This window comes from Nuphar pumila, chromosome 8 (genome assembly GCF_984573655.1).
Source record: "Nuphar pumila chromosome 8, dmNupPumi1.hap1.1, whole genome shotgun sequence".
Classification (NCBI taxonomy): domain Eukaryota; kingdom Viridiplantae; phylum Streptophyta; class Magnoliopsida; order Nymphaeales; family Nymphaeaceae; genus Nuphar; species Nuphar pumila.
Genome location: NC_143256.1, coordinates 104,504,214 through 104,576,302, shown reverse-complemented (window position 1 = coordinate 104,576,302; position 72,089 = coordinate 104,504,214). Strand labels below are relative to the sequence as shown.

Below are 72,089 nucleotides of genomic sequence, written 5' to 3'. Positions count from 1 at the left end.
AGAACTCTTTGTTTCCCTTGATTTCTTCTCTAGAGAGAGAGAGAGAGAGAGTTTTACAGTGTTTTACGGAGAAAGAAGAAGAAGACATGTTTGTCCTTTTTTTGAACACAAAAAGAAGAAGACTTTGAAGAGTCAACATCATCCTCGACTTTCTGGATGGAGGACATGTTTGTCCTTTTTTTGAAATGTTTGTTTTTTCTTTTTTGAATGAAGGGCATTTTTGTCATTTTCTCAAACCATCACTTTATGGGAAGAATAGCAAGAAAGGGTACTTAAGTCTTTGCAACAACACCAGAGTTCGATGCAAAGTTATGTCAACATTCACGGGAATACGAGCCCCATGTGCTTGTATACGTGGTGCTCATTCAAAGCCTCGAACACAGATGTGGGATTCAGTGAATCATCGGGGGCGAACATACACCACCCTCTCCTAAAAATTTGCCTTGAAAGTTCAGTCGACGCTATGCAGTTACCGTCAACAGGTTGAGCTTTCGAGAAGCTTACAAACACGAATAATCCACCAAATTCGGCAAATAAATAGTTGATTTGGTAGTACTCAGAATTTAGATCAGGAAAGTGTCCGACTTTATCATAGGTGCACGGATCGATAGGAAAAAAATTTCAACGTCAAAAAAACATGTCCGACTTTATCATAGGTGCACGGATCGATAGGAAAAAATTTTCAACGTCAAAAAACACGGATTTTTTACTTGAATTTGTGTACAAACTTTGGCCAATGGTTGAACGCCCAAATCACCTCCAAATTGGAGGTTCTTAGACTCGATCTTGATTCTCTCAAAATGCGGACCACAAATCTGATCTTAGATTTAATTGGTGAGCCCAAGATCGGTCAGAATTGCACAATCCAATGTTCAGGTGATGATTTGAGATCGAATTCACCAACGGATTCCTTCACTGAGCACTCAGATCTTGTGATTGATCTGTAACAGGTAGAAATTACGATCTTCAAAGGAAGGCGAGGTTTGTGGCACTCGATACAATGTTCAACACCACGAACAGTGACGAAGGACAGGGGATCCAGCTCCTGCACCACAGGAAGGATGCTCTCAGATTGTTTCGATCGCTCTACAACGATGATCTGCACGAACTACAACGCTTTGCACAGGAAATGATGCTGCAAAGGATGGATCCAAGCCCAGAGGAGTTGAGATGGATAGATCAATCTCTGATCTAGCTCAAGACATTTGAATCGTTGATCTGCGTTGGAGCTTTCTATCAATGATGTTTGTCTTCACTAATTAGGCCTTAGAACAAGTATAAAACACTCAGCAGTAGCGTGAGGTTCAGGTTTCCTAAGGAGGAAGGTAGAAGAAGAATAGATGAGAGGGAGGAAAATGCTTGAAATCCTCGAACAAGTTCTTCAAGAGAAGCCAAATCCTCTCTAAGAGAGCCCCAAACTCCAAAGGAGACAAGTTTATTTTCAAACGCCAAAAGATGTGAGGCCTTTGGTCCTATTTATAGGCCCAACAATTTACAGGGGCGATCTCCTTGGTCAACCGGCTGACATGGCACTTAAGTGGCCAATCAATTCTGCCACCTAATTTCAGCAAATCAGGAGACTCCAGCTGGCTTGAGGATCCAAGTGAACCTTGCTGACTAATCCCACAGGCTACCTGAGTAGGCTGGAGTACTGGGTGTGCCCCGCTTAATAGTGACTGCACGCTTATCTCGATCTAGTCTGAACGTGGCTCGCACATGTGAGCATGTTCGGTCCATACCATCCTCTGTCAACTGCCTGTGCAATGGTGCACATGTTTTCATGCTGCAAGGCATGGGCGTTGTTGCGCACCGCAGTGCTGTGTGCATGCGTTAAGACGCACACACGTTGTGACCTGTGTGCTAGCGACTGCACAAGCTAGGTCGCTGCGGTGATGTGCGTGTATGCTTCGACAAGTATGATGAGCATGCTTATGTTGTGGCCTGCATGCTCAATAGTCTGCACACAGTAGCCTTTGCAATGATGTGCGCCGGGTCCAAATGTTGCTTAAGGTTAGTGAGCATCGACCGGTGCATTATATTGTGCTTTTTTGTTGATGGATGCACCAATCTGTGCTCGGTGTGGTGAAGCACCCACTACAAGGATGAGGTTCAATAGCGGCGGTTTTTCTCTCCGCTGTTGCCCAAAATGTTGCTGCTATAGGTTAATAATGGCAACTTAAAGTGACCACTAAGAAATGACCTTTGTTGGCCAATAGCGGTGATTTTTTTTTTTTTTTTGTCTTCGTTATAGGGTGAATCAATAGCAGTGACCCAAAAAATAAGCCATATAGCCAATAGGGGCGACAAAAAAGTTGCCGCTATTAGTTATATGGCCGACTTTTGAGTCGCTGCTATTGGTTCACCATTTAACGGACATTAGGTCTTGCATAGGCACTAGGTTGCTGCAGGTGGGTTTGCAACAATATGGGTGTGTACCCTCAAACATCCCACCTCCTCTGTGGCTGGTTTGCCTCTGCCAAGATTGTGAATTACCCCAGGACATTTAAGAGAGTCTCTTATGATGATTGCCTCGTGAATGAAGGTAGACCCCTCAAGAACAGTAAGGACATTATGTTCACATACTCGAACTCTTTCATGTACCCACAAAAGGAAAAAGAATACCCACAAACAATAAATTTTGTGCTTTTCCATAGTCCTACTGTATGTAAAAACACACATGTGTGCACTCTGACCATGAATTATGATTTTTTGTTGTTATCATAAGAATGTTAATATGCTGAATATATGAAGTGAAAAGCTGCCATTTTGCTCACCGAAATATAGAATTAAAAAAAAATAATAAAAGTTTTTACTGGCAAAGTTTTATACTGCACCAGTAAACAATTTTTTACTGACATTATTACTAGCCAGTAAAAGGTCTTTTAAATTTCATGAAAGATCTTTGCTGGTGCAGAACTGCGACAGTAAAAGATCTTTACTGGCACAGAATTGCACCAGTATTAAATGTTTGCTGGCGCGAATTTGCACCAGCAAGAATTGTATTTCTTGGCGGTATAAAGTTGCGCCAGAAAAATGCAGTAAGATGCCTTTCCTGGCGCTGTTGCTGGATGTATATATGTTTATTATTGAGGGTCACTTTTGTATTTTAAGTCATAAAGCCATAGTCAGTTATTGTTGTCCACTAGTGAAGCCAAGAGAGGATGTCTTATTGTATCTTGCATTCATTTTTTGGATCACCTGTTCAGAGTGTGCCTTCATGAGGATCTTCAGGAAGCTACCACCGGTTTTATCAAATCCCTTGTCATCCTGATCGATGCTACCACCGGTTTTCCCAAGTTCAGAGTGTGCCTTCATGAGGTTCTTCAGGAAGCTGTAGTGGGAATAGACTGATGGGGCATCAGATTTGGATGTGATGATGGGATCGTGGGAGTTCACGATTATTATTGTCAGATGCAAGAATCCAGTTGCTTATATACTAAGGCTATGAACTCATAGATGGTTAAGGAAATAAAGAATAATGCTTTCTCTTTACTTTTTTTCTATGAATAAATGAATGCCTAATGCATGAATGGATGCTTTTAATTGACTTTGATGCGTGTATGCATGAGAAAATATGTCTTGAGTGTTTTGGATGAGGTCAAAAAAACACCAAGAAAACAGGATGGCGACAATTAAGCCAAATTGTAACGACAATTCTAAGAATAATGAAGACAATTCAAAGAGAAATAATAAAACCCAAAACTGAAACAAATGGTAATGACAAGATGTTTATCATCAGGAATGAAACAACGCAAAAAAAACCTTTTGAGGCCTCTTTTTCGCCATTTTTAGGATTTTAAAGAATTTTTAGAGGGAGATCACGCCAAATCTGGGTGTGCAATGGTTTTCTTAACTGGAAAAGCTTCGAATTCAACCTCCATAATGATTAAAAATGAAGAAAATCCAGGCTAGATCAAGTTACGCTGCAAAAACCCTTTTCCCTCTTTTAAAATCCCTTTAGTTTTTAGCAAAATCACCGATTTCAATTGGTTCTTTTGGCTTAAAACCCCAAAACAGTGGAAAATAAATGTTTCCACCCATTTAATTTGGACAAAATTATCAGAAATTGAGGTTTTAGGATCATTTTTTTCAAAGCTTCCCCCAAAACCACACTTTTTTTTTTTGAAAAAATCACTTAAAATTCCATGTTTTTGGCCAAAGTGTAGGTTAGAAAACCAAATCTGACAAAGATCCACATCATAAAATGACAAAAAAAGCCCGATGGTCTGACATCGTTCATGGTCGATTGTCGTTAGAAGTTCTATAGACGAAGTTACACTTATATTTAGAATGTCTTGACGACAAGATACATATTTCAGTGCTTATCGCCTTTTCTTGGCTTTATGTGATGCAGAGAGGTAGGTGCCTTGGCCTTGGCATTGGCTGACGAAGTTCCGAATGCTTCCACTGCTAGTCCTCCAGAGCCAGAGTTCACAGAGGCTGAGGGCTCTGCTAGTGTTGAGCGGGTCCCCGCTCTCATGACAGAGTGTGACTCGAGAGGGTTGAGATCGTTACTTGCAGATCACAGTTTCTCAGGGACTTCGCATGAATGAGGAGGTCACTACTTTTGTTCCTCATGGATGAGCTTTCAGGCGACATTACACTTCTGTGGATTTTCTAGACCAGCCTGTCTGAGAATTTGACAGACCAACCTTGGAGATCTTCTTCTACATTGGCCACTCACGCCAATCATTTTTGACCAATGGGTGGAGTACTAAAGGCCTGATGGGATTCTTCACCAGTTTGGACTGCAGCCCCAGATACCAACTCTTCCTAATCTAGAGGGAGTAGTTTAGGTGCAACCCATGGATGACTGACAATCAGAAGAAGTCACGGGCTCCCCTGGCAGAGCTGACTGTAAAAACCTACAAATTTTTGATATCATAAATAAAATAAAGAGAATTTTTTTATTATCGAGTTAGAAATGTGTTTATCTCTTTACATGCTAGTTATGGATATTTTAGACACTCAATTATTCTTTTCTAATCAATAAAGATAAATTAGTTTTTAGATAAAATATTGTATTAATATTTAAATTATTATGAAAATTAATTGTGTTAGTGAGTCACAAACTCATTTACGTGTTTACTAGGTATTTTGAACTTAACAAGCTATATTTTGCTGTTAAAAAAAAAAAATCTCAAAAATAGTATTTTGGTCATAAAAATAATTAAAGTTAAAAATTTGAAGGCATTACAAAATTGTATCAGAACGATTTGGTAATAGTAGTCACGAGATGCGAGTAAGACGACCTTCGCAGGTAAGATATCCATTTGTAAATCTTGTTGATGCACATATATGAAATGTGTCGATGTTAAGTATGAAAAACTTGGACGATGTGTGATGTTTGCAATGTTGTTGATGTAAACCTAAAAATATGCCTAAGACTCATATTTATTGTATGATATTTTCTTGGTTAGATGACTTGTATAGGAAGAGATAAGTACTCACATTTATTTGTATTCGAGTAAAAATTTTAAGGATAATTTTTTTTAAGAGAGATATGATGTAAAACTTGTAAATTTTTTATATCATAAATAAATAAAATTTTTTCTTTATTATCGAGTTAGAAATGTGTTTTTATCTTTTACATGCCAATTATAAGTATTTTACATGCTCAATTATTATTTTTTGACTAATAAAAATAAAATAGTTATTTCAATAATGATTTTAGACAAAATATTATATTAATATTTAAATTATTATAAAAATTAATTGTGTTAGTGAGTCACAAGCTCATTTAGGTGTTTTCATGGTGTTTTGAACTTAACAAGCTATATTGTGATGATTTTTGAAAAAAATTATCAAAAAAGGCATTTTGCTCATAAAAATAACTAAGGTTAAAATTTTGAGAGTTACATTAACGGGACACCATGACGTGGGGCAAAGGATGACGCAGGTGGGCCGATCAGTGAGGGGGGCACCCTGAGAGGAGACAACGGGCAAGAGGATCTAGAGACGAGATAATCCTCACATTTTCACATCTTTGTCCTGCCTGATAACAGATGTTTATCACGAGGTAACGACTCTTTTCTTTTCTTGCCTTGATTGAAACATAGGTCTTTAGCACTTAGGAAGATGATATAGAGATAATTCCCATTCAGCTCATATACCACTTATTTATACACAAATTTAGAAGAGACTCAAAAACTTTTGTGAAATGCTTGTTCTTTTGTCATCAATGCAGAGAAGGAAGCATGAAGAATATAAGTAGAAGCTCTTGAATGTGGTTACAGAGCTGAAGTTGACGCAATGATTACATGCAGCCGTGTCTTAGGTAGCTGCTCTCCAGCGGGACAAGCTATGATCAGCTAGACTCTGGATCAGGACCTCGGGAGCCAGTTCTTCCCTAACACCAGCCTCAGAGAAGCCACCTCAACCAGCGAGGAGTGGAGTCGACCAGCCCGAACACTCCTTGTCCATGAGAGCTACGACAGGACCTGGGATCTCCAAGTTTGCAGTGATCATCGAGGGGGCTGGGGGGGCTTCTCTACCAGTTAGGCACAAAATGCAGAGGACATAGGAGAGGGACGGGGAGAATATGAGTGCCAGTAGGGATCCCAGTAGGTCAGGATTCACATACCATGATGTACAGTTTTTGATGATATGACATGATGACCTTATGATGCAGGTATATGATATTTTGCATTTATGATATAACATTCTATTTTTGCTGTTGATATTGGAGTGTCTTGAGTCAGATTTCATTTTCTGCCAATTTGTGTCGGGTTTCCATCAATATTAGTTTTAAGGTTGAATTCTCACTTTCCAAATCGAGACAAGACTGCCTGCTGTCATAGTCATGGACTACCCACTTTCAATTTCTTGTGGATTTTGGGATGAATTGGGCATCTTCCTTATCTGCATCTACCTAGTTTGTTTCATGTCCATTTATTCTTTCTTTGTGCCATGAACCTTCTGGTAATTCTACAATCTCTTGGTCATTTGGATCAGTCCTTGTTTGAAGATTCATGAAATCTTGGTTATGTCTTATAGACCTAGTGAACCTCCTATTGATTTCAGAGACATTGAGTACCTCTTTGGTTTCCATAGACAATTCACTCCTATTTTGATCTGATTTCTTGGAACTTGGGGTTCTAAAGAGAGTTCATACTGGGATTTTTGTTGTGATCACCTATGCCAATTGGTCAGGGTTGTATATGCACACAAGAGTCTAAACAATCACTTTTGCACACAAAGCCAATTTTTTGAAAAAGACCATGATTCTTAGATATTTTTGATATATGTGAAGCCAGTTTAATGAGTACTGCTTCTTCTTTCAAGCTTACCATAAATATACCCGAGCTATGACTCCTAGTACACACGAGTGAACACCCCAGGTTCCTTACTACAAACTATAAAGTTGAGACTCCTGGTATGGGTCGAGGGATTTAAGGATCCGAGAACTAAGACTAAATATGACTTTAAAAAAATCACAAAATAAAAATAGAAGGCTCAGTAAAAGTCCTAAGAAGAGAGAGTAACTCCTGGTATGACTAGGGGAACAATCACGAGGCAAGCAATGTCTCACACAAAATAAATTTCTAACTTATTGGAGGTCGAGATTTTCTTAAGGCTCTACGTGAAACTAAAATCTCCAACAAGTGTCTCTAGTCAAGCAATGTCTCACACAAATGGATTTCTAACTTGTTGGTGGTTGAGATTTTTTTAAGGTTCTACGTGAAATAAAAATCTCCAACAAGTGTCACTAGTCTAAATTTTATCTTCATAAGAAAATCTAGCATGCAAGTACAAAATTCTATCTAGGGTTTCCACCTATAAAAGGAAAACAAATACACAAACTGTTTTTTTTTTTAACTAAGGTTTTTAAAACAAAAAGAATATTTTACGCAAAAAGTTTCTCATGACACAATCATCCTAATAAGAGATTAGAGTTGTGGGACTGAATTTGTATCTAAGGCAATGGATCTATTGTAGGAGTTCTTGCTTAGATTGAGGATCGGTTCTGAAGTTCAGAGCAGATCCCACACGACACACGACAACGAACATCATAAGATATCAAGATGAACTATAACAAAGCATAGGGGAAGAGCAATCTAACTACCCCAAGATTGTTGGATTTCGATACACGAGCAGAATTTGGTATGAGAAAACAATAAGATTCCATCGATTTTTTGTGGTACAAAGACCATAATTAGAACTGTCACACGTTTTTTGTATAGAAAATGATGGAATCACAACAAACACTAGAAGGAACAGAAAAGAAAGAGAATCTTAACTTTCTAGCAGGACCAGAATCACCAGAATCTGGAACACGATGGCTGAGATATAAGCTCGAGAAGTTAGAAGGCAAGTAGGCACCCGAGTACCTACCTCTATAAAGAAAAACAGGATTTTGAGGCACCAACACTGAAAATTTCAGGAAACCCCTAAAAAGACAAATAAACTGGATACAAATAGGTTTCTAACAACACTTAAATTGTGAAGAACAAAGACCCGAGCAATCAAATATCGTGTTAAAAAGTCAAACAATGACGAAATCACATACAACAGACCCATGATATAGTCTGAACTTTGAACGCCAAAACAGATGCCTTAGAGAAGGATCTAACATCGACACTAAGAAGAATGGTGGTAGGGTTGTGTCTTAGCCAGAGTTGTCAGTCGGAAAAGCAAGAGCGAAAAATGATTCGAGAAGCAGAAGCAGGAAGCGAGGCACTTCCAAAATTTTAGGAAGCGAGAAGCACAAGACGTCTTAGAAGCAAACAAGGAATCATCTCAGAAGAGACCTAGAAAGCGAGAGAAAAATGAAAAAAGAGAAAAAAGTAAGAAAAATAAAAAAACACAAAAAAATTTAAAAATAAAGGGAAGCGAGGGGAAGCATGCTTCATCTAAATGGAAAATGTGCTTCTCAAATTTTTTTGATGCTTCCTTGCACATTTTGGAAGCACTACATTTTGTGCTTTTGAAACGCGCTTTAGGGAAGTGCACTTCCCCATATGCTATGATGCTTCCGGTAACCCCGGTCTTAGCTTTCCCACAAGATACAAAATGTTGGTTTTCAATGGATGGGTGTTGAAATATCAACCATAGAATAGGGAGTGTCTAGAAAAAAAACACTGGTTGGAATAGTTTTTTAACTTCTCAAGTGATTTAAGACCCCTTAGAGGCAGAGTTTGACTTCACACTGAAAATGAGTTTAAAAGTTCAGGTGGTCCTTTTTCGAACGAAAAGAAGAACATAGATGATAAATATAGAGAGACAAGATTGTGAAGTCTGCTAGTCTGTATCACTACACCAACGAAAAATAGATTTTGGATTCTTAACTGATCTAGTATAAATAATGCACAAAAAATGAGAAAAAGAGGGCACTAACCTTGCATGATAAGATCTGAGACCCTCAAAAGCCGCTATTGAAGTGAACAGGTCCCACCTTGATTGTTATTTCTATGGATCTGTGCTTTTTTTTTGAAAGGAATAAAAGTAGGATCTTTAAATGAGTTTTCGAACATGGATATGGATTTGCAAATAAGAGATATGGTCCTCTTTTTCAAGAAACACGCCTTTCACCAAATTGGACTTTCAATGCAACAAGAGTTTCTCACTCTACTTTTAGGTATTTGAAACGAAGGGAGGAAGAACCTTATTTATAGGTTTTTAGATAGATTTTGGAACTAAGTTGATAGGATTTTGGGTTCACTATAAGAAAACAGGTTATTGCTAAATATATTTATCATCGACAATATATGATTTATGGTGACCAATAACATAAACAACGATAAATATTGTTGTCACATGCATTTATATTACTATTTTTTATGATATTTACATATCATCATTTTTATAAAAATAAATTTGACGATTTTATATAGTTGGTATAAAATGGTCGGCTCTAGAATATCATCGGTAATAATAATTAAAGGTGACGATAATTAACATCGGCTATGGTAGATAAAACCGATGATAAATATTGTTGCTTTTATTATTTAATGCTAACCAAGCCAAATCTTTTTCCATTTTGCTAGTGTTTTTAGATTGTGAACATCTACATTTATTTTAAGGACTTGAATAAGACTCTAATATTATTCATTAAAATTTTGTAATAGACTTTTATTAAATGTGAATGTTTAATTTTAAATTTATATGTGAATGATATGATGGATCTGTAATATGCCAAAACTTTTATCCAGTTTCAACTTTCTGCTGTAATTTCTGAAAACCATTTAAAAAAATATTATAATTTTTGGGATAAAAATTTGGGGTGTTACAACTTGGTATCATAGCAGATGAAAAAATTTGGCTCAAAACTTATCTAACTGACCGACATTGCTTGGTGAGTGTGTTTCCTTTTATTTCTATGTACTGCTATGAAATTATTCCTGAAATGTTTAATTTTTATGATTTGTGCAAATTCTGAACTTAGATGATAAATAAAGACATTAGTAAAAATTTTTGTTTATGCTAACATAGAAATTTATATAGAATTAAAATTTCTTTTAGATGGCCGCACGACAACCCACCGATTGGACTGCATAGATGGATTTTCTCTTGAAAGCCCTTGCTACTTTGACTTCTACGTGTCAGAACCTCACGAATAATGGGGTTAATGGTAATGAGAACATCCATCACCCCGATGGTAATGGGGCACCAAGTGCAGCGAACCAATTAAGGATCAAAGATTCAGATGCGCAAAAGACAACATTCAAGACATGGTATGGTCACTACAAGTTTTTGGTGATACCCTTTGAGCTAACCAATGCTTCAGCAATATTCATGGACATGATGAACAAGATTTTTTTAACTTATCTGAATTTGTTCGTGATAGTCTTCATTGATGATATTTTAATATATTTAGAGAGTGAGGAAGATCATAGAGAGCACCTGAGGATTGTTCTTGAGACACTTAGACATCAGTTGTATGCAAGATTTTCTAAGTGTGAATTCTAGTTGTGATATTTTTGGGACATGTGATCTCAAAAGACAGGTGTCAGTGGACCTTGCTAAGGTAAATTCACCTCAATGAATATGCTTTGAGGAAAAATCTTCCTTAAGATCTTTATTCAAACTTGTTTAAATCTTGTATTTTGAACTGAAACTATATTGGGTGAAAGCAGTCTTAGACTGGAAATAACCAAGGAGCATGTCAGATATTCGCAACTTTTATGGTCTTGCGGGATATTATAAAAGATTCATTCAGGACTTTTCTAAGATAGCAACATCGATAACCAAGCTTCTTTTAAAGGGAATAAATTTCGCATGGACTCAACAGTGCGAAAAAAGCTTTCAGGAATTAAAGAGAAGGCTTACTTCAGCCCTAGTACTCACTGTACCTTCACGCCATGGAGGATTTGTGATTTATAGCAATGCATCTGATACATGACTTAGTTGTATATTGATGCAACATTGCAAGGTTATGCTTCTTGCCAATTGAAGGTGCATGAACGAAATTACCCTATGCATGATTTGGAACTAGCAACTTTAGTATTTGCACTTAAGGTGTAGCAACACTACTTATACGAGAAACAATTTGAGGTTTTATCTGATCATAAAAGTCTCAAGTATATTTTTTCACAGAAAGATCCAATATATGAGATAGAGGTAGTTGTTAGAGTTCTTGAAGGATTATGACTTTTTCATATCCTACCACTCAGGGAAAGCCAATGTAGTGGTTGATGCATTGAGTAGAAAAACAAAAAGCCTAACAAGCATGATCAATAGTGAGTAGAGACTACTCGAGGAGTTGATTGATTGGAGACCTTTTGATATAGATCCAGGTAGCATTCGGATCGCAAGCCTAGCTCCGCGAACCGAACTTATGGATCAGATTGTTGCTCAACAAAAAGATGACCCAAGCTTCATCAAGATGGTTGCAACATGCAAACAAGATGGGTCTGCCTTACATCTAGAAGAAGATGACAGCATCTGACACAATCAAAGACAATGGGTACCAGAGGATCAACAACTACGGAGGGAGCTACTTGACAGGGCACATAGAACTAAGTACACTATACATGCAGGTAGCACGAAGATGTATAAGGATATGCAGAGGAATTACTAGTGGAATAACATGAAAATGGATATCGCATAGTATGTGTTCAGATGCTTAGTATGCCAACAGGTCAAGATAAAACATCAAAGACTTGGCAGAACACTATAGATGATCGAGATACTTCAATGAAAGTGTAAAGACATTACCATGAATTTTGTGGTAGGTTTGCCTAGGACACGACATCAGTATGATACTATATGGGTCATAATGGATCGCCTTATGAAGTTGGTGCACTTCTTGCCGACCAGGGTGAATCAGACTCTCAAGAGTCTAGCCGACTTATATGTGGATGATATCGTCAGGTTACATGGAGTACTTGTTTTAATCATTTCAGATAGAGATCCGAGATTTATGTCCAAGTTTTGGGGATACCTTAAAAAATCTTTGGGGTTTAACAAAACTTTTTACCCACAGACTGACGATCGAAGAAGATGATCTAAATGCTAGAGGACATGTTGCGTGCATGTGCGTTAAAATGAAAGGGTGATTGTGATGTGGAGTCGACAACGAAGCCAATCCACAATCCAAGATCCAAATGGATCTCCACACGCAGAAGCTTAAAGTTTTAACAAGAGAGTCCGAATAGGACTTAGACAATCTATGATTAAAGGCAGGGCCACTCTGTTTTAGTAGTTGGTGCAAACACGAAAAAGATGTGCAACAAGCATACCTTTTCAGCGGATCTAAGAACACAGAAATCGGATTGGTGTTGTCTGACTTATGAGTAGTTCTCTGGACCAGATAGACTGGTCGCTAGATGTCCAACCGATATACAGTCAGTCGGCTTCGAAAGGGTTTTTGGACCCTCTGACAATAGAGTTTGGGAAAACTTCAAACAAGTGAGTTATACAAAAAATTGTTATCTTTCCAAAAAACTAAGATTTATAATTTTTGGATTAATATACTGAAAGTTATGTTCACAATATGTTGATGTATTTTCTGTTCCAAACTATACAAGATAATGAGCATGATTTTAAGCATGTAGAAAACAAGTAACTTTTGAGATAGAAAACGTTCAATTCATCAAATACTCAAAACATGAAAGTTCTTAATCAATATGTTATCTTTTTAGAACATCAATCAAATTGACAAACACAACAGAAATGACAGAGATATGCTTCAAACACCAAACACTATTAAGAATATAAAATGCAGTCTAGAACTTAGATATCACTCAAGTAACAGGGATTGACAGGCATTTTAGACTAGCAAAGTAATGGATTCAGAACAATTGATAAACACGAAAGTTGGAGATCCAAATGCTAGCTTTCCAATAAGCTAAGATTCAGAACTTTTTGTTCAGTTGTTTGGGAGTACAAAGCAAAATACCAAACTCTGCCAGAAAATGGGTATAACAAGCAATCATGCAAATCTCATTCAAGCAACAGAATTTACTAGGCTTTTTAGACACTTTACAAATTAAATTTACGAAAAAGTCTAAACATGAAAGTTGACGGGTTGGATGTCAGCTTTCCAACAAGCCAAAGTTCATATTTTTTTGTTCAGTTATTTAGGAGAAACAGACAAATTACCAAACCCTGCTAGAGGATTTTAGTCACTTGCTTCTGACTAAAATCACAAACCTGAATCTAAAAAAATGTATTTTTAGATTTGATGAAAATGCAACTCAAACAAATGATATAACAACTTAAGAAATTATATTCCAACTCAATCACAATCATCAAATGTTCAACCAGTTCTACATAGCCAGATTAACAAGATAACACAATCATAAAATTTTCTGTCATAAAATTTCAGGAGAATGATAACAAAGAAAACAAAATAGTGTATCTGTTTATGAAGCCAGCAAGACTCGAACTTCAACAACAATACAACTCAGAGGAACTTCTAGAACAAGATTTAAACAACCACAACTATACTCAAACTAGCAAAACCAGAAATGAAGCAGCCACTTAGCCGAAAAAGCGTTCTCCTTCAAAACTTTCTCCACCAAAGAACTTTTCTTCACCCTTCTTTACTTTCCAGAAATTTTCTTCAAAACAAGAGAGCCAAGCCCCTTGGTCGACCCCCTAGGGTTCTTAAACCCTAAAGAAGATGCCTCATAATGGAGGTAGAGCTTCTCCAAGGCTGTCGCCCCCCAACGACAATCAAAAGGCTATTTTTGAATAAGAGCATTAATAAACATCCAACAACCATTTTGACTTTCAAACTCAAGGTTGAGTTCAAATGAAGACTAAAATTGTCCTCTAAAAGGAGCACCACATAGGATCTAACGGGTTTGGATCTCGCTATAAACCAGATTCTGCACAAAAAATACTTGGAACAAAAATTCATAAAAAAAACTACCCTGAAACCCCGTACACCCTCTAGTGCCACAAAAAGATCCTACAGGGCACTAGAACTATCCAGATTCGTAGAATCCGAGACCTAAAAAAATAAAAATAAAAATAAAAATAAAAATAAAAATAAAACAAGAATAAATATTTAATATGATTTCAAGCTTGTCAAAATGGAATCAAAACATCAAAATAGAAATATTGATAGACAAGGGTTACTTCGAGGATCCAATTGGACCTAAAAAGTTTTTAATAGGATTGGATCGTCTCGGGTAACATTCCTCTGATCTCATATGGAGAGTTGGATTAGGATCCAACTCGTCTTCAATGCTTGGATCTTCTGAAAAGTCCTTATAGCAGAGTTCGCCTATAATAATAGTTATCATTCGAGCATCGATATAGCTCTATATGAGGCTCTATATGGGTGACCTTGTAGGTCTTCTGTATGTTAGAGTGAGGTTGGTGATCAAGCTATCGAGTCACTGATAGTTCTGCAACACTATACCGACCAAGTACAGTTAATATAAAAGAGACTTTTGACTGCTCAGAGCTATTAGAAAAGCTATGCAGATCCAAAGCATCGTGAAGTAACTTTTAATATCGGGGATCACATATTTGTTAAGGTTTCGCCAACCAAGAGTGTGTTTCGGTTTGACAAAAAGGGTAAGCTAAGTCTGAGGTATGTAGGACCTTTCCTCCTCCTTGAGAAGATTAGAGGTGCAACTTACAGATTGGCACTTCCGCTCCAGTTCTTGAACATCCATGATGTATTCCATGTGTTGATGTTGAAGAAATATGTGCTAGACCCGACACATATTATCCAGTATAATGAGGTAGAAATATAGAAGGATCTCATGATCGAGGAGCGTCCGATAGAGATTTTGGACCGACGAGAGCAAGTGTTGCGAAACAAGACGATTCCTTTAGTGAAGGTACGATGACAACACCATGAACTTAAAGAATGTACATAAGAGCTGAAAGCGAAGATGAAAGTAAAATATCTAAGAATATTTGGTATGTAACCTTAGTCAAATTTTAAGGATAAATTTTTTTTAGGGGGGTTGGATGTAATTCGTGCGATTTTTTTTCATGATTTTTTGTGAATATTCTCATAAATAATAATTGTATAATGATAATAGGAGTTATGAAATAAATAGATTATATTTTAGAAAAAAATCAAAATGACTATGTATCCCGCCGACTCTAGTGGAAATCGCTTTCAAAATTAATTTTAGTGGAAATGATATTTTTGAGAAAAGAATTCAGATAAGTATGATAAATTAGCATTTAAAAGAATTTAATGTGAATTTTAAATAATTTGGATTACATGTAGAGTCACTTCATTTAAAATTCAAATGTGGTTTTGAAAATTTTGAAATCCAAAATATTAAATAAAGTCAATTAATAAAATAAGAAAATATGGAATAGAAAATTTGGTTTAACTAAAACCAATAAAAGAGTAGAGGTCCATAGGTGGGTCATCCCCTATGGAGCCCATCCTATGTGGCACCTCAAGGTTAAATTGAAGAAAAATTAATTTAAAACTTTAAATTTAAAACTTTTTAAAAGTTACCAAAAATCATTTTCTAAAAGCTAAGTCAAAAGTTATCAAAGAGCATAGGGAAGGTCAAGAGGAGTTGTCCCATCCTAGAAGGTTATAGGATGGGCTGGATAGCTAAGAAAAAAAAAATGAAATAAAGAAAGAAAGGAGGAAGGAAAGAACAAAAGAAGAGACTAAGTTTTGACTAGATTTGGAATTACGAAAGAAAACCCCATAAGGGGGTGACGTCCAGCCTCTTGAATGACCATAACTCATATAATGTATATAATAGTACATTACATGAATACATAACTTAGGCTAACTAAGTAAAAAAAAATATAGAAGGTAAGACAAATAGAAAAAATATATATAAAACACATGTTTAGGAAATTTAGAAAAAAAAGAAAGAAAGGAAAGTAGGGGATCTAGATCAAGGACTGAGATTTTCTCCAGAACTTTGATCTAGATTAGGACTTATAAAAAGTGAGGAGGGGCTCACACCCCCCTTATTTGACATTTTTAGATGTTTTCTCTCTCTAGCTTCTCTTTATTTCCCTCTTCTCCTTCTTTCTTATTTTTTCTTCTTCCTCTTCTCCCTTTTGCTTCGTATTTTCCTCTTTCATACCATAAAGAGGTCTGAACCACATATTGAAGGAGGGCTGAGCATCAAGCTGCAGCCACCACATGAAGCGGAGGCGGCGGTTCGAGTAGAGAAATCTAGTTTTTGACAAGCGACAGTATTTTTCTTGAAAAAGGTAGGGGGTTCTATTCTCTACACGTAGATTGAAACTCATATTCACACGTTTATTCTGATTTCTAAATAGATATATCTTGTACTGAACCTCCCATGTGAGGATTCAACATCGTATTTGTCATATTTAGAGTAGAGACAATTTTCAGATTGAAAACCCTCTTAAAAATTGGTTTAGTCAAAATCGATTTTATGGAATTTTAATTCAAATTAGAGTTGGTACACATATGCATATATACACTCTAAATCCAAGGTATACACACGCATATACATGTGAGAAAGACTCTGGCCTCAAGTCTTAACAAAAAAAATATATAGGTCATGGCATTGTATTCGAATACAAGCAAATTAGGCATAGCCGATTAGCCCGAATTCGAAATGTGTTAATTAAGAGGGAAATGATTAGATTTCCTAGTGGGAGATCGGTTCAGTACCTATATATATATATTTTAAATTAAGTACCTACGATTTTACGCCAACCGGGTATGATGGGTTTTCTTAGAAACATAAATCGGTTTTTGAATGCAATAGAGAGAAATGTAATTATTTTTTCATGAAAATTCAATTAGATTGCTTGATTTAATGCTTTATCCATGTTGTATGCTATCAATTAAAGATATATCAAGTTGTGAAAAAAAAAATTGATCTATGCATGAATCTAGGAAAAATACCGAAAACTTTTTTGAGGAAATAGTTTTCTGGAATACGAATCGATTTCTCAGTCTAATGGCTATAGAAATGGGATTTGTCTGAAGAAAAAATTGTATTGTCATGAATTGAGATTTTTAAAATAATGAATGGAGTGCTGTTACTGAAAAATTATGAAAATTTCAATTTGGGTGGCCTATTTCTACTCACCAAAATGCATGTTTCTCGTTATTTTATATTTTCGGCTTGACATCCATCGGTAAATCATTCATATCTCCTTCATTCGAAGGAGTTTTTATGAACGGTTTGATGAGTTGGAAAGCTAACAAAATTATACACAATTTATAAAATTTTGGGCTTTGTTCCAAAAGGAGTACAAAACAGTTATAGTCGAAACAACAAAGTATAGACGAGCACTAAATCGGGCGTATCTCCCTCATACGAAGACATTTTTACAAATGGTTTATGACAATTAACTGACAAAATTTTCTATATTTTATTAGCTCTATCTAAAAATTGTACATAATTTTGTGATAGTCGTAACAGTCAGACAGTTTAGGGGTCCGACGGATCCTGAACCAGCTAAGAAACGAGTTATCGATGTGTGTAATACTTTGCATTGTTTATAGGTGATGATCTTGAAATAAATGATATTGCATATATACTATCAAAGTGATTTTTATATAGAAATTGAGTGTCCACTTAAGGGGCACAAACTGAATAAAGTGCTTATGCACTATTTGGCTTTTGTCGCCATTTGTTATCAAACTAAACGAAATGAGAATGAAATGTAATTGAATATGGTTGCCTTTATTTGTTTATGACAACTGCATATTGATGGATGGACGTTAAAGTAAAAAATGTATACAAGTGCATTGATGCATGATTATTGATTTGTATTTAAAACATGTGCATCCATGAGCCCAAAGAAGCCTCAATCTTTTAATTTGATTTGAATTGTGTGTTGCATGAAATCAATGAATTAAAATAGGTTAAACATGTAATACTAAATACTGATGCTTATAAGAAGAGGTTAAGAAATACTTCTAACTTTATGAATACTATTTTTGAGCATGAAATGTTGCTTCTCTCCAGCTATGAAGATAGGGAGAAACCCTCCACATTAGACTGCAACGTGAAGGATAGAAACTCATGAGTGAAAAATTGAGGTATCGGGATGATGGTGTTGGGAGTTTTTTCTCGATACGCTCGTCCCTCACCTGTAGGACTGGTGAAAGATATTCGGCCAGACCAAAACCATAATTATATGAAAACACTCTGGCACCATGACCCTGATCCAGGTTTAAGCCAATGTTAGTACCCATAGGGCTAAGAACTGAAACCTAAACTGACTGTGCATTTAGTTAGGCATGACATGCATCATTTAAAAAGAAAATCTAATTAAAGATGATAAAGTCACTCATGCATAAATGGTCGATCCTTCTGAAATAGTAAGTATATGCATTATTAACTGCTCGTGCATATTTAAATATTCATGAATATGTAACTACTTATTGAAAGAAAAATGCGAAGGTGAATGATTGGAAATCATGTAAGCAATGCATAGTGTGTATCTTAAAGTATTGATTGATATATGCATGTGTGAGTGTGAGAATATACTTTTGCATGCTTGTTTTAATTTATGTGTATTGAATAATGCTTTTCTACTAAGAACTTGTTAAGTCTTACACTATTATAAAAATATTTTTCAGTTAGCGAATAGAGGACAATGCAATGGTGGGAGGTTACGGTGGAAACCGAGCCAAATCTTTTTCCATTTTGCTAGTATTTTTGGATTGTGAACATCTACAATTATTTTATGAACTTGAATAAGACTCTGATATTATTCATTAAAATTTTATAATAAACTTTTATTAAATGTGGATGTTGAATTTTAAATTTATATGTGAATGATATGATGGATCCATAACACGTCAAAGCTTTTATCTAGTTTTGACTTTTCGCTGTGATTTTTGAAAACTATTTAAAAATAATAATTTCAGTAATTTTTGGGATAAAAATCTGGGGTGTTACATAACCCTCTTCAGGAAAAATATAAGATAGATCCTGTCAACTGCATAAATTCATCACAGATTAGAAAATTTCTTAAGATTTCTTGAGAAATCTTTTGACAAAATCCTTTTTACAGAATCTTATTATACATGTTAGCTTTCACTCAAATATTTTATAATTTATTTTGATAAGTTTTTATTAAATTTTTAGAACTTTTAAAATCTCTGGTCGGAATAGTCTTGCTAATAGGGCAGAAAACATGTGCTTTGTAGCAATAGGCGTTTCAACCTTAAACCTGACTCAAACATAACAAAACAAGTTTCTAAATTCAAGCACCGGATGTATAGAACACTCTAGTATTTTTTTTGTTTATTGACTTCATTTTCTTAAAGATATCGATTTTTTTCTAAAATTGGTCAGAACAAAAAACAATGACAAAATATCTAAGATTTCAAACTCATGAAATATTTATTAAGCAAGATTAAGAATCATGTTATAAACCATTCAATCATGAATTTTACTGCTCTAAACATATTTTCAGTATTATACAATACATCTTTAAACATATTTGTGCTAAACTTTATTAAAACATTAACACCCATCATTCAAGAATCACATTGCCTTATGGAATATCTAAAATAAAATTTCATCTATTCACGAATCACATGAAACCTTAAACAACATCAAATTATAGTTTATTTATAAAATAATGTGCTGATTAATCATACTATATATGAACTAAACTATCATGCATGCTTAGATTAACCTTTCTTTATCATAAAACATAAAAACCCTAAAACATTTTTTCCAAACCCTTCTTTAAAAATGATTTTGTATACAAGGACATGAATTTAATCATATAACGAATTTTCAGAACCTTTAGAACTTGTATTGCATTAATATAATCTAACATTAACATCTAATCATGCTAGAAACAAACAAGATCTAATAAATAACAAGAAAAATAAGCCTTCCCAAACCGTTTTTCATATTAGAAGTCAAAATTAGTCCCATTTTGAAAAACCATTTTTCTCTTTGATTCTGTGGTGACATGGATCCACCAAAAAAGAGTTTTCTAAATTGAAAAATAGTATTAGAAAGGTGTTTACAGGTTTGATCCTTAATGGTTCAGATATAAAAATTGATCCTACACATATCTCATGCGTTTAAATATATCTATGTCTATGCAATTGATGTACCTACCTTAATCGGGTTCTTAAACGAACTTTGACCTTCGTTTTCTATCCTCAAACCTTTGAGTAGCTTCAATGGCTGCTAAAAAAGCTTCAAGAAAAAGAAAGAAGAAAGAAGAAAGAAGAAGAAGATGAGAGTTGTATTGGGGTTGGAAGAGAAAAGTCTTAAAAAAACACAATAGAGGGGGGCGTCCTCTCCTATTGGCCTCCCTTTCCATTTAGAGATAGACTCTATCTCTAACCAACTAGAGGCGGGCCCCACCACCTAGAAGCCTCCTCTAGGAGATCTTCTACTTCCAAGAAAACTCCTTCTCTAAAAGAGTTCTAAGCCTCTAAGTCTCTTAAGAGTTTTACAAAATTTAAAACACTGATCTTTTAACTAAATTTGGAGTCCATTAGGAGGGGGGGGGGCAACCCACCCTCTCTAAAACTCTCTTAAGAATTAGAGAACCTCCTCATGAGGTCTCTAGAACATGAAGTGGGTCACACCTAGGTGGCATCCCACTTAGATCCAAATCCAAATAATCCTGATCCAAAACCCCAATCCGTATCCAATCTCAGTTCAGTTGGATTCAGGAACCAAATAAAATCCAAATTCGATACGTAAATTAAAAATCCATATCCATTTATGAAATCCAAATCATCACTGGATCCAAAACTTAGGTTTGGATCTAAATATGACTCATCCAAGATCTATAAAAACCTTGAGTCACCCTTGGACCCTTGTGGGTCACCATATCAGCACATGGCACCCTATTGGGCTGGGCTTGACCCCCTGTGTCTCACATGGAACCTAGTTTGAGTCCAAAACATAACCTGGTCAATTTTGAAAAATTAAATTATGAATTTGATATAAGTCTGAAAACTCAAAATGGAGGCCGATCAATTTTAAAAATTACATTTTTTGAACTAACTAAAATCCAAAATCGCCAAATCGAATCTTCTACGAGATCTACGACTCATAACATATCTAACTAGAATCCTAGTTTAACTTAAACTCTTGATTTTTTACTGAATTTAACCTGATTTTAACCTCAATTTAACTTGAATTTCACTCAAATTTAAAAGTTAAACTAAATCAAAATCGCATGTGTTACACATCCCATAGTCATTTAAAGATTCCATGAGTCACTTAAAGATTCCGTGAGTCACCACACTGTTGTTTCACTTATGCAACATGTATTAGAATCTTTCCTTTTAATGCATGATAAGACCGCATCTTAGAAGTCATCACCAGGTTTTCTTGTTCGATTATTTGTTTAGAGGGGCTAGGCAATTGGGGTTGTCCTAAGTGTTGAAAAATACAATCTTGCGCAATGGACTCATAACCTTTCTCCCTCAGACCTTAGGGTTTAGGGTGTTACTATAACTAGTGACAACCATGTCTTTACCCCTCGGATGCTAAAGAATTTACACATTTATCTCATTATGGCCATTGACACTCGCTCCAACTTTGTCAGTTGCCTTAAAAGCCCCACACCCCTCAGAATGCACCTCACCTCATGGTTGAGACATATTCCTACATCCAATTTCTGTTTATTTTTTATATTTTCTCATTTTTCTTTTATCTTATTTTCCTGCAACAACTCATTCATCTTTCACTTCAAGCTTCTTCAGTAGTGTTTTAGATGTGCTTGGTGAAACATTTTGTTGTGTCGGCAAATGGTGCTTCATTCAAAAAATGCTTCTATGAATCTCGTTCTCACATTACTTGCATCGGTTAACCAACCAATTGTTCTCATACACAGAGATGCAATGCTCCCAAGCCAAATCAATTGAAGTAGCCACTCCCCAAAAATATTATATATGCAAAAACATCTTTCAGAAAGAACTCCCTATGGTCAGTTTTGTGTAGATCTCTCAAAAGAACACTCTTTTAGGGCTTGATTTTATGTAAATCCTTAATCTTTTGGGTGATTTGATCAAAAAAAATGTAGAGGGAAGGTGTTTTCTGAGTTTTGGATGTGAAATTCTCTAGAGATTTCCTATAAGTTGATCAGCTAGCCCTCAGTAAAGTTTTTTTTTTATCAAGGCCAATTCTGTTCAGCTTCAGCTGGTGTCCAGATCAAGGACTTGTTAACGCCTGAATCTTTCTTTTGTCCACTAATTAGGGCTGCAAATCGATCTGATATGGTTGAAAGTCTGAGCTGAGTTTGATATGTTTTTTAGATATGGATCTTTTGAGTAAAACCGAATGTGGATTTGGATCAGATTTGAACCTATTCAGTTGGATTATTTTTGGATTCAGGTAGGATTCATATCAGCAGTAAGTCAGATGTGGAGTTGATCCGAATCAACATCAGTCCCCGAATGCATTTGTTACATGTAAATAACTTGTCTGGTTCTTTTTTTCGTGGATGCAGTATTACCACATGTATTTAGGATTCAGTTTCAGTCTAACATCCTTGGATTTGATTCAGATCCAGATTCAGGTTTGGATCTAGTGTTTAAAATTTGGATTCAGATTCAGATGATTTCTAAACCAATTTTTAGTTTTCTTAATTTTCTTTGAGTGAGGCCCACCCTGCAAAGGAGGGGGCGCCAAACCATAATGTTTCCATCTTTATTCAGTTTCATGTTTTTCTTATTTCAAAAATACAAAATTTTTAGTGGATCTAGGTGTCTTTTAAAGCTTCATAAAATTCTTGTTTTTAACCCCTTTATTTTACCCTTTTAAAATCATTTTTGAAAAACCAAATGGGGCCCATATAGGTGGCACCACATTTAAAAGCATTTAAGTCCATTTAGGTTTAGTTAGTGTTTTAATTAAGTTGAAGTTTGAAAAGTCAACATGAATCCCATTAGGACTCTTTAGAAAAATCGTCCCTCTTAGTTTTGATTTTTTAAAACTCTTTAATGTTAATCCAAACTCTCTAATTAACAAAGCCAAAAAAAAATCTATAAATACCTACCTCTAAGGGTCGACCCCCTTATGTTCTCCTCCTCTCCTCCAAATTTCAGAAGCCTCCATTGAAGATCCTGTTAGGAAAGTTTTAAAATATTAATGATTTTGTTTACTACCAAAAGAGTTTTGAAAAAGTTTAGTCCCATATCTAAGAGATAAAAGTTTTTCAAGAGGTTTAAATAGAGAGTTTGTTATCTATTCTTTACTTTGGTAAGCCTTGAGTCTTTAGGTGGATTGCGGATGTTGCTGCGCATCGTGTAACAATGGATGCATCGTTCGCGCACACGCGTGCGTGCGCAAGGGCGCTTGAGGCGCAATGTGGCGTTTTGATGGTGCACTTTGCACTTCGCACGCTCGCAGCGGTGCAAGGTGCTTATGAGGTGCAAATATCCGTTTTGGATTTTCGGTTTTGAGATATTTGGCCGTTTGAAATTTTAATAGCATTTATATTGAGTTTATGGCACTTTGTAATTGTTGGACGATTTTGAAGGCCTTTGGTTGACAGTCAATGGTGGGTGACCGTTCAAGGACCTTTTCATCCTATTTTCAAACCATCTGGATTATGACCATTAATCTTATTTATCACAAAATGTTTTGGCCTTTCTCACAAGTCTATAAATCTCTTCCTTTTCTGTCTTTTGAAGCATCAGAATTTTTGACTCTCCAGTTTTCTCCTTTCTTTCTTCTCGGTTTGGCTTGCAGAGTTCATGTGTGGGAGAGGTCATCTGTTCTTGTGAAACAATGACTCTCTTAAGGCTCAAGCCTAGTTGTATCCTGGGAACTCAGTCGTAATAAAACCCTTTTTTTCGCATCTTCGGAATTCTCGGAGTGGGGCGATTGAAGTTCTAAAGATAGCGATCTTAAGAACGTGCCTCTAGGCTTGAAATCTCTTTTCTGAAATCCATTTTTTACAAGGTTGGAATAACAATTTTAGAACTTCAATTATGGCCTCTGGTTCGACATCCAACTCCATCAATTTGCTTAGCCGTGACCTTGAAAAACTCGATCGATTTGATGGGTCAAACTTCAAGCGGTGGCAATCAAATGTCTCTTTCTTGCTGTCCGAGCTGCATATCGACTATGTCCTCAAAAAGCTCTGTCTCACTATCGTTGCTGGAGAAGTTGATACAGAAGAACAAAAAAAAGAGCAAGAGAAGTAGCATACTAACAACTACCGATGCAAAGAGCATATCCTGAACACTTTAGCCGATTCTCTCTTTGACCTGTATTCACCATTGAAGTCAGCTGGAGAGTTGTGAAATGCTCTCAAAATCAAGTACAATGCAGAAGATGCTGGTAACAAAAGGTTTATCGTAGATCAGTATGTTAATTTTTCTATTGTTGATGATAAGTTGATACTTGCTCAAATTCATGAGATGCAAATTCTGGCTTATAAGATCAAAGAAGAAGGTATGTATCTTGATGATGAATTCCAAGTTGTTGTCATCATTGGAAAACTGCTGGATTTCTGGAAAGAATATAGGAATCACCTAAAACATAAAAATGAGAAAATCACTTTAGATGGTCTTCTTAAGGACATCCGAATTGAGGATGAGACTCGTCTTCGTGACAAAAATAATTCGAGTCCTAAAGAAGGTTATCCTAAAGTGAATTTTGTTAGTAACAAAGGTGGCAAAATCATGAAAACCCAGAAAATCAAAAAGAATTTTGTGAAAGGGAAAAAACCAACTGATAAAAAGAAAATTAGTTGCTATGTTTGTGGCAAGTTTGACCATTTTGCTAGAGAATGCAGAGAACGGAAGAGGACTGGTCCTAAGCCAAATGAGCCAGAAGAGAGGCTTGTTGTTGTAATCTCTAAAACCTTTATGGTGGCTGCAAATAAGGACTGGTACCTGGATACTGGAAGCACTGTTCATGTGGCAAACGACAGGAACTTGTTCAAGTCGTATGATGTAGTGGGGGAAGGATGCAATCTCTTTATGGGAAACTCTTCCTCAACTAAGGTGTTGGGAAAAGGGAGTGTGGAAATTAAGTTGACCTCCGGGAAAGTCCTAACACTTGAGAATGTCCACTATGCCCCAAAAGTTCGGAAAAATTTAATCTCTGCAGATCTACTGTCACGAAATGGCTTTAAGATTGTTATTGAGTATGGGATTGTAACTGTGACAAAAGAAAAAATCTTTGTAGGAAAAGGGTTTGCCACTGGTGGTATGTTCAAGATGAGCATAAATGAAGCTACTACTTCTGTTTATATGGTTGACTCCTATTTTCTTTGGCATTCAAGATTAGGACATATAAATTCTCGTTGTATTCATAATATGAATAACTTTGGTCTTCTTCCTTGTCATGTTAGAATAAAACATAAACATAAGTGTGAGACATGCAATCAAACTAAGCTAACTAGACTCTTGTTTCCTAGTGTAGAAAAGAATTATAAATTGCTTGAATTAGTGTATTCTGATGTATGTACGATGGATAATGTTTTAAGTCGTGGTGGTAATAGGTACTTCATTACCTTTATAGATGATTGCTTGAAATTCTGTTATGTTTATTTGATGAAACATAAATCTGAAGCATTTTCCAAATTTCTTCTTTATCTTGCTGAAGTACAAAATAGGTTTAAAACAAATATTGTACATTTAAGAACAAATAGAGGAGGTGAATACTTAGGAGGAAAATTTGATAAATTCTGTGGAGATAATGGCATTATCCATCAAACTTCAGCACCTAGAACTCCTTAACAAAATGGAGTAACAGAAAGGAAAAACATAACACTTGTAGAAATGATGAATGCTATGCTTCTTAATACGGGTTTGCAATCCAACTTATGGGGAGAGGCTATACTTTCTGCTTGTTATATTCTTAACCGAGTTTCTTATTCCAAATCTAAAAAATCACCTTATGAATTGTGTTTTGGTAAGAAACCTAATCTTAGTTATTTTCGTGTTTGGGGTTGTTTAGCATATGTTAAAATTCCAGAAAATAAAAGGAAGAAGGTTGGACCTAAATCATTTAAATGTGCATTTGTTGGGTATGCTGAACATAGTAAAGCATATAGATTTCTGGACATTGTTAATGATGTTATTATAGAATCTAGAGATGCATCTTTCATAGAACATAAAAATGCATTTGATTCTCTTCTTGATGGCAATCACATTACAGTAGATGAACATCCTGTTAATGACATGATTGAATATTCTAATGATTGTGTTGATGAACCAGAAACTGAAGTTAGACACAATAAACGCATTAGAAAACCAACTAATTTTGGTTCTGACTTTTATACATTTCTAATTAAGAATGATCCTATGTCTTTTCAAGAGGCTATGTCTTCTCAAGATGCTGCCTTTTAGAGAGAAGCTATTAATGATGAAATATAATCAATTATGTCTAATAATGTTTGGAAATTAGTGGATTTACCTGTTGGTTGCAAAACTATTGGCTGCAAATAGATTTTCAAAAAGAAATTAAAAGTTGATGGTACAATCGATAAATTTAAAGTGTGTTTGGTTGCAAAAGGCTTTAAACAAAAAGAAGGTATTGATTTTTTTGATACTTTTGCTCTTGTAACCAGAATATCTACTATTAGAATTCTGATTGTCATGGCTGCCATATATAAGCTTCAAATCCGTCAAATGGACGTGAAAATGACCTTTTTGAATGGAGAATTAGATGAAGAGATATATATGGAGCAACCTGAAGGTTTTGTAGTGCTAGGGCAAGAGCGCAAAGTTTGCAAACTTGAGAAATCCTTATATGGATTAAAGCAAGCCCCTAAGTAATGGCATGAAAAATTTGATAGTTTTATGGTACATAATGGTTTTAAAATTCATGATGCAGACAAATGTGTCTACAGTAAAGTAGATAGTAACTCAATTATTATTATCTGTTTATATGTTGATGATATGCTTATTTTGGGTAACAATAGTGAATGCATAAATCAAACAAAAAGATTTTTATCTTCCTTGTTTTGTATGAAAGACTTGGGTTTTGCAGATGTTATTTTAGGAATCAAAATTATAAGAAATAAAAATGGCATTGTATTATGTCAATCACATTATATTGAGAAAATTCTTACAAAGTATGGATATCTTAATAGTTCACCAGCATGCACCCCATATGATCCAAATATGAAATTGACTCCTAATGTTGGTGCAAGTGTTCAACAATTAAAATATGCCAGTGTTGTAGGTAGCCTTATGTATGCAATGAACTGCACAAGGCCTGATATTGCCTATGCAATGAGTAAAGTGTGTAGATACACTAATAATTCTGGTCATCAACACTGAATTGCAGTGAACATGATTCTTAGATATCTAAAGCATACTTTAGACTATGGAATTCACTATACCGAGTTTCCTACTATTATTGAAGGGTATAGTGATGCAAGTTGGAATACTGACTTTAAAGATTCCAAGTCTACGAGTGGTTGAGTTTTTACTCTTGGTGGAGGAGCAGTTGCATGGAGGTCTAAGAAACAAACCTGTATATCTCATTCTACAATGGAATATGAGTTTATTGCTTTGGCATCTGCTTGTAGAGAAGCTAAATGACTCAAGAATATGCTAGTGGATATTCCACTAGGTAAGAAGCCTATAGTTGCTATTTCAATGTTTTGTGATAGCCAATCAGCTATATGTAAAGCAGGTAATATGAAATATAATGGAAAGTCTAGACATATTAGTCTAAGACACAGTTTTATAAGACAAATGATTGATGACAATATTATTTCATTGAAATATGTGAAGTCATGTCAAAATTTGGCAGACCCATTTACGAAAGGCCTTTCGAGAGATGTCATCAATAAAACATCGAGGGGAATGGGAATTAAGCCAATTAAGTCATTACCTAAGGATACCCAACCTAGAGCGCTGGAGATCCCACATGCATAGGTTCAATGGGAAACAAATTGGTGAATGACATATATTGAGCATATTTATGTAAGCCCATTATTAATGTGTGCTCATGAGCTGTAACTAATATGAGGGTTGAGCTAATAGCTCTTAATGAGTTTGTAGGCCTTAAGGCTAGGGTGTGTGTTACAATACACCTAGACAAACTCACCTATATGAGTATAGAAATGTGAGCCGTTTCTTATAAGAATTGACAATTCTCTAAAGCACTCATGAATTCAGGAAAGCACAAGGCTCTAAATGTGCCAACATGAAATCCACACAATCGAACTTTTGGAAATCTATGTATGATTGAAAACCCCGTTAACAATATAAGGAGCTAAGTTCAAGGTTATAAGTAGATTGAAAACTTCGTTAACAATATAAGGAGATAAGTTCAAAGTTATAAGTCCACTTAGCACCTTGGTTAATTTAGGTTTTCTTTCAAATAGTGAGGGTTCAAGTCATGCAGACACTCTCACTGATGCATAAGTTTCTATGCAAGCCAAATATATTTTAAAACTAGTGGGGGATTGTTAGGAAAGTTTTAAAATATTAATGATTTTGTTTACTACCAAAAGAGTTTTGAAAAAGTTTAGTCCCATATCTAAGAGAGAAAAGTTTTTCAAGAGGTTTAAATAGAGAGTTTGTTATCTATTCTTTACTTTGGTAAGCCTTGAGTCTTTAGGTGGATTGCGGACGTTGTTGCGCATTGTGCAACAACGGACGTGCCGTTCGCGCACATGTGTGCGCGTGCGTGTGCAAGGGCACTTGAGGTGCAATGTGGCATTTTGATGGCGCACTTTGCACTTTGCACGCCCGCAGCTGTGCGAGGTGCTTATGAGGTGCAAGTATCCATTTTGGATTTTCGGTTTTGAGATATTTGGCCGTTTGAAATTTTAATAGCATTTATATTGAGTTTATGACACTTTGTGACTGTTGGACGGTTTTGAAGGCCTTTGATTGACAGTCAATGGTGGTGACCGTTCAAGGACCTTTTCATCCTATTTTCAAACTGTCTGGATTATGGCCATTAATCTCATTTATCACAAAACGTTTTGGCCTTTCTCACAAGTCTATAAATCTCTTTCTTTTCCGTCTTTTGAAGCATCGGAATTTTTGACTCTCCAGTTTTCTCCTTTCTTTCTTCTCGGTTTGGCTTGCAGAGTTCATGTGTGAGAGAGGTCATATGTTCTTGCGAAGCAGTGACTCTCTTGAGGTTCAAGCCTAGTTGTATCCTGAGAACTCAGTCGTAACAAAACCCTTTTTTGCATCTTTGGAATTCCCGGAGTGGGGCGATTGAAGTTCTAAAGATAGCGATCTTAAGAACGTGCCTCTAGGCTTGAAATCTCTTTTATGAAATCCATTTTTCACAAGGTTGGAATAACAGATCCAAGGTGAGCTTCTTCTTCTTCTTGCTTCTTTATTAATTTTTATTTGTTTTCTTTGGATTTTCCCTTAAATCCACTATTGCCGCTCCTTGTAGTTATTTTTTTTTTAAGAACCATGTTCATGATTCAAGATGATGATCTAATGAATATTTGATGTTCTTTACACGTTTTTGATCCATGAATAAGACTTACATTAGAATTATTTCGTTAATGCTTAAAAAAAGAACAAGATTCGATCCCTCTTTTAATGGCTAATAAGACTCATTAACCAAATATTAAAACATAAAGTGCTAATTCTACATTGGTGCTTGTAGGGGTGGCATCAGATTGAGCCCACCCAACTTGAGCCCTTTTAAGGTGTGGCTCACTTGGCTAGGAGATTCTGAGTAAGTGACGACCTGAGAGAGAGAGATGCACATATCTATCGATGGATATAACCAAGCTGACTATACCAGACCGATCTTGCTAGATTCATGGGTTCGAGTCAGATTCTGAAATGTAGACTCTTTTAAAAAACAGGTCGCTTGTTAGTTAACAAAGTTATGAACTCGTACTAATGGGTGCTCTGCTTGTCTGGCAGGAGAAACAGTTGGTGCACGTCACCTTGTGTTGGGATGTTGCAAGTTCTAACCCCAAATGGCATGGTTGTATAACTAGTAGGAGTCTGCCTACCCCCAGCCTTCTCTGTCCAAAAAACAAGGTATAAACTCAAACTCATTTATACTTGACCCGGTTTTTATTCCTGACCCAAATGGTTCTATTCAATTTCTACTAAAACTTGAATCTGATTTCTACCCAAATCTATTTGATACAAGCAGAACACGAACGGACCCAAACCCAAACCCAAACCCAAACCCGAACACGAACCCAAACCCGAACTGATCCCCTTTCAAGTAATGATTTTTTCTAATCCCAACATTTGGATATGCTTGAGAACAATGACTCTTATAAAAGTTTCAGTTTGTAAGTGCTTAGTTTTTTATGGGCAATTTCCAACCGGTTATAGTAGAGTTTGTTTATATAATTATATTAAAGAATATAGAATAATATACATCCCCACTAAGAAACGTGGTTGTTCAAAATCCAATTGTTTTATACCTGACTCAATTTATACCCGAAGACATTAACCCATATGGGTCTACGGTTTCAGTCATGCCCAGACATAGAACTGAACCTGTCTCACTACAACAAAGCAGTAGATTAGCGACGACCACATTCCGTCGCTAATCCGTCGCTAACATGGTTAGCGATGAATTAGCGACAACGAGGCGACAGTATGCTTACGTCGCAAATATTTCGACGCTAACTGACGACAGAATTATTCTGTCGCCAGGTCCGTCGCTAATTGCGACGGAATAACGAGCGCTATATTTCGTCGCTAATCCGCCGGTACTAAACGGCGACCACGACTTGGCGACGGATTTACTTCCGTCGCTATGCCATTGCTAGATTAATATGAATAGCGACAGACGGTTCCGTCGCTAATCCGTCGCAAACACGAAAAAAAATTAAAAAAAAATTATTTGAAAATTAATTACCGAGAACTGTACAATTTCTATTTCCTGTACAATTTATATTTCCTGTAAATAAAAAACAAACCACACAAAAAAATTCATATAACAAGTATCTACAACAATTAATCGTTCCACCTTAAAATTAAGAAGTTTAATTATTTACAATTCAACAATTACAATTAGGAAAAATAAAAAAAATAGAACTTCTTCAACACAGTCCTCTAATCATCGCCAAGATTTTGTGCGTCTTCTTGTTCATTGTCTTTATCTGTCCCTTCAGCTCCACTACCCTGATTACCGCTAGCAGCTTACACAGGAAAAGAACAGTCAGTATTGATAAACAAAATATAATGAAATAAATTACACACTATATGTGATTCTATCATGTGCTCATGTGTGATCTAAGGCAATAAAAAAACTCTATATGTGATTCTATCATGCTCATATGTGTGCTAAGGCAGTCAAAAAATTGAATATGTGATTATAGCATGTTCATATATGTTCTAAGGCATCTAAAAAAACTCTATATGTGATTCTATCATGCTCAGATGTGCTTTAAGGCAGGCAAAAAACTATATATGTGATTCGATCATGCTCGTATGTGTGCTAAGGCAGTAAAAAAATTGAATATGTGAATATAGCATGCTCATATGTGCTCTAAGACAGGCAAGGCCAAACATTTTATATGTGATTCTATCATAAATGATATATAACATGTTCATATGTGTTCTAAGGCAGTAAAAAAACTCTATATGTTATTATAGCATGCTCATATGTGTGCTAAGGCAGTCAAAAAACTGAATATGTGATTATAATATGCTCATATGTGTTCTTAGGCAGTCAAAAAACTGAATATGTGATTATAGCATGCTCATATGTGTGCTAAGGCAGTCAAAAAACTGAATATGTGATTATAATATGCTCATATGTGTTCTTAGGCAGTCAAAAAACTGAATATGTGATTATAGCATGCTCATATGTATTCTAATGCAGTCAACAAAACTTTATATGTGATTCTATCATGCTCATATGTGCTCTAAGGCAGACAAAAAGTTTTATATATATATATATATATATATATATATATATATATATATATATATATATATCATGCTCATATGTGTGCTAAGGCAGTCAAAAAATTGAATATGTGATTATAGCATGTTCATATGTGTTCTAAGGCATCTAAAAAAACTCTATATGTGATTCTACCATGCTCAGATGTGCTTTAAGGCAGGCAAAAAACTATATATGTGATTCGATCATGCTCGTATGTGTGCTAAGGCAGTCAAAAAATTGAATATGTGAATATAGCATGCTCATATGTGCTCTAAGGCAGGCAAAACAACTTTATATGTGATTATAGCATGCTCATATGTGCTCTAAGGCAGACAAAAAAACTTTATATGTGATTATAGCATGCTCATATGTGCTCTAATGCAATAAAAAAACTCTATATGTTATTATAGCATGCTCATATGTGCTCTAAGGCAGTCAAAAAACTGAATATGTGATTATACCTGAGAGGGACCTGGAATCGAAGATCCCCTATCCTGAACAGCGGCCTTGATCTCATTTCGGAGAAAGGGGGCGACGGTGTATTGAAAGTAGTTATTCAGTGATTCATTAATAATCTGGCGTACATCATCACCGGAAAGAATAGTCGGCTGCTTGGAGCTTATGTCGGCGCAAGAAGTCGGTGAGCCGTAACTGGAAGAACCAATAACTGGTGAAGTGTTCATATTACTCCCAAACCCGAACACACGATCTTTTTTGGGTTCACCTGCTGCAGTCACCCATGCTGTAGGATCAAATGATGGATGCTGAGTAGCGTCATCGCCATATCGCTCTACCATATGTTGCTCATATGCCTCCTACAAAATAATGTTTAAAGTATTCATTAATAATTAATGATAACATTATGATAACTTGCATATATATTGCAATGATTATTAATAGAATTAATACATACCGTTGTCGTTCTCGCCTTCTCTGATACGAAGACTCCCGTGGTCTTCCGTTTATGTGTTTCTACAAACACATCCTTATATGGTACACTGTCTCATTTTTTTGCTTCCTGCGAAGTTAAATGACAAAAGATTTAGTATACAAGTTTGCAACAATACTTATAAAATTAATATTATATATTGATGAGTTACCATTTTCTTTAGGTGGCTCCCAAATGTCTTAGATCCACCTGTGTGTAGATGGGCTTCGGGCATCTTCGATCGATTTTGTGAAGTCTTCGCAGAGCGATTTTTAAATGCATCTCCCGCCCACTTATCGCACATTTCATCCCAGTAATCTCTCCTGATAGTAATAGGACCATGGCCCTTCCACAGTAATGGATCATCTACTACGCCAGATGCTTTTTTTGCTGCAGTCTTCATAGTGTGCAGCATGTCTGCAAATCGATTGGCAGCCACCTTCTGCCACACCTTCCTTGCATCATTTTCTTCCACCGTAGTTGCGAAGCGATTCGAAGCCTACAAATATTTTCAGAAAGTTAGTAGACATTGCTTAAATAAATTAAATATGAAACACATTAACTATGAGGAACAACTGTATACCATGAATGAGGACCACAATCTGTCTAACACCTCCTTTGGGTACTCTTTCCATTGAACAACTGGTCCTGGTAGATGTTGAAGAAGTGAATTCCTAATCTCCCGTACTACTTCTTGTGGCTCAAACCTCGTGCTGCACATGAATTGTTACACAGTAAATATCAATATAAAATATTTAAAAGATATGCAATAATTGAAAATAAAATACTTACGGTCGATTATCGATATACACTATTCGAATGAGTCTTCTTGTGCCAGCCTGAGAAGACCCTGTTTCCTGTGTTGGCTGTTGACTTGTGTGATCAACTGGTGTAGGTGGGTCGTGTACAGGCGCAACATCATCTGTAAAAAAATACATTAGAAATTCTCAGAATGTGCATTTGAACTAATCAAGCATCTAATTAGTTATATGATATACCTATCACAGGAGCCCGTGAAGATGAAGGTTGAGCCTGGCTACTACTGGATGAGCGACCACTATAACCTCCACGAACCATATTCTAACAAATAACATATGTCATACAATACATTCAAATAATTCACATCAAGTATTACAATGCATTCAAGTCATTCACATCAAGCATTGCAATGCATTCAAATAATTCAAATCATTGACATCAAGTATTGCACTAATTCAAATCATTCGTTAATTGCATAAATTATAATACATTCAGATAATTGAAATCATTCACATCAAGTATTACAATGCATTCGAATCATTCGTATCAAGTATTACAATACATTCAAATAAAATTTTTAATCATTCACACCAAGTATTGCAATACAACTCACATCAAGTATTACAATGCATTTAAATAAAGGTTTGTAGTATAAGATTTTGCTCACTAGCTTGAGAATTCCTCCTCGTCACTAGTTTGACTTTCTTCTTCTTCTTCTTCTTCTTCTTCTTCATTGTTTGCCCATCCACTTGGTACATCATTTGGATCACATTCCTCTATGAATGTTTCATCGGCCAATGGAGATATGACATGCATATCATGCGCAACATCATGACCATAAGCGAAGTCACAGACATCATCTGATTGATAGTAATCACTGTCTTCAGCTAACTCATCTTCCTGTAACTGATCATACTTAGGGTATAGTTTGGATTTCACCTTGCAAACTGCCCACCATTCATTTCTATCTGACTTTTTTATACTCGGATATGAAGTATAATAAACTTGTTGAGCTTGCGAGGCTAATATGAATGGTTCATATGTTCCAAACCTGGATTTATGATTCACCTCCACAATGCCTGAAGCTTTGTCGAGTCTTGTTGCAGTTGGATCAAACCAATGACACTTGAATATCGTAACCCTGTTATTCATGCCTAAGTAAGTCAACTCCATTATTTCCTCTATAACACTGTAGTAATCATGTTCATTTTCACCGTAGCTGCTACCCTTGACACACACGTCACTATTTATCGTTGATTTGTTTATACCGTAGTCTTTTGTATGGAATCGATAACCATTTACGATATACCCGTTGTAGCATTGCACAACTTTGGTCGGACCATTTTCTAAATCACATATTCCTTGATCTTTAACATCACCATTGCGAACCTACGCACAAACATAAACAATGATTGTGATCACGATCAATTAAGTAACTTAGTGTTGTTTATAAGTACAAAATTTATGTTAGCTTCTTTACCAACTGTTTCAACCACTCCACAAACTTAGTTTTACGTTCTTTTTGTACTTCTGCATCAGTGAGATATGAAACTTCGTTTTGCAACTCCAGATCAAATCGTTTGCAAACCACAAATACTTATATTACTGAGTCATGTATCCACATATAGAACATAAAAGGATTTATAATTGAGTTGCATATACATATACTTACTCGATGTATGGGTCGATCGCTGAGCAATTAAAAAGAATATAGATGTGTGCTGCATCTTGCTCTCGATCTATCAATAGCCTTGATCGGCAACTACCAAATGCATGCCCAAGTGGTTGAAATATCGATAGCTTGTCAGCTACAGTTACTTGTTCTCCATCATCGTTACGGGGCAGGCATGTGTAACGTGTTGAAATATGAGGTTCAAAGTACATAGATGAGAAATTTGAAATCTCTTCTAAAGTATACGCCTCACAAATAGAGCCTTCTACTCTTGCTTTATTACGAACCTTTTTTTTTAGGTCGAACATGCATCTGACAAGAATATATATTTCAAATTTTAAATATCTGTCATTAAAGAGACAAATATAAAAAAACATATACCTTTCAAATGGGTACATCCATCGATATTGCACAGGGCCACCAACCCTTAGTTCATATGGCAGATGTATGATCAAATGTTCCATAACATCAAAAAATGCTGGCGGAAATATCTTTTCTAACAGACAAACAGTGGTGATGACAGAGTCCTCGAGATTCTTTACATCTGATACAACGACCTCCGATGCGCACAATGTTCTAAAAAATCCACTCAACTCAGACAATACCCCCCATATAGGTTTGTCTAACATATCATGGAATGCTAGGGGTATCAATCATTGCATAAAGATATGACAATCATGGCTCTTCAACCCATATAACTGTCCATCGTCAATCTTCACAGCCCGAGCAATGTTAGAGACATATCCATCTGGAAATCTTAGTTGTCTCAACCATTGACATACATGTTTTATTTGATCAGGTCCGAGCACGTACTTCGCCTTTGGTTTCAGTACTTTGCCATTATACTCTTTGAGTTCCAATTCTGGTCTTTTACATATTAATTTTAAATCCATACGGGCCTTCGGATTATCCTTCGTTTTTCCTTTAATATTCATTACTGTATTGAACACATTATCAAACACATTTTTCTCTACATGCATCACATCCAAATTATGTCGTATCAATAGGGTCGGCCAATACGGTAGTTCCCAAAAAATAGATTTTTTCGTCCAATTGTGATCCTTCCCAAATCCACGGAAGGGTGTAGGACTGCGGGCATCTGTTAATACATCTGGAAAGTATTGCAATCTTCTTAGAATCTCTATGCCAGACAATCTTGAGGATGGACCTTCCGTTTCAGTTGTGCCTGCTTTAAATGCATTCTTTTGACGTCGGAACGGATGATCGCTGGGTAGAAATCGACGATGGCAATCAAACCAGCAAGGCTTCCTTCCATGCCTCAATCTAAAAGCTTTGGAATCCTCCATGCAGTACGGACAAGCCAACCTCCCATGTGTGCTCCAACCAGATAACATACCATATGCAGGGAAGTCACTGATTGTCCATAGAACAGCGGCCTTCATGTTGAAATTTTGTTTTTTGTGGGCATCATACGTGGTAACACCGTCATCCCACAAAACTTTTAATTCATCAATCAATGGCCTTAGATATACATCAAGATTTTGGCCAGGTGAGGTCAGACCAGGGATCAACAGAGACAAGAAAAGATTTGGACGTTTCATACACAAGCTTAGTGGAAGGTTGTATGGAGTTACAAATACTGGCCAGCATGAGTATGAAGTTGATCTACCCCCAAATGGATTAAATTCATCTGTACATAGATTGAGTCTAATATTTCGCACTTCCATTGCGAAGTTCTGATGAGTACGATCAAAGTGCTTCCAAGCTTCAGCGTCAACAGGATGCGTGATCTTGTTTTCATCGTGTCGAACTTTATTTGCATGCCATTTCATGTGTTTAGCTGTCCTTGAAGACATATACAATCGCTGCAATCTAGGAGTGATAGGAAAGTAGCGGAGCGACTTGTATGAAACTTCCTTTGATCTCGTGCTACCATTGCCTCTTGTCTTTGGCTTGAACCGATGATGCCCACATGACGGGCATGATATGTCATTTTCCTGCTCCTTGAAATATAACATGCAGTGATTTGGACAAGCATCAATCTTTTTGTAACCCATACCTAAAGCGTTGACCATAACTTTCGCACGATAGAAATTTTGTGACAATTTCTCATCTTTAGGCAACATACTCTTCACAATCATGCACAAACGGTCAAAACATGATTGACTCAAATTATACTCGAACTTCAAATTCATTAGTTGAAGAACTACAGACAAGATAGTGTGACTCTCACAACCGTTCCAAAGTGGCTCCTCAGCATCTCTAAGTAAATCATAACATCTACTAGCTGCATCATTTGGTGATTCTTCATCTATGACAGTTCTTACATCACTAGAACTCATAGCAGAACCCAGTTCTGTTCCTGCGGCATCAAATATCAAATTCGTATATGGATTATCGTGCACCACATTCACCCGTGCATCAAAATCGTTTCTAAATTCTTCTCCATGAAACGTCCAGTTCTGATAATCACTCACAAAACCCTTCCTGTATAGGTGATGTCTAACGCCATGAGGTTCTACAAATCGATTATTCTTACAAATCTTGTACGGACACCTAATCCGACCTGTGGGATCTACTGTACTGACACTTGCCGTTGCAAATTCAATAAAACTGTCGACACCATCCATATATTCATGCGATAACTCATTGTCCACTATCCTACGGTACATCCATTCACGGTTTGCAGTCATTTTGTCGTATGATGTTGCGAATAATATCCTAACCAGTTAAAAGAGAACCATCAGAATGCTATGATGAAGAAAATATCAAATTTATCATGCAATATACGATGTCATACAATCACAAGAATTATGATGCATGCATTGATAACTTAATATTTTCATGTGCAAACTATTCATGACACGATACATTCATTTGAAGCATGCTTTCAGTATACAATTTCACATGGTAGACATAATCAAATTGAAAGTAACTACATGTAAGCATGGATACAATCACATCAAACATTGCAATACATCGAAATAATTCATATCAAACAAATCTCAAACATGTACCTGCAGCAAACACACTTCAATATCCCACTAACTACTACCATGCCTAGCATGGACTCCGTACTCCAAAAATAAGAACACTTCCATATTCATACATTAAAATCATGCTCAACATGATCTCCGAACTCCAACAAAGCAGTCCTAGATATCAACAACTAAGTGAGTGTGTGAACAATAAAGTGTTACATTCAATAAATTAAATAACATGTGATGCGCTTGCATCACTTACTCACCACGGGTATTTACCCGATTTGCATTGTTTTTATCACTTACTTACCACGGGTGGCGGGGCACAAGCGAGTTCAGTTGAGAAATCTGCACAAAAAAAATGATGTTTTAAAATGAAGTCAACATGAAAAAAAACTCACTCTAAACAAATGATTTATAAAGGTAACTATTTAGTTACAGGAGGTGAATCAAATACCATGAAAAAAAATGGTATCTCACTCTAAACAAATGATTTATAAAGGTAACTATTTAGTTACAGGAGGTTCATAGATTTTGAAAACATTTATAAACATGATTTGCGAATGTCGTATTATATTTGCGAACGTACGTTGAAAAAACTAGTTAAAAGAGATTCACATATTTTAGGTGAAATTTACAAAAATGATTTGCGACAATCATATCATATTTGCATACATACGATGAAAAATATAGTTAAAAGAGGTTTGCAGATTTTTGAATCTTTATAAAAAGGACACGCCTGGTAATAAACTAATTGGTTGGCCATATATGGTTAGAAAAAAAAAGGTTAAAATATTTATCTCTTATTCCAATAACAAAAGAACGTAAGAGTGGATATTAACAATGAAGGAAAAGGAGTAATTCTATACACCAAGTGGCTATTGAATTTTATCATGGATAAGCAGGCACTACAATGTAATAATCTAAAAGTTGAGCTAGTTTTTGCAAACAGAGTGCACAGGCTTTTGTAATTTATTCAAATAAAATAAAAACATCTATTTAGACTCTTATTTATGGTTCTTAAGGCTTGTTTGATGGTTTGTTCAAATTAACTAAAAAGTATTAATTAAAAAAATGTGATTTAAATCCCTAATTATAGAAAATAAAAATAAAAACTCTAAATAAATAAAAAAACCCTAATCAAATTAACTATAAAAGCCTTAATTAAAAAAATTTGATTTAAAGTCCTAACCTTAACTAAAAATCCTTAATTAAAAAAATTATGATTCAAATCCCTAATCATAGAAAATAAAAATAAAAGCTCTAATCAAATCCAAGAAAACCCTAATCAAATTAACTATAAAATGCCCTAATTTTTAAATTTTGATTCAAATCCCTAATAAAACAAATCAAATAAAAAACCCGAATTAAATTAACTACAAATAGCCTTAATTTAAGAAATTTGATTCAATTGCCTAATAAATGAAAATCAAAATAAAAAATCCTAATCAATGAAAATCAAAGAAAACTAAACAATGAAAATAAAATAAAAACCCTAATTTCTGAAAAAAAAAAAAAGAAGAGCAAGAAACCAGGGGGTCGACCCCCGGCCGGACACGGCAGGGGGTCGACCCCCGACCGGACACGGCAGGGGGTCGACCCCCGACCGGACACGGCAGGGGGTCGACCCCCTGCCGGACATCAAAAGGGGTTGACCCCCTGCAGGACACGGCAGAGGGTCGACCACCGGTCGGACACGGCAGGGGGTCGACCCCCGGCCGGACACGGCAGGGGGTCGACCCCCTACCGGGGTCGACCGCCTGGCGGAGTCGACCCCTTGCCGGAAAACGCAGGGAGTCGACCCCCAATCCATTTAACGGTGAAATACCTGCGGTTGCTCCGGGCAGCGGCGGCGGCAGCGGAAGGTTGACGGAGATCGACTTCCGGCGAACGGTGGGGGCCGGCAGAGAGGTCGACGGGATGTATAGGGCGGCCGAAGGAAGAGGGCGGCAGGAGGGAGAGGGCGGCGGGCGGGAGCAGCGAAAGGAGAAAGGAAAAAGAGGGTTGGGATTAGGGGTAATGCGAAATTTAGCGACGGATTAATTCCGTCGCTAAGCCATCGTAATTCAAAAAACGAAAAGGCGACAGAAAATATTCCGTCGCCTAGGCCTTCGCTATGTTGTGACGGAATTTTAGCCGTCGCAATTCCGTCGCTAACTGCCGTATTTATTGCGACAAAATATTCTCTCGCACAATCCGTCGCTACTTAGCGACGGATTTTGCGAGGGAATATAATCTGTCGCTAGTTTTTTAAAATTCTACAAATATAGCGACAGAGTCATTTCTCTCGTTAATCCGTCGCTAAGTAGCAACGATATAACTCCGTCACTAAATTCCGTCGCTAATCAACTATTTTTTTGTAGTGTCTCTGGATCTGATTTTTAGATCCATTATAAAAACAGGTATTGCAAAACTTGGCCCGAACCCCATCCAAGCTGACCCAGTTACACGTGTGTGCTGCTAGAAGCCTAGAACTTTTTTGGGTAGGGTGGCCCCCACATAGTATGTATTCATTTGGCAAGCTGCTTGGTGCAATCCATATAAGAAAAAAAAAACTTTTTCTCTAGTCTACACTGTTCAAGTTGATGGGACATCAGGGATTTGGTTGGGAGGGCATCCCTTGCTACAAACTCTCTGATAAGGCAAGGGAGACCTTAGGGTTTTACCAGTTAGAGACCTGCCAATGTGCGGTCAGTGAAGGGAGACTTTTCTCTCTCTAGCCAAAGAGAAAAACAAAAACAAAAACAAAAACAAAATTCTGACAGCCCATTATCCTTTCACATGTGACATAAGCAAACGCCCTTTGTCCAAAAATGAAGAAAAGGGATGCATTTTGCCTTTCACGACAACCATCAAAATTCTTATGCTTTTCCTTATTAGGAAGCAAATATTCTTACCAAAAAGCAGCAACCACAATACTCAATGCATATATGCCAAGTTCAATTATGCAACCAAGAAAAAGAAGCATCATCTCATTTCTTACCACATCCTAGATTCATTCATTCATTCATGTTAGGCCCACATTGAGAGAACATTATCACCGATCAAACTTATCTATAGGTCTATAGCCCAGCACCAATTGTGAGGTGGTCATTCACCAAGCTCCCCCTCCCTCTCATTGAGCACCTTTGCACGCAGTATCAGATGTGCAAAAGCAAAAAGCAAGAGCACCATGAGAAGCAGTCAGAGCTGGAGATCATGAAGGCTGTGGCACAAGCATGGCATGGGCATGCAGGCCACACCAGGACCATCAAGGAACGGGAGGCATACAGAAGCAACTACAAGAGCAAGCCCTCTCGTTTCAAGATCGAAGCGATGAAGATGTCCAAGGAAGTGGTGTCCAGATGGGACTTCAACGAATCCCTCTGGGACTCATACGAGATCGTCGCCGTGTCAAAGCAGCTCGAGACGAGGCTCAGCTTGGATAGTTATAACAGTTCCATGCCACAATCTTCAAATCTTCATAGCAACAATACAAGAGAGAGCGAAAATAGCCTGAGGAAGCTGCTTGCTAGAAGTTCATCTAAGAGACATGACAGTGGAGTCGCTAAAGGAGCCTATAAAGATTGAGAATCAGAGGGTGCCCGCCAACTCCTTGCTGACAGACACACAACCATTTTTTTTTCTTATCCCAAATGTTAATACCATGGGATTGCGATGCATAATCACCTCACAAACGAATAGTCAATATACATTAGTAGGCTTTATGTTTCTTCTTTTTCATAGTTAACAGGTGAGTTCATGTACATAGCTTATTTTAGTTAACGATCTATTTCAAGTGTATTCTCTTCAACTTTTTTTCTTGAGAATGCCAAATTCTTATTCAGTGTGTAATACATGGTTAATCAAGTAGGATGCACGAAAAAAACCTTTAGCGGTGGTCGCAACTTTCGCTAAGGGGAGATTTTTCTGCTATACCCTTTAGCGCAGTCAAAAACTGCTGCTAAAGGGGCTTTTTCAATACATGCGGTGTGCGAGATGCTTTTCCGCTATTACTCTCTTTCATATATATATATATATATATATATATATATATATATATATAGCGAGAGAGAGAGAGAGAGAGAGAGAGAGAGAGGATTAAGTGTTTTATGCTAGATGGATGTGTCATTGTTTATTTAATATAAAACATATTTTTTCATTAAGAATCTTTTTGCTCAGATGTGTATTTTAACAAGGTAAAAAAAAATTAATGGTTCATATTGTACAAAAATTTAATGATAAAATATTTACTTTTTCTGTCAAAGAAATTCAAAACAAAGCTTGATTCTTAATAGATAAGCAATGGTGAATATATCTAATGTTTTAGATCTAGCACAAAACACCTAAAAGTATGATTTTTGGAGGTCCTAATGTCACAAAATGAAAAAAGGGGCAGCTCAATCTCTCTCTCACACGCACACACATTTATAGAGAGAAATGTGTAAGTTCAAGATCATTTCCCTTTTAAAAAGCGTACTTGCATGTGTTTAATGCCTAATTAAAACTTATGTTTAACATTGCTTATTCACTAAGAACCATGCTTTAGATCAAATCAATTTAACAAAATTCTTAAGTTTTAGTTAATAAGTTTTTGTTGTTGTTTTTTTATTCTAACTAAAAACACATCTAAACAAGAAAAATGTTTAAACCATATATGTATATATATCATCCAACGGACAGCTATGAAAAGGAGAATGAATATAATCAAGAGAGGCCGCTACCACCCTCAGCTCGTACTTGTCTTGGGGCTATGGCAGGACCCCAAGAGGGTATTCCCTGTTATGCCAAGTCACTGATTTGTTGGTGTTTTGGCATCGTCACCGTTAATCATCACAATCAACGACAGCCACAAGGGCAGACGTTACGCATGCCATTTTCTTGAGTCGGAAATTTTTTGTGCCAAATTAAGGCGATTTTTTAAGAAAAGTGTCGCAAAATATTGGCAAATATAAATTATAAAATAGAAAAATGTATATACCAATATGAAAGAAACATATAAGAATTTAAAACTTTAAAGTGATTGTTATGGACTAAATGTGGGTTTATTATTATGATATTTTCAAGATATGGACTGTTTTGAAAAAGCATTGCTGATATCTTGGAGATTGTATAGGTGTTTAAAGATATTGTCAAAAAAATTGCGATATTATTAAATAAATATTGGTTGTATTTGTGAGGTAGGTTAAGATTTGTGTTAGTTGGGCATGAGTTGGCGTAGCCCCCACCAAACTCATAATTTTAAAATGACTTTATTTTAGGCTTATTTAGTGTTTAATGTTTGGGCTAGCAGACCCTAATGTCCATCAAACCAATTCACCTCAATGTGCTTCACATGATCAATGAGTTAAGCCCATATATAAAATGGACTTCCATGGAACATAGCTATGATCCTTTTATTTTTCTGCACATTCACCAGACCATTCTAGACTCCCTTTTTTTCTGCTGAAGTTTCTTTGACCCTCTGTTTAGGGCTGCAAATGGATTGGATGCAGGCTGGATCCTCCTGATCCGAACAGGAGTCTGAATTTTGTTCATTAAATATGTATCCCAATAAGATCTGATGATGCAATGAACCTGGTTCCGAAATATATATGGTCATTGGATCTGGTAAAAGAAGACCAAAATCAAGGTTTGCACCATATCGACAAATATTGGCTGTCGTTTTTTCAAAAAATTGTGAAAAAATGCAAGAAATAACCTAGCTTATAAAAATGTAAATATCCATAAACATTGGCTGAAACTATTTTTTATGTTATTTTAAGATTTTACCTCTTAAAAATCTGTTTTTCGGTTTTTAATTATTTTTTGAGATTTTGCCCCATATCATAAGTAAAATAACAAATTCCATCTTCTCATGAGAAAAGGGATGACAGGATTTTACAGTTTTGGACTTTTTCATTATGGTTTAAACATGCAAAATGTGCAAATGGATCAGATTAGATCCAAACACTACAACAAAGCAGTGGATTAGCGACGACCTTATTCTGTCGCTAACCGGCTTAGCGACGGATTAGCGATGAAGTAGCGATGGATATCTTACGTCGCGAATTTTTTGACACTAATTGGCGATGGCATAAATCCGTTGCCAGTTCCGTCTCTAATTGTGACAGAATAACAAACGACAAATTCCGTCGCAAATCCATCGGTACTAAATGGCAGCCTCGGCTTGGCGACAGATTTACAGCCGTCGCTAAATTATATGTATAGCGACAGATATATCCGTCGCTATATTGTCGCAAACAAGAAAAAATAAAAAAATTTATTTGAAAATTAAATATCGAGAACGCTACAATTTATATTTCCTGTAAATAAAAAATAAAGTACACATAAAATTACATATAAAAGAAAACTAAAACAATTAATCGTTCCACTTTAAAATTCACAAGTTTAATTATTTACAATTCAACAATTACATTTTCGAAACAAAAAAAAATAGAACAAATTCAACATATTAATCTAATCATCGCCAAGATTTTGTGTGTCTTCTTGTTCATTGCCTTGATATGTCCCTTCAGCTCCACTACGCTGATTATCGTCAACAACCTACACAAGAAAAGAATAGTCAATATTGATAAACAAAATATATTGAAATAAATTATACACTATATGTGATTCTATCATGTGCTCATATGTGTTCTCAGGCAGTAAAAAAACTGTATATGTGATTCTATCATGCTCATATATGCTCTAAGGTAGGCAAAAAACTGTATATGTGATTCTTTCATAAATGATATGTGTTCTAAGACAGTAAAAAAACTCTATATGTGATTATATCATGCTTATATGTGTTCTAAGGCAGCCAAAAAAACTCTATATGTGATTCTACTATGCTCATATGTGCTCTAAGGCAGGCAAAAAGCTATATATGTGAATCGATCATGCTCATATGTGTTCTAAGGCAGTAAAAAAATTGAATATGTGATTATAACATGTTTATATGTGTTCTAAGGCAGTCAAAAAAACTTTATATGTGATTCTATCATGAATGATATGTGTTCTAAGGCAGTAAAAAAACTCTATATGTGATTCTAGCATGCTCATATGTGTTTTAAGGCGGTCAAAAAACTGAATATGTGATTATAGCATGCTCATATGTGTTCTAAGGCAGTCAAAAAACTGAATATGTGATTAAAGATATTGTCAAAAAAATTGCGATATTATTAAATAAATATTGGTTGTATTTGTGAGGTAGGTTAAGATTTGTGTTAGTTGGGCATGAGTTGGCGTAGCCCCCACCAAACTCATAATTTTAAAATGACTTTATTTTAGGCTTATTTAGTGTTTAATGTTTGGGCTAGCAGGACCCTAATGTCGGCCTCGGCTTGGCGACGGATTTACAGCCGTCGCTAAATTATATGTATAGCGACAGATATATCCGTCGCTATATTGTCGCAAACAAGAAAAAATAAAAAAATTTATTTGAAAATTAAATATCGAGAACGCTACAATTTATATTTCCTGTAAATAAAAAATAAAGTACACATAAAATTACATATAAAAGAAAACTAAAACAATTAATCGTTCCACTTTAAAATTCACAAGTTTAATTATTTACAATTCAACAATTACATTTTCGAAACAAAAAAAATAGAACAAATTCAACATATTAATCTAATCATCGCCAAGATTTTGTGTGTCTTCTTGTTCATTGCCTTGATATGTCCCTTCAGCTCCACTACGCTGATTATCGTCAACAACCTACACAAGAAAAGAATAGTCAATATTGATAAACAAAATATATTGAAATAAATTATACACTATATGTGATTCTATCATGTGCTCATATGTGTTCTCAGGCAGTAAAAAAACTGTATATGTGATTCTATCATGCTCATATATGCTCTAAGGTAGGCAAAAAACTGTATATGTGATTCTTTCATAAATGATATGTGTTCTAAGACAGTAAAAAAACTCTATATGTGATTATATCATGCTTATATGTGTTCTAAGGCAGCCAAAAAAACTCTATATGTGATTCTACTATGCTCATATGTGCTCTAAGGCAGGCAAAAAGCTATATATGTGAATCGATCATGCTCATATGTGTTCTAAGGCAGTAAAAAAATTGAATATGTGATTATAACATGTTTATATGTGTTCTAAGGCAGTCAAAAAAACTTTATATGTGATTCTATCATGAATGATATGTGTTCTAAGGCAGTAAAAAAACTCTATATGTGATTCTAGCATGCTCATATGTGTTTTAAGGCGGTCAAAAAACTGAATATGTGATTATAGCATGCTCATATGTGTTCTAAGGCAGTCAAAAAACTGAATATGTGATTATAGCATACTCATATGTGTTATAAGACAGTCAAAAAAACTTTATATGTGATTCTAGCATGCTCATATGTGCTCTAAGGTAGGCAAAAAACTTTATATATGATTATAGCATGCTCATATATGCTCTAAGGCAGACAAAAAACTCTCTATATATGATTCTACTATGCTCATATGTGCTCTAAGGCAGGCAAAAAGCTATATATGTGATTCGATCATGCTCATATGTGTTCTAAGGCAGTAAAAAAACTGAATATGTGATTATAGCATGCTCATATGTGTTCTAAGGTAGTCAAAATTTTTTTATATGTGATTCTATCATGCTCATATGTGCTCTAAGGCAGTCAAAAAACTTTATATGTGATTCTAGCATGCTCATAGGTGTTCTGCGGCAGTAAAAAAATTGAATATGTGATTATAGCATGCTCATATGTGTTCTAAGGCAGTAAAAAAAAACTGAATATATTAAGGCAATCAAAGTTACATGAAATCTAATGATATGCATTATATTGCATGAAACTTTCATACCTGAGAGGGACTTGCAATCGAAGTTGCCCTGTTCAGCAAAAAACTGTTGAACTCAGCTCGGAGAACATCGGCGACAGTTTCATGGAAGTAGTCACACATTGTGTCCTTAACGATCTGACATACATCATCACCAGAAAGAATAGGATACTGCTTGGAGCTTATGTCGAAGAAAGAAGTCTGTGAGTCGTAACTGGAAGAAGCAATAACAGGTGAAGTGTTCATATTACTCTCAAACCTGAACACACAACCCTTTTTGGGTTCACCTGCTGCAGTCACTCATGCTGCAGGATCAAATGATGGATGCTGAGTAGCGTCATCGCCATATCGCTCTACCATCTGTTGCTCATATGCCTCTTATAAAATAATGTTTACAATATGCATTAATAATTAATGATAACATTATGATAACTTGCATATTATAATGATTATTAATACAATAAATATATACCGTTGTTGTTCTCGCCTTCTCTGATACGAAGTCTCCCGTGGTCTTCCGTTTATGTGTTTCAACAAACACATCCTTATATGGTACAATGTCTCTTTTTTCTGCTTCCTGCGAAGTTAAATGATAAAAGATTTAGTTAACAAGTTTGCAACAATACTTATAGAATTGATATTATATATTGATGAGTTACCATTTTCTTCAGGTGGCTCCCAAAAGTCTTAGATCCACCTGTGTGTAGATAGGCTTCGGGCATTTTCGCTCGATTTTGTGCAACCTTCGCTGAGCGATTTTGAAATGCATCCCCCGCCCACTTGTCGCACATTCCCTCCCAATAATCTCTCCTAATAGTAATAGGGTCATGGCCCTTCCACTATAGTGGATCATCTATTCCGCCAAATGCTTTTTTTGTTGCAGTCTTCATATTGTGCAGCATGTCTGCAAATCGATTGGCAGCCACCCTCTGCCACACCTTCCTTGCATCATGTTCCTCCACCGTAGTCGCGAAGCGATTCGAAGCCTATATATATTTTTAGAAAGTTAGTAGACATGACTATAAAAAAATAAATAAATATGAAACACATTAACTATGACAAACAACTGTATACCATGAATGAGAACCACAATCTGTCTATCACCTCTTTGGGATACTCTTTTCATTGAGCGACCGGTTCTGGTAGATGTTGAAGAAGTGAATTCCTAATCTCGCGTACTACTTCTTGTGACTCAAACCTCGTGTTGCACATGAATTGGTACACAGTAAATATCAATATAAAATATTTATAAGATATGCAATAAGTGAAAACGAAATACTTACGGTCGATTATCAATATACACTATTCGAATGAGTCTTCTTATGCCAGACTGAGAAGACTCTGCATCCTGTGTTAGCTCCTGATTTGTATGATCAACTAGTGTAGGTGGGTTATGTACCGGCGAAACATCATCTGTAAAAAAATACGTTATAAATTCTCAGAATGCATATTTCAACTAATCAAGCATCCAATTAGTTAAATGATATACCTATCACAAGAGCCCGTGAAGATGGAGGTTGGGCCTGACTACTACTGGATGAACGACCACTGTAAGCTCCACGAACCATATTCTAACAAATAAAAAATGGCATACAATACATTCAAATAATTCGCATTAAGTATTACAATACATTCAAATAATTCGCATCAAGTATTGCAATACATTCAAATGATTCACAACAAGTATTACAATACATTCAAATAATTTAAATCATTCACATCAAGTTCAATACAACTCATTCATTCGCATCAAGTATTACAATACATTCAAGTCATTCACATCAAGTATTGCAATGCATTCAAATCATTCACATATATCAAATCATTCACATATACTAGCTGCATCGTTTGGTGATTCTTCATCTACTGCATTTCTTACATCACTAGGACTCATAGTAGAACCCAGTTCTGTTCCTGCGACATCAAATATCAAATCCATATATGGATTATCGTGCACCACATTCACCTGTGCATCAAAATTGTTTCTAAATTATTCTCCATGAAATGTCCAATTCTGATAATCACTCACAAAACCCTTCATGTATAGGTGATGTTTAACGCCATGAGGTTCTACAAATCGATTATTCTTACAAATCTTGCAGGGACACCTAATTCGACCTGTGAGATCCACTGTACTGACACTTGTCATTGCAAATTCATTAAAACTTTCAACACTATCCATATATTCATGCGATAACTCATTGTCCAGTATCCTACGGTACATCCATTCACGATTTGCAGTTATTTTATCGTATGATGTTACGAATAATAACCTAACCAGTTAAAAGAGAACCATCAGAATGCTATGATGAAGAAAATATCAAATTTATCATGCAATATATGATGTCATACAATAACAAGAATTATGATGCATGCATTGATAACTTAATATTTTCATGTGCAAACTATTAATGACACGATACATTCATTTGAAGCATGCTTTCATTATACAATTTCACATGGAAGCCATAATCAAATTGAAAGTAACTACATGCAAGCATGAATACAATTACATCAAACATTGCAATACATCGAAATCATTCATATCAAACAAATGTCAAACATGTACCTACAGCAAATACACTCCAATATTCCACTAACTACTAACATGCCTAGCATGAAATTCGTACTCCAAAAATAGGAACACTTTTATTCTCATACATTAAAATCATGCTCAACATGATCTTCGAACTCCAACAAAGCAGCCCTAGATATCAACAACTAAGTGAGTGTGTGAACAATAAAGTGTTACATCCAATAAATTAAATAACATGTGATGCGCTTGCATCACGTACTCACCACGGGTATTTACCCGATTTGCATTGTTTTTGTCACTTACCATGGGTGGCTGAGCACAAACGGGTTTTGTTGAGAAATATGCAAAAAACACTGTTTTAAAATGAAGTCACCACCTACTGAAAAAAAAATGAGGCAAATGAAAACATCTTGCATAGGCCTTGAGAAGCCCAGCACCCAATGACCTACGGAAACGCATGGGGTCGACCCCCTGCGGCAGGGGGTCGACCTCCTGCCGGAAAATGCAGAGGGTCGACCCCTTGCCAGAAAACGCAGGGGGTCGACCCCCTGTCGGAAACGCAGAGGGTCAACCCCCTGCCGGAAAACGCAAATTACCTGCGTGTCTCCGGGCGGCGGCGGAAGGCTGACGGGGATCGACAGTCGGCAAATGGTGGACGGTGGGGGTCAGAGAGAGGCCGATGAGACGGATAGGGCGGCGGGAGGAAGAGGGCGACGGGAGGGAGAGGGCAGCAGGAGGGTGAGGGCGGCGAGTGGGAGCAGGAGCAGCGAAAGAAGAAAAGAAAAAGAGGGCTGGGATTAGGGGTTATGTCACATTTAGCGACGGATTAATTCTGTCGCTAAGCCGCCGTAAATCAAAACACGAAAATGGCAACGAAATATATTCCATTGCTATTTAGCGACGAAATATATTTCATCACAAAAGACTTCGCTAAATGGTGCATCCATTACGACAAAATATTCCCTCACAAAATCCATCGCTAATTAGCGACGGATTTTGCGAGGAGATATAATTTGTCGCTATTTTTGTAAATTTTATTGATTATAGCGACAACTGTGTTTCTCTCGTTAATCCGTCGCTAACTAGCGACAGAATAATTTCGTCGCTAATCACCTATTTTCTTGTAGTGAAATCTGACCAAACTTCCAATATAAAACACTGATCTGATTACGATCTGAATCTCTTCAGATTTTGAATGTGTAAATTTGAATTCGATCTTTTAGATATTACTTTAATAATCCGTATCTGGAAGAAAAGTGTCAGCTTTGGATCAGATATAGAAACCCGATCCATTTTCAACCTTGCTCATGTTCCTTCAAGTCTTACGTCTGGACTAAGGTTATTCAAAGACATTGACTAAGTGCTTATGGTCTGTCCACTGTTTGGCAATAAAGGATGGCATTTTAATACAATTTTTTAAGACAACTAACGATGCAAATTGAATGCATTGTCTCCATTTCATATCATGGGTACTTAACCTTTAGCTAAGGACAACTTAAATGGCCAACCCACCAAATTGTTGTGACAATGAGATAGCACTGTCGTTGTCCCATCTTGTCTGTATGATACTTTTAGAAATATACAAAAATATCATCGACATTTTCAAAATATGATCTTCTCATTTAAAAGCATCTCCTTACTACTACAATGATAAGATACCAAAGCACATAATTTCATTTTTTTACATGGTCTGTTTATATTTATATTTATACCTACTACCTACATTTACTAATAGTTTTTTTGCAATTTTCCTAAGAAAAAACAGTTTCCTCACAATGTCATGATTTGTTATATTGCTTTAGACAAAAAAAAATATTATATAGAAAAAACAAAGCAAAACATTATTCCACCGAGAATTTTAAGGCAGTAAAACCTGTTCCACTGGAACAGCTTAGTGCCAATGAAACATATATTTTCACTAGCACAAAATTGTGCCAGTGAAAATATTATCACTGGCGCAAATATGCATCAGTGAAAAGAGTATCATTGGTGCAAGTTTGCACTAGTGAAAATATTTTCATTGTCAAATATTAATTTTGCCAGTTAAAGCTTTACCGGCGAGGCATTTACTGGTGTAACGTCTGGTGAATGGATTACACCAGCAAAGGCTTTCATTGGCACCAATATTGTGCCAGTAAAGCCTAATTTTCTTGTATCCAGATAGAAGTTCACATAACTAAATTTGTGAATTTCCTATAAATGAAACCTGTCGAAAGTTTACAAATATTCCACTAAATTCATATATACCGTATGAAGTTTTCATCGAATCATACGAATCTTCTTTGTAACTGATCATCAAGGAGATCCATAAATATGGGATGATACAACAAAAATTTTTGGCGTGCAAATTTTCTTACATTTGCATGTTTGTTGAATCATATATATATAGTCATTTTTTAATATTTTTTTCTTGTATATTCTTAAAAATAACCCTAAATTTTTGTCTAGAACCCTCAACGTTTTCCCTCTCCTTGTAGTGAATTTTTTTATTGCATTTCAACGAGGATGTAGTATCCTTCGTATTGATTTCCCACGTTGGGTCGAAAGATGAGTTCCATACATACTATATATATATTGTTTTATTTTATTTCAAACTTTTTTCTTTATTTGTAGATATGAGCATTTAATAGCTCCAAGCATATTTGTATTTCATTGTTGTTGTTGATGCTTTTTGTATGTTTTTTTGTATTTTATTTAATATTTGCCATCAAATTTATCGTCTAGGGTTTACTATGTTTAAGTTATATATATTTATATATGTTTGTGTTGTAGTTGATTTAGCTTTGTTTGCTTGTCCAATGTTTTATATATGCTATGTATATCTTAGGCCTTTTGCGACATGACACCTAAAGAAAAATATTGCAGTAAGAAGGGAAAAAAGGTTGATGACAACTAGCCATATGAAAAGAGTCCAGACATAAAGCTACTCGAGTATGATTTTTACATGAACACTTTGTTGACCAATGATGTAAGTTTTAGGTTTGTAGGCTTGTTTGTTTCTTTATTATGTTTATATGTAGACATATTTGAATCTAACATGCACGTATCACTTATGACAATTGTGTAGCATATATATATATATATATAAATATAAAAAGATTAATTCAAAATCACAATCATGATATGACAGTAAGAAATGAACAAACAAAGACTATTTATCATACCTCATATTTTTCTGTGAGTCTTCAAAGTGATAGTCCTCATATTTTTTTATCGATTAAGAGAAACTAATTACTTAACATTGTTAAGAGCAAATAATCAAATGCGAATATACAAAAGAAGGGGACTTGTACAATTTTAATGAACCAAAATGTGTTGTATCATTTTTAGGAATGTGATAAGGTATCCATTGAACAACATTGCATACTTATATTTATATTTACATATAAATAAATTACTTATGACTTGAACTTAATATATGTTGCAGATTTTAATTCCTTTCAATCGAGACAATGAACACTAGGTTCTGTAAGAGATGACCATGAAAGAAAAAGAGTTTGGGCTCTATAATTCTAGGAGGTCTGTATATAATGAAAATACAAACATCACAAATCTAGTACAAACTCATTACTTATTCAATAATATATTTATTTTTCTCTCATATTAGGTAAGATTAATATTTGGTTGCAGGTTAAAATTTTTGTAATGCTTTGGCTGCAACACTTATTGAAACTGAATGGCATGTCCCATGGATGATATTATATAATAAGGTAATGAGTAATTACTTTACACTTGTCTAAAATAAATACATACTTGTACATGTTGTTGACTTTTTATATGAATATTACAACAAAGATTGTGGTATATTTGTCTTGATGTACATGCTATACTTGAGAAAAAATATGAGCATCCATTTTATGCAGGAACATATTTATATTTCTTGTTTTGAATTGTTCTTGCAGTGTAAGCTAATTAATTATTTAATAATAAGCATTTTTTTAGGTTGATGCAACAAAGTGAAGGAAGAGTATGATCAATTACTACAAGAAATTAAGGAAAAAGAATGAAAAAGAAGCAACTCATGTGGATCCTAAATTTTTAGAGGGGCTAAAAAATATAAGTTTTCCATTGAAAATATTTTAGAAACTGAATCAAAGATCCAAAATCGAATTTGAGAAGATTATGGGAATTTTTCTTAATGACCTCATGCCTTTCTTCCTCCGTTGAGTAGGGATTAGCTAGATCAGAGACTGAAGATCATTATTATTGGAGCTTGTATTGTGAATGTGGGTGTACCTTAGGCACAAATTCTTAGAAAAAGCGAGTTTGGTGGTAAAAATACCAAAACTCAAAAAAAATATGAAACACAAACAATGTAATATTCGTTAAAAGATCTAAACATAATAAACAATATAAAATAAATAAAATAGATAGAAAAAAAAAGAAAAAACTGAATTTCACCTCGAACTTAGGTAGACCTTTTTACGGTTGATGAGCACGAAGGAGCACAAGTGACACTTCAACTAGGCACAGAGACTCCAAAAAGGAGGTGAGACAAGGGATCTGGGTCATAGACTTGGCTAGGTGTGCTTGATTGGCTAAGCTTGATCAGCTAGGTTTGGTGGACTAGGCTAGAATGGCTAGGTTAAACCTTATAGAGACTCGGGCTGAGTAGGTATGCGAACACTAGATGAACACTAGATACATAATAGGGGGTGACTCTCTATGTAAAGTCTATAAATTTTCTGAATTTTTGGAAATAATAAGGGGTTATCCCAGTATTTTTCTAGATAATTAATTGATAAGGTTTTGGTTTTAACAAGTTATTTAAGATTTACAATGAGAACTTTTGGTCACTCATGTTTGATCGTGAGATTGCCTGTTGAACGTCTGATGGCACGCTGCTATGACCTGGGCTATGCAAGAACTCGATCTCCTTTGATCCTTGCTAGATGTGCTTGACGCAACATACACTCACTTTTTGACTTCTTACTCTAGTTGTTCCAAGAGTCTTTGCTAATTGAACTGCATCCAGTAGACTCCTTGTTCTGCTCATCCCTTCATCAGTTGTTGGATCGAGATACTAAACCATAAGCCTTTTTAAACATTTTTGGATTTGGATCTCGATAGAGGATCGACCCCCCATGAAATCCAGTTCAAACTGTGAAATTAGAACACCTAGGATCCTTTGGATCTCAATGTTTAATTGAGTTTGAATCTAGAGAGAAATCCAAATTTATAAACCAATATGTTAAGGATTCAGATCCATTCGATTGGACCCAGTCCAAGTTAAAAATAAACTTCAAATTTGGATTTAGAAAGGTATCTAGGTTACTCAAACCATAGGATTGGGATTTGGACTAGAACAAGTTGGGTCCAAAAGAGATCCAAAGTGTTAAACATATCGGGTTTAGAATGATAAGACCTATAAAATTTCAGGAATTTTAATGAATTGTTGTGTTCAGTACAAGAAAATTTTATTTCTCCTGTTTGATTGACTTGTGCGAATGATTGGTGTTAAATTCTTAAGTTATGGGTTTAACTTAGGTACTCTTGATAATTAATGGCTAATTGATAATTAAATTAAGAAATTTAATTAATTAGCAATTTAATATAGTTATTAATTTATTATTGAATAAATTAAGTTGGTGGCTAATTATTCTATTAAATTATAATTAACTATGCAAGTTAATGAAATCATGGTTAGTAGAAAATTAATGCTAAGTATTAAATAAATAAAATTAATTAGACTTGGATTAGATCCAATTGGACTTGAATAGGATCCAATTAGATGTGAATCTGTAAAACCTGTAAATTTTGATAATTATAAATAAATAAAGTGAACATCTTTATGAATGCATTAGAAAGTTATTTTAGCTTTTAGATTCTATTTTTATATGTATTATTGCATTACATGTTTATTTGCTCATTTTTGGCCAATAAGGATATAATTGGTATTTAAATAATTATTGTAGGTAATTAATTATTAAATATATTTAATTTATACTTAAATATATGTAATTGAGTGTATCTATGATTTATTGAAGTGATTTTATTGTGTTTTGAGATTAACTAGACGTAATTAGTGGGCTTGAGAATAAAATTGTATCAAAAAAGTATTTTGGTCAAAAATAACTTAGCGAGTATTTAATTTTTTTATATATATTGATCAATCAAAGATTTGCTAAAACCATAATTTAATAAGACTTAGAATAAATTTCTTTTAGTTTGGCAAAGTTTAGGATTTTGATTAGTAAACCTAAATTTTAGTATGAACCCGTAGTCCATATGGGTTTGGACTCAATGGGCTGACCCAAATTAGTGTTTCTTAAGAATTTTAAATAGTTAAAGAAATTTATATTTTTATATTTGTTATTCTGAGTTGAAAGGTTATAAATGTATATGCATTATTATTATTTAATTGAATTTTGTTTGTATTAAGTTTGAATCAGGGTTTGAGAGCATACCTGATCCAAACTGGACCCGAATTGGATCCAATTTGGTTGGGCACACCTATGGCTAGTAGATGGGATGGGTGGGGTCCGCTAGAGCACCCGAATCCCTCTTGTCTCCTTTCTTTCTCCCTCCCAAAGCCGATACCCTCATTCTTCTTCCTTTCTTCTTTGATTTTGAGAGAACCCTTTTTCTCTTTCTTCACCCTAGCCACCCTTTCCCTTGCATTGAGATTCACACTATTCTCTTTGAGATTTGCACCTCCTACCAGCGATCTACCTAGGGATTCATGCCCTCTATTGGTAAGTTTCTATTTTTCTTCATCTTCTTCTTAATTTCCTTCTTTATCTTATTCTTCATGTCTTCCTCTTCTTTTTGATGGTTTGTAGACTCTTGCTTAGTCTAGGCTAGGCAGGCTCCTGCTCACCTCAAGTAGGCTTGGTCAAAGTCAAGTAGGCTTGGTCGAAGTCAAGTAGGCTTAATCTAGGCTATAATGAAAAGAGAGAAGAGAGAAAAGAGAAGAGAGCGAGGTTTGAACATTTTTTTCTAAAAAGGGAGGTACTCTCCTCTATTTATAAACTTTTATGTGGGTCTTGGGTGTGTGTATGGGTTGGATCCCATCCATATCCAAACCTAAGGAGAAAGTAATAAAATAACATGTATGTCCTTGTGGGGCCCACTAGATATTTTTATGGGCTATTTATGTGAGACCCACAAGATATTTTTGTGAGATATTTATCTGGGGCCCACAAGACATTTATGTAGAGCCCACACATTTTCAAGGTTTCGCTGATAATTTTTATAAAAAACATAAGTATGCCATTCTCTTTGTCTGGACGAGACGAAGCAGATTGGCTCTGTAAAATTTTCTCATTTTGCTAAATGAGTGAGATATGGCTCTTTGAAAGTTTTAAGCGTATATCCCTTAGGATATATACATCCTAACTATAATTGTCACTGAAATTTTCCTTTATTTTGCATTCCAGGTCAAAATGATGAAATTACGTAAAAATACCTCTTATTTTTATTCAAAAGTTTATTAAAAAATTATGAATCATATATCATTATCACCTTAAAAGAATTTTGTCCTCAAAATTCCATTGTGGGTACTACGTGAATAGCTTAGGATATTTCTCTTGTACATTAGATTCGACTCTTAGGTGCAATAATCTATTTCTCTCATACATTATTTTTTTGTTGCTTTCTATCCAACACAACTTCTACCTATTAAGAGTATTTGAGTTCTTCAATAAGGTCATCGTTTGTGTGTTTTTCGGTTGATACAGTGTAAACATGACCCACTACAGGTTTTTGCTCGGTCTTTTGTGGTGACGGCTACTGGAACAAAGGACGCTGCTGCGATTGTTGGGAGAGTCCAATCGATCTAGTATTCCTCTGTTGATCATCTGAGGCCTTTTGGCAACATTCTTTGAAAAAATATCTCTGCTTGTCGCAATATAGGCAACCACATGTATCGTGGGGATAAGCCTGTCTAGGGTAATGTGCGATATACTTTGAGTGACTAAAATTAGACTGCTGGTAGGATTGAGCAGCTCCTTCCATCTACGGTGGCCTTTTGGTCGGTGGAACAAAGTTCTTTCTTCTAAACTCTCTTTTACGAAAAGGTGGTCGTGATGCCTGCCCACTAGAGAACGTCCTCTTGTTGTTTCCATCACTTGTTGTTTGTCTTCTTCCTACAATCTTCTTGGATCGCTCCGAGTTTATATTTATTTTTTAAACTATCGCTACGACAACTTAGAACATTTGTGATATACTTGTTATTATGTGAGACCACAACTCTTCCCTTAACCCATAAATGTATTTGTCTGCTCTCTCCTGGTCAGTCTTGAATAACTTGAAGCATTACTGCTCGAGGTTCTGAAACTTTGTAGTATAGTCGATGAGACTTAGACTACCTTACTTTAATTCTAAGAACTTCATCTTCTTTTGGTTTCTGGAGTGTACGAGGAAATAACTATCCAGGAAGACTCTTCAAAAATCACTCCAAATGATGACCTCGTACTTGGAGAACTAGATTAACTTGGTGGTGCCCCACCACTTTTGTGTGTTATTCTTTAGTCGGTAGGTGCCAAAACTAGTTTTCTATTCCTCCAACACTCCTAGCACTAAAAAACTATGCTCAGTTTTCTCAATCCAGCTCTCTGCAAGTTCTGGGCCGGCTTTGTCGGCGAAGACCGATAGGACTAACTTGCAATTTTTTTCATAAGTAATTGCTCTGATGTTCTGATTACGAGGAGGGATTGATTCCTGCCTTGTCTCATGGATGGTCGTGATCAGATTATTGAGGGTGTCTAAAAAGGACCCTTGAGTGTTGGACTCTTCGTTTGACATGGTTCTCCTCATCTTAGAAGTCATCCATCTATTCATATATAATTAACATGATTTAGTTTCTTTGATTGTATATATAGAAAAAAAAGCAAACACATATCACTGTATTCACAAAGATCACGCACCACTAGTGGATATAGATGGCAAAAGCCTCACACGAGTTCACTGACTCAAAACATGACTAGTTTTTTTAAGAATTGGTTTTCTTTTTTGAATCAAACAACCTTAGATAGGACTATTTATTCCCATATCATCTTGGCTTGGGCATGACATAATATGTAGGTGATGGCATATTTGGAGTGTGCTCTAACAATATTTGTGTATGCTCGGGTGGAGCCAGGGTGTAGACCGGTGACGCCTGGTCATATTGAGACGTGGAGAAATGATAACTCGGGTAATCTGAGATATCAATCGTAGAATGAGTTGTATGCCTTTTCTGGGCCATATAGGCCATGGGAAGGTGTTGTCGGGTAAAATAGACCATTGTAATAAGTTTGAGATCGTATAACTGGCCATCCATGCCAATGACAGATCGAGGTATATAGGGGTTGAATGGGTTGTAAGTAGACAACGCATATCCATAATTAGGTGGATAATATACACAAGGCAAACTTTCAGCTTGCAATGTCTGCAAAAAGAAACACAAAATATTAGCTTCAGTGAAGTAAAAAACCAATTTTTTTTACAAGAATCAAGAAAGGAGGCCTGCACAATCTCTGAGTTAAGTATGATCACATACCTCTGTGAATCCCATGCAACAACATAAATGAAACATGACTCCCAAACTGACCAACAGTTTTAAATATCTGACAAAGAAGAGGGCATGCACACAATACAAAATAGACCATTGACAAAACTTACATAGTATTTGAGATATGGGGTCATTCAATCCTTAAACTTTAGTGCGGTCCTTCCAATCTCCAGCAACTTCAATACCTAATGGAGAATGAAAATAAAAATATAAAATTAAAGAAAAACACCTTAAAAGAATTTTCTTTGATAGGAACCATAGGAAAGGGTGTTATGTGTACCGTAATACCAATAATTGCCATTAGTGGCAGGGTAGTATAGTCCCTAATCTACTATGATTGTAGGTGTTGCTTCATTATCTATAGCATTCATTTCTAATAGAGTTGCAGAAACTGTGCTATTATGTGGATTCAACTCAACACCCTGTTTCTTAAGGAGAAGTGTAGACATAAGTCACTGCACTTAGACAAATAGCAATAAAAGATTAATAAAATTGATAAAGAGAAAATCTCAGATAAGTTTTTAGTTCTTACCAAATAGGCTTTCGCTCATTTAGATACAGAGTTATCACGTCTTTCCATATCAAAGCACTACCACTACTAAACAAAAAGAACCACTACAGGGGCCATCATGTCTTTACTATTAGAAAATCTAATGAAGTTCTACTCAGTGCAAACTTGAAAAACCCAAGCTCAAGTTCACATAAGACTGTCTAGAATAACCTAATGTGAAGGCTGAACATTGTTCAAGCTTGAGTTTATATGTATATGCTTGCTGGATTCATTTTTCATATAAAGTACTAGGATTATACCTTGCAATGCTCTTTTATATTCAATTGGTTGCGTGTCTGGATATTGCTATGCACTTTTACCAATTATCTAATTTTGGTATAAAACATGGTACTGATAGAGATGACAATAGTAGTAGTGGTATATATATATATATATATATATATATATATATATATAAAGAGAGAGAGAGAGAGAGAATAATGGGTCCATGCTAAATCAAATGTGCTTTCATATTTATATTTACCATCGTATTAAGCTACTTGTCTTCTTAAGAAATAATTTAAGTGTGAAATAATGTTACCTTATTTGAGAATAGAACTGGTTTTTTAAATACTCTTATTTACTTACTTATTTTTTGTGGCATTGTTGTGCAACTGACAAATAAGCCATATTTCTCTCAGGGCATGTTCAACTTCGATTACATGGCAAGCCTATATCAAGTACTTTGTTGATATATCTTAAATTCTTATTAATCTATAAATAAATAATATTTTCTGTGTGTTTTTCTTTTTCTTTGGCATCACAAATTTCCATCTTTGAGACAATAAAACATCGAAGCCTCAATTTACTTGAGTGTGTGATTTTAAGCATTATATTCTTAATTGTTGTCATAGGTACTAACATGTTTTATTTTTTTTATGACAGAGAAGCAGAAGTATGATTAGTTCGTTGGCACATAAATCTAATTGGTTGATTAATTCAATATTCAATTATTCTATTGTGTTGGTGACGATAGAGATTCTAGCCAATCATGTCAATGATTAGGCAACTTGAACTTTTGTTTCTTTTGTTAATGAATATTAAAAGTTGTCATATACTTTCATTTGGCTATGTAATTGTTATTGTTTGAGTGATTCAATTTGCATTGTTATTGTTTGAATTTTGTTGAATGTAATGTTTGAAGTTAAGTGTATGTTTCATATGCAAATTCTATAAAAATATATATAAAAATTTATTTGTATAGGTTTAAGGCTTATAAAGGTCTTAACCCTGTTAAAGGCTATAACGAAATTTAATTTTTGTCGTTATCTCCTACAATGGCAACTATGAAGTCGCCGTTAAAGGCTAATCACCGTTGTAAGGTCATCACTATTATAGGCTAAGTCGTCGCTATTGGGATGTATCCTTTAACGACAATGTATAATTGTCGTCGTTATTACTTAACGGTGACCAAAACTAGATGACAACTTTTTTTCGTCGTTATAGGTCTATAATAGCGACAAAGGGAGCAATAACAGCAATTTTCGTCGCGCTATTGACCCTCATCCTTGTAGTGTCTACCTGTTACCAGGCTGTGGGTTTCTCCATATAACTAAACCAAAAAAAAATTTGTGGAACATTTGAAATTTTTTGGTAAAATAAAGAATAAGTCAATTTATCATATATTCAGATTTTTTTTATGTCTTTACTTTGTAGTTTTAAATATGTTTTGCACATTTTTATTTTAAAATTTTCATATTTTTTATAATCTACGAAGTTTTTTAAGTTTTTGAACAAGATCTATTATAATATGTCAGTTTTTATTTTTTTTTGCATTTTATGGAGATCTGAAATCAAGCTTTTGTGGGTAATTTGAAAAACTCGAATGCACCCACTTATCCAGAAAATCATGATATGGAGAGATATTGCATAATAGGGTGTCCTAGAATAACCTTCATGGATAAGTGATTAGGTGATTTTTCAAGTTTCATTAGCATGTTTGCTCCTGCCATTAATTAGTATAAAAGATGAATGATCGATAAGGTCATATAGCATATGATGGGCCTTATCATATGTCAATCCTAACCATTGACTTCAACGTGCTGCAACCTGGTCAAATTAAGCCATCTAAATAGATGGACTAAGCCTAAACCCACTCTGAGTTAGCATCCCTCAAAATTCAGCCCTAGCATGGCCTAAACAGCTAGGCTGAGCTACAGGCAGCCCACACACAGTCCCAACTCCTGTAAAGGCGACACCTTGAGTCTATATTTGACTCAGGCTGCCCAGCCCATATATGGGCCATGCGCCGCTTGACTGGCCTCTGGCCAGTCAGTAGACTGGGCCCAGCCTTGTCTGAGTCAAACTGTTTACACCAGGGCTACCTGCATTAGGCTTGGCTTCTAGAAGACAACATGGTGCTCATGTGCCTTTTAGCTGCCTGTGATGTGGCCTATTGCTGCAATTTCCTTCCCCAAATTGTGTTCCACATTATGTAATCAATTAATTAGTTAGATGGGTTGATAATTGGGCCACAATCATCATCATACATCATTCTCGGTCTTAATGCAGTTTTAAATGCTAATACAGATGCACGATCTTGCACTATACGAGGCGTGATGCAGTACTCTGCAGCATTGCCTCCAACCATCCATCCCATGCCAGATGGACGGTCGGCAATTTAAAAAATCAACAATGCTATCATTTGTTAAGCAGTACACAAATCTTGCCTGTTCCCTTTTTTTTTTTTTAGTTACCAACACTAATGGCCTTTTTATGTAGTTTAAAAAGTTCTTAATTTTTGTATATGAATGGGGGGTGTCAACCGGTCGTGTTTGGTTCGAATTTAGGTAGAACCAGACTTGGGCCCAATTTTTGGGTATGGTATGGTCTCAACTCGAGTTTAATAGTGTCTACTATAAGAGAAATCATACCTAGAACTACAATGAACCAAACTCACACCATACCTGGTAAAATAATATTTTTTATCATTTTTACATTGAAGTTGAGCCTGGGTCTGGTATAAAATTTTACAAACTATACCCAGAACCATGTATTAATCGTACTTTCGGGTCAGGACCAGGGGTATTAATTGGGTCTTATTACTTATCACCGTACCCGCAGCCTAAAGGGTTTGGTCCAGGTCCGGGTAAACCCTCCCCCTTATACCCCTAGTGCCAAGGCTTTGTTAATCTTTGATAAATTTGAAACCTTTTGGTTTCATCCTTTTTAGGTCCGGCTGTCTCGACTGGGCCCCACATTGCTTTTGGTTTATTAATTCATTGATCTACAAGGTTGGTATTACACTAATTCTTTTTTTTTTTTTTTCTCAATAACTTGGGAAAACCACCTCACTCTTTGGCTATTTCATTGGTGTAAAAACTCCATTCTTCCTTGTCCACCAGAAAGTACACCTAGCTTTAGCCTTGCAGCAAGGGACTTGCTTCTAGTGGGTTTCGAACTTTTAACATCCCCTTGAGCTTGATGAGTTTGCTAGTCTCTATAAGATGGGCATGAGTTCATTTTTTTTTCACAAGGAAAGGCTTCTTAAATTTTTGGTCCCAGCTTTCGCAACATTTTAGTTGATTTCTTGAAAAGACTAAGGCTGGTATATGTGGTCTTATACCTAGTGATGCACCAAATCTTCTCTCGTCTTTAGATAATGATGCATTTTCTTCTACCATGCTAGGGTCCAATGAGCACCCATCACTCACTTGGAGCAAGGGTTACGCCTGCCGAATTTTACAGTGACAGGACAGCTACCCTAAGTAAGTATGGCAGACAAAGAGAGCACGGCTAGGTCTTTAATCCTGGGGTGATTTTTCGGTGTAAATATAAAAAAAAAAAATCAATTTTTTAAGGACCACTTTATTGCTATTACAAAAGCGAATCAAAACCACTCTAGAGGCTTATTTTATAAAGGTTTACTGACAATTTCATGGTTTACTAGGCATGACATTCACATATTATAGTTCTCTCTCTATCGGTTATATTGATAAATGAATCTACACACATACTTTTAAAGGTTTACTCTCAATTTTTATGGTTTACTCGACGACACTCACATCTCTCACATCACATTGTAAAAATGAATGTACACGTACCCTTCTTTGATTGGCAAAAACCTGTGAGCTTATACATTGTTTTTTTTTTTTACTTAAGATGGTCATTAAGGATTAGGAGAACTCTTCCATTTGGTCTATTTTCAATTTTACACTGAAGAGGATGGGAAGAGCAACAAGGTGGCTGAAAGGTCTATGGGGAGGGAAGAAGAACCAGGGAAAGCGCACCAGCAACCGGCAAGAGAAGCAAAGATGGAGCTCCGGGAAGCCTTCAAGTAAAGCAACGTTGATGTCATCGTCTCCGATAGTCTCCAAGAGACCGACTCGATCTCTCCGGGATGCATTCTTCGCCGAGACAGAGAAGGAGAAGAGCATGCATGCCATAGCAGTAGCAGCTGCCACTGCAGCAGCTGCTGATGCCGCTGTAGCAGCAGCTCAAGCTGCTGCAGCCGTTGTCAGGTTAACTAGCCAAGGCCGGAATGCCTTATTCGCCCGCACTAGGCGCGAGCAGCGGGCTGCCATCAAGATCCAAACGATGTTCCGTGTTTACCTGGTAAGCCAAAATGTTACTCTACAACACAATTTGGTCTATCATTTTCTCATCTTGTTAGATGTTGGCAGTGTTATACTAAGGTCTGAAACTGAGCAACTCTCTGGCTCTATCCTCTTTCAAAAAAAAAGAAACTCTCTGGCTCTATCCCTTTTCTGCTCCAAGTTTTTAATCCTTGATCAATATCAGAAACAGGGTAAAATGAAGCCAAAATCAAAGGGGACTAAATATTATTAATGCCCACAATATCACTTGGACACCCTTAAGGACTCTCCCTTCCTGCTTAGGGGCAACCATGATTTGTCACTTGACATGGTAGCAAGGTTGAAGCTAGGTGTACTCAACGGTAGGCGAAAGGACATGAAGGGTTTTACCAACTGAAGTTCTGTCAATGTGCTGTGGTAATGGGAGGGTTTTCACCCCACTTGAGCTAGCAAGTTGGAGGGAGGGTCATACAGAGTCTCTTTTAGCACTATAACCGTGAGCAACTTAGTATATATTCCTCACTTAGATCCCAATTGTTCTTTGCTTGGTATATATTTTCAATTTCATATTTGGATATTGTTACTACTTCTCGTTTAGTGTGTCACTTCTTGTCAATGGGTACTCGTGTAGTTCATATGTTGATTGGTTCAATGATATCAAATGCTTTTCACCCTCCCCTTTTCTTAGTGCTGCTGTAGTCTATTTCTCACTTTGATCCCAAATGTTCTTTCTTTGGTATTTTCAATTTCATATTTGGATATTGTTACTTCTCTTGTTTAGTGTGTCACTTCTTGTCAATGGGTACTTATGTAGTTCATATGATTGATTGGTTCAATGATATCAAATGATTTTCACCCTCCCCTTTTCTTAGTGCTGCTGTAATCTATTTGTCATGGTGATGGTAGGCAAAGAGAGCATTCAGAGCTTTGAAAGGCCTAGTGAAGTTGCAAGCACACGTTAGGGGCTACTTGGTCAGGAGAGAAGCAGCTAAAACGCTTCACAGTATGCAGGCACTCTTCAGAGCTCAAGCTGCCATCCGCATGCACCAAGCACACCCTTCTTTCTCCAAGGAGTACCCCAAGGTTCACCGCGAAGCTCTCCGTCACCCACCAGTTACGAGTCTCTCTGCTGCTTCTCTTATTTGATGGATGCAGTTACTTGGTCTGATAAATGGGATAAGTTGGATTTTTTTTTTTGAAAGAAAAATATTAAGATAATTTGGGATTTTTGCTTCTTGTGGATCACAGTGCAATTCATGTATCCCTTACATACTTTACTCAGGTTAGTGGGGGTAAGTTGGGATATTGCATTGTGCAGTGCACTGCACTTTGTGTATCCAATTTTTCTGGGCAAGTTACTGCATCCAAACATCCCCTAAACCCAGTTGGTTTTGTCATTGATGTACTGCTTACTGATTCATCTCATGATAATAGCGGGACAGATTTGATGGTTGTCAACGCAAAAATGCGCCCAGTAGACGCCTCGCTGATTCAGTGGATAAGGGTTATGGCCTAATCGGAGCAGAGGGTCCAAAGACCATTGAGATCGACACCTTCAGGCAGAAATCCTGCTCACGCCGAAGATATCTGCGAGTTTGCGATGCATTCACATCTTCCCCACCTTATGATCCATCTTCCTACCACTCTCAGGTAATCTCTGCTTCCTGTGTGCAATATGGAAGGAGCCTGGATTGGGGCCATACCCGGCACTAAATGCCGGTTCTATCGTGCACAGAACACGCCTCGCTTCACGAACTCTGACATGCAGGATAAAGGGACGATACCTGCAAAAAGCGTGATCGTTGATGGAATCAACAGAAGAAGATACTGCAGCAGCCCCAACTACATGGCCAACACACAACCAACACTCCCGTCTAAGGCCCGGTCACAGAGTGTACCAAAACAACGCCCAGATCCACTTATGAAGAAAATGTTCCCTCTTCAAGAAGCAGTTGAGACCAGGGTCAGCTTGAGTGGACTGAGGATGCATAGGCCTTGCTCTCCAGCCCTGGAAGTCTTCAGTTTTAAGAATATAGTGGTCAATCGGCTTCACCGGCGGTTTCCTGAGCCTGGTCCGGCGGTTCTGTGCCTAAACCACGACTACTTGGCCTCTCTTCAGACTCATTGGTGATGAATAAAGAAAATAAAATGTCCATGTTTGTTGTTAATATCGTGTTCTTTTCTATTAAATTTCCGTTTTTAGTTCATAATCTTCTTCTGTTACTTGCCATAAACAAGAGTTGATTGTATGTGCATGGTGATCATGTAGCTCACATGAGCATTTCAAATGAATCATTAGAATTGAAGATGCAACAAGCCACACATTTAGAATTCTCTCGGAGTTCTACACCATCGATATCAAAACAAAAACAGGACTATGACCGTCAATGTTGCACCTCTCGACCCATAACAGGATGTTTCATCCATAACAGGATATTTTTTTGTCGATATTAGAAAAAGAAACTGAAGGGTCTATTAAAGTTGTATCAAGGGGGAAGCCTAGTGACCAGGGTTAATGGGTTCTTTTTCCTCTAGTATATATATATATATAAAAAAAAAAAGTTGTTATAATAGTTCTACACCATGATGCTCATGCAAAGTACATGAGCACTGTGTTTATGTAATCATAGCTCTACACCATGATGCTCTTTTGACTCTGAGGGTGCTTGCTAGCACTCATCCAAAGCAATAATGGTGGCCATCTTATGTCACATTAGTCAATTTTGTGATGATCCATTACAATGATGATTGTTTGGAAAAAAAATCATTTGGAGATCCTTTTGGCTTAATATTTCCAAAAACAAACAAATGCTTTTTCTGAAAAGATATTTCAGGACTCATCTTTTTAATGAAACGGTCAAACAAATCCTTGAAGCTAACCTCATGGATAATATGCACATGAAATATCCTTTTTAACCTTGTTTAATTTTTTTTTTTATCTTTTTCTAATTTTACTTTATGTTATTATACATTGGGAGTAGGGATGACAGTGGACCGGGGAGACACTGGGCCCGGCCCTGCCTCAACCCATTTGGACCGGGGATGAAGATTAAAATCTATCCCCGTGTGGGAATGGATGCGGGGATGGACTTACATTGACCCCCGTCCGGCCCTGTCCCCGTCTCAATCCCCGCCTTGCCCCGCCCTGACCTGTCCTCAATCCTTCAAGGGATTGTCAACCAATTGTCAAATAACCACCAAAATTTTTCTTCTATCTAAAGTATTCACACCGTTAAGCAAAAACACCCAATTGTCAACCACCGGTGGCTTAACCATGAGTTGAGTTTAGATTAACTCATGTGTTGAAATACTCATTTTGACCGTTAAAAAAGTGGCAACTGTTGTCTTTATATTCTGTTATATTAAATTACCTTTTTGTCCTTAAACCCAAAATTTTTTCTTGATGCATCACAGATTCACAATTACCATTGTTGCCCTATTATTAAGGATGAAAACCGGTGGGAGTTACCAACGGTATGAACAACTAGGGCACGTCACCTTGAGTTGAGACGTTGCAGGTTCAAAACCTAATGACCTAATGGTATAGTTGTATAACTGGTAGGGTCCAACTTACTTAGAATAGTAAAAGTTAGGGTCTATTTTAGATCTTAGTTAAAATCATATAAGCATGCATGGACGGTTCTGAGTTATAATGGGTTCAAACTCAAGGTATTTATCTTTTCCCTTAAAATCATATTGTTTATCCGTTTTCTTGGATCCAATAATATAAGGCCCCATTTTCTACCTGAATATGAAACCTAATCCACCCTTCAAAAGTTGGAACCAGTATTGGGATCTGGCCCATATCCAGCCTACTTTCAACTCCATTATTTATAAAGGCTGTATCCGCCTTGGGCCAGGCAGGTCTCATTAGATCCATGCCTTAATCAGGACCAAAAACTACAACAAAACCTACCCAATACAGGCTGGGTTTAGGCTCAGTATGATTTTGATATATTTAGTGGATTGAGTTTTAATGAGAGCTACTTTTAGCATCACATTTAAAATCAGACCCAAAGACCCCACCGTTTAAGAGACTTAACAAGAAAAAACGTGGATTAGCGACGGACATTTGGGACGGATGTTTTCCGTCGCAAATGTGCGACGGATTAGCGAGAGAAAACTATCTGTCGCTGACATTCAAAATATTTGCAAAATTAGCGACGGAAATATCTCCCTCATAATTCCGTTGCTAATAAGCGACGGATTAGCGACAAAATCTTTTTGTCGTCAAACACTACAAGAAAAAATGCTATTTAGCGACGAAATTAGCGAGAAAATTATTCCATAGCTAATCTGTCACTAATTAGCGAGGGATTTTTTTCCACGCTAATTAGCGACAGAAAAATTCTGTTACTAATCCGTCGTTAAATTTCAATTTAAATCGTCCCATCTGAGGCACAAAATTTTTCCTGTCTCCTCATTCGAAATTTAAACCGATGATGACTTATTATACGTCGTGGCGGAAGAACGCGAGGAAGAAGAGGAGTCAGAGTCGCCCGCTGGTGTTGGAGGACCAGGCTGGCCCGACCTTTTCGGTCCAGTAAGTCATTTTCTTTTCCGAGCGTCTTGTGGCTACCCTCCTCAGCAATCGCTCTGTTCTTCACCACGGCGATCACGTCGGTGCCTCTGATCGTGGAGAGGCGGTGGGCGATGGCGACGATCGACCTGCTCACCATCACTCTGTCCAGTGCCTCTTGGACTATGTGCTCTGACTCCACGTCGAGCGCGGAGGTGGCCTCATTGAGGAGGAGGATCTTGGGGTCCTTGATAATGGCGATACTCTGCTTCTGCCCGCCGGAGAGCTGGACGATGCGCTCGCCCACGCGGGTGTTGTAGCCCCATGGGAGCACCGAGATCAACCACTGAGCATTCGCCGCCTCTACGGCGGCGACGATCTCGTCTTCAAAGACGGAGCCGTGCTTGCCGTAGGCGATGTTGGCACGGATGGTGTCGTTGAGGAGGATGAGCTTCTGGCTTACCAGCCACTGCGTTGTGCAGAACCGAAGAGCGCGCCGGTTCAGAGCGTGTCGGAGAGCACGCCTGAGAGCATGCTAGTTCTGTGCAAAAGATCCCGCTGTGGCGGTCCGGACGGCTCGGGTGCAATGCATGTGTGGTGCGATACAAGTCCAGCCTATTGCTGTCGGAATACCGCCCCGGCAGGGAGCAATTTTTTTTTAAATTTTTTTTTAAAAATTTAGCAACGGATAATATTCGTCGCTAATTTAAAATAGCGATGGACTTGCAACGGATAATATCTGTTGCTAATTTTAAATAACGTTGTACTCACGACGGATCATGTCCGTTGCTAATCTGTCGCAAATTAGCGATGGATAAGTTCTATCGCTAATTAGCGACTAGGATTATGCGACGAACACTATCCATTGTTAATCCTTCGTCAATCCGTCGCTAAAATGTTTAGCGACGAATAGTGTCCATTGCTAATCCACATTTTTCTTGTAGTGTAATAGGGAGTCTCTCCCTCTTACCCAACGTATGAAGAAGTGGGGAGAGAGGGGAGGCCCCCTATGAAAACCCATGAGGCCCCTCTCTCATTCTATGTGGGGAGAGAGGGGAGCGAGAGAGTGCGGGAAACACACACCAGAGAAGCTGATATCCAATAGATAAGCCCTCTTCTCCTTCTGTCATTGTTTTTGAAAAAAAGAAAGAGGCCAATCGTAGGGAGGTTTGTCAGGCTTCTGCTGCCCTTGATATTCCTAAAAGGAGGAGCAAGAAATAGCTGATTAATGTAGAGTTCGACATTGAGAATGAAAAAAAAATGGTAAAGAGATAAAATATATAAACAATGCATTCTTATTTAGAGAAATAAAGTCAGACTAAAAGTTTAGAGCTTACTATAATTATAACGGTCGTGTCTTACATTTATAAATAAAATCTTACTAAGTTTTATATGTTGGCGTATCCCTGCAAAAAAACAATGATGACAGGGAGCGTACCTGAATTCGTCATAGTTCGTGTAGGAAGTTCGGTGTTCTCCTCAGCCGGTCGATGCCCACAATGAGCCCAAGCCTTAGGTCGATGGTGAGCAGGACCCTTTCCGCAGCGTCCAAATACGGAGCAGAATTTGGGCAGGGAAACCGCTACAAGTCTTTCATCATCCCAGTAGCCCCTAACCCCTTATTTATAATGGGAGATTAAGGCAGTTACGTGAATGTGGTCTCTCTACATTCACGTAACTCCCACCCACTATCTCCATTACTTGGCCACTTACGTGACCCACTAGTAGGGTGTCAAACAGGGTCACATACGTGGGTTGGACCCAAAAACTGCTAATGTCCAACATTCTCCCACTTGAGCCATTGACACCAAAAGTGTACTAAATCGAGGTGTATACCGTTATCTCGATTTAATTTTTTATGTGGGTTCACATGCCACCCTTTATCACAAGGATGAATCGTATGAGTCAACGATATGAACACCCCTTTATAAAATGTCATATTTCCTTGTATTACTCTACAATTCACCTTCAGTGCTTAGGCATGTAAAGAAATTACTTTTATGAATAGGTTGGTCTCTCACCTATTCTATTGGTCCTTTAATATTGTTATTCTGATATTCTCTCTAACCCATATGAGAGATTCTTTATGCAAAATCAACAATAACACAAAACCTTATAGAATCAAAACATAAACACAAATGTGATCACATAATGTATTGTCATACATCAGAAGGAATAAAAAAGACCCATTCCCTTTACATGTTGGGAATACAATCCCGGTGCTAGCCCTTTAGTAAGGGGATCCGCAGTCATTTCTTTTGTCCCAATTGTATCAATACATACCAGATGATTCTCAGTCCTTTCTTTAACAATAAAATATTTTAACTCCATGTGTTGACACGATATTGAACTCTTGTTGTTATTTGAAAAGGACACGGCTGCTTCATTATCACAAAAGATCTTTAGTGGTCTCTCAATAGAGTCCACTATACCAAGACCCATAATGAAGTTCCTTATCCAAATGGCCTGTGACGAAGTCTCGTATAGAGCAATAAATTCCGCCTCCGTGGTATGAGCAGCAGTGGTAGACTGCTTTCTACTTCTCCATGAGACAACACCACCCGCTAGAAGGAAAATGTATCCAGTAGTGGATTTTCTACTGTCAATACACCCTCCTAGATCCGCATCAGAGTATCCAACGACCTCTAGATGGTTAGCTTTCCTGTAGGCCAACATATAGTCTTTCGTTCCTTGTAAATAGCACATGACCTTTCAGTGCACAATGCCTGGATTTGACTTATATCTACCAAGCATTCCCACAGCAAATGCTATATCAGGTCGAGTGCAGGCCTGCGCATACTGTAAACTCCCAACTGCTGAAGCATATGGGACAACATTCATCGGAGCCTTCGCAATATCATCCTGAGGACAGTCCTTTAAGCTCAATTTATCCCCTTTCACTATAGGTGCAGAACTAGGAGAACAATTCTCCATCCCATATCTTTTAAGAACCTTAAGGATATAGGATTTCTGAGATAGGCCAAGGACACCCTTAGTTCTGTTACGACAGATCTCGATTCCAAGGACATAAGTGGCCTCACCCATGTCTTTCATATCGAAATAAGAGGAAAGAAAGTCTTTTGTTTCATGTAAAAGACTCAAATCATTAGTTGCAAGAAGAATATCGTCAACATATAAAACCAAAATTATGAACTTATTCCCACTAGTCTTAATGTAAATACACTGATCAACAATGTTTTCAGTGAATCCAAAGT

At 36.4% G+C, this 72,089-nt stretch overlaps 2 protein-coding genes across 2 annotated transcripts; both read left to right on the top strand.

Annotated features, from left to right (window-relative positions):
- The first annotated feature begins 41,619 nt into the window (after positions 1–41,619).
- On the top strand, positions 41,620–42,045 carry LOC149830109 (uncharacterized). The gene has a single exon (XM_090015381.1). It carries the CDS (start codon positions 41,620–41,622, stop codon positions 42,043–42,045), a length of 426 nt encoding a protein of 141 aa, XP_089871507.1.
- Positions 42,046–63,984: 21,939 nt separating this feature from the next.
- LOC149830108 (protein IQ-domain 26-like) lies at positions 63,985–66,486 on the top strand. The gene is made up of 4 exons (XM_090015380.1): positions 63,985–64,374; positions 65,262–65,438; positions 65,790–66,005; positions 66,124–66,486. Exons 1-4 carry the CDS (start codon positions 63,985–63,987, stop codon positions 66,484–66,486), a joined length of 1,146 nt encoding a protein of 381 aa, XP_089871506.1.
- The last annotated feature ends 5,603 nt before the right edge of the window (positions 66,487–72,089 follow it).

Coding starts and splice junctions, on each gene's coding strand:
- LOC149830109 (XM_090015381.1), top strand. CDS start 41,620: ATGTGCAAAAGCAAAAAGCAAGAGCACCATGAGAAGCAGTCAGAGCTG.
- LOC149830108 (XM_090015380.1), top strand. CDS start 63,985: ATGGGAAGAGCAACAAGGTGGCTGAAAGGTCTATGGGGAGGGAAGAAG. Junction 64,375..65,261: donor CGATGTTCCGTGTTTACCTG/GTAAGCCAAAAT, acceptor TGGTGATGGTAG/GCAAAGAGAGCATTCAGAGC. Junction 65,439..65,789: donor TCTCCAAGGAGTACCCCAAG/GTTCACCGCGAA, acceptor TCATGATAATAG/CGGGACAGATTTGATGGTTG.